The sequence below is a fragment of the Jatropha curcas genome, chromosome 10 (assembly GCF_041381405.1).
Source record: "Jatropha curcas cultivar XTBG-Jc1 chromosome 10, XTBG_Jcur_1.0, whole genome shotgun sequence".
Taxonomy (NCBI): Eukaryota; Viridiplantae; Streptophyta; class Magnoliopsida; order Malpighiales; family Euphorbiaceae; genus Jatropha; species Jatropha curcas.
In genome coordinates, this window is record NC_143160.1 from 12,941,105 (window position 1) to 12,992,678 (window position 51,574).

General features: G+C 32.2%; 1 protein-coding gene and 2 long non-coding RNA genes across 3 annotated transcripts; 1 reads left to right on the forward strand and 2 right to left on the reverse strand.

Annotated features, from left to right (window-relative positions):
- Positions 1 to 36,021: 36,021 nt before the first annotated feature.
- On the forward strand, positions 36,022 to 37,631 carry LOC149493117 (7-deoxyloganetin glucosyltransferase-like). Its single transcript, XM_089726580.1, has 2 exons — positions 36,022 to 36,557; positions 36,652 to 37,631. The coding sequence occupies exons 1-2, from the start codon at positions 36,029 to 36,031 to the stop codon at positions 37,581 to 37,583; spliced, it is 1,461 nt and encodes a 486-aa protein (XP_089582706.1). The 5' UTR covers positions 36,022 to 36,028; the 3' UTR covers positions 37,584 to 37,631.
- A 3,042-nt stretch (positions 37,632 to 40,673) lies between these two features.
- Positions 40,674 to 42,841, reverse strand: LOC149493118 (uncharacterized). The gene is made up of 3 exons (XR_016322836.1): positions 42,517 to 42,841; positions 41,651 to 41,735; positions 40,674 to 40,845 (listed from the first exon to the last, which is right to left on the reverse strand). It is a non-coding gene; the product is annotated as an uncharacterized LOC149493118 (long non-coding RNA).
- A 4,972-nt stretch (positions 42,842 to 47,813) lies between these two features.
- Positions 47,814 to 49,978, reverse strand: LOC149493119 (uncharacterized). Its single transcript, XR_016322824.1, has 3 exons — positions 49,657 to 49,978; positions 48,791 to 48,875; positions 47,814 to 47,985 (listed from the first exon to the last, which is right to left on the reverse strand). It is a non-coding gene; the product is annotated as an uncharacterized LOC149493119 (long non-coding RNA).
- Positions 49,979 to 51,574: the final 1,596 nt, after the last annotated feature.

A 51,574-nucleotide genomic window follows, 5' to 3' on the forward strand; every position in this document is an offset into this window, starting at 1 on the left:
TTCATTTTTTTAATAATTTATAAATTTTATTTTATTTACTTCTTTACCCAAGACTTTGAATCAAAATCTATTGAATATAATTGAAAAGTGTCAATTAATTAAGTATAATTAGTCTATAGATAATAAAAATATCAATTTATTATGTTAAATTCAACAATGCATATCTATAAAGGCTTGCTGTTTTATTTTTTAAATATTGCAATATTGATGAGAACATACGTGGTATATTTTAGCCTAATTACACTTAGTATTTTACTGTAATTACATACTTAATTTTGGATTATTAATATTTATTTATCAATTAGGTATAGTTCAAGTGATCTTTGTGAATAAATGCTTTATTCGAAAAATTTTCGGCATTTTTATAATTCTGACGTTTACCGTGTAATTTGGGATTTTCTGGGTTGTGAATTTCCAAATTTCGTGCTACATGAACCATTGGAAAGCTAACTCACAGGGCTGCAAATGACAAAAAGGGTCCAAATACCAGTTTAGCTCTTAAGGAATTGAAAAATAACTGTAAATCCAGAATAAAAGTTCAGGCATGGAGTTAAAAAATCAATTTGGTTTTTAATTCATTTATGGAGTACCAGGTGACAAAATAAGCACGATTAGACCCAGTAGAATCCTAAAACCCGTATCTACAACTCCCATGAGAGTTGCACATGAAACAACCAACGCTTTGTGAGTCAAAAGTAGTAATAAAGTCGAATTACAGAGTTAGAGCCGACTGGATTACAAGTCAGAACCAATTTTGGTTTTTAGCTCATATCTTGGACTGTAGAGCTCGGATTTAGACAAGGTCAGGCTCGTTGGTAATCTGCGAAGAAGAACCACATTTTTTTTTTTTAAATTTATAAAGAGGTTAAAGGCTCAATTAATAAAAAAAGACATTCAAAAATAGCCGTGAAAATGGAGTAAAGATTGACTAAAGATTGAAATTCAACTCAAGGAAGTCTAGTTAATATGCATAATTTTTGAGACCAAAAATTTTTAATCTTAATTTTATTTTTCTAATTGAGTATGTTATTGTTTCCCATATCCTTTGTATGCAATTGCTTGAGTAGTTGACTAAAAAGGCCTATTAATTAATTATTTGTGTGATTATATTTGTCAATCAATTATTTGCAATCCGTAATTGTTGTCGTAACTTGATGTTAATGGCAATTAGGTTTTGATTATTATTATTATTATTATTATCCTAGTATTCAAATGTAACCTAAGGAAACAATAATATGAATTAAATTTTTTATGCTTCATAAAATATTATTCGTCTTAAGCTCTATAAAATAATTTACAGGAAAATATTTTTCATAATTTTCCGTTGTTTGGGACGTTCAAGAAAATAAGTCATTGGAAAATATTTTCCTGGTCAAAGGAAAATTAAGTATTTTTTAAGAAAAATAACTTCTCATTTTCGAAATAGTAAAACAATTTTCGGACATCGAAAAACCTTATAGATCTATATTTTTTAATTTATTAATTATCGTAGTTACTATCACCAGTCATCATTTACCCCTGACCACCACCACTAGCTACCACAACTGGCCACCACCACCAGCCACCACCGGCCATCACCACCGGCCCCCCCTCGGCTTTCATAATATATATATATATATATATATATATATATATATATATATATATATATATATATATATACATTCTTGTATTTAACAATAAAATTTGTAAATTAATTCTTAACGAGTGGTATCAGAGCCTTGTGCATAATTGCTAAATTTTAGATTGATTTTCGTATGTTTTTTTTTTATTTTTTTTCCCTACTGTTTACGGATTGAGGGTTTTGTTTAATAAAATAAAAAAAAAAATTTTGTTCTCACTGGGGAATACGAAGAACAGGTAAGAGGTTTTGATATTTAGTGTTTTGTGTTTTCTTTTGATTCAATCATGTGTTGGACCCTGTTTTTCACGTCGGTGGTATTTTGTTTTTGCTGGCCGGATTTTGTTTAAATAAATAAAAAAAAAACTTACATGTAAGTTGCTGCCATTCACCGGTTTTGACTCCCTTGGCTGCCGTTCACCGTCCAATGGCGACCGGAGCTTGTCTTCGGTTGGAACTGGTGGTGTTGGCGGCGGAAAGGGGCTGGAACGGCAGGTGGAGAGAGTCGGTGGCCTAATTTTCTGATTTCTTTGGAGAGAGTCGGCGGACCTGTTATTTTCCATCTCTGATCGTTTTTGGTTTTAAGGTTAGGGATGGAAAATAACGGTTAGGTCCCTGGAAAACTTCAGATTGGGCCCCTAATTTTCTGTAACTTCAGATTAGGCCCCTAATTTTCTGTTTTTTTTTTCGTCTAGACCCGTGGACATATATTTAATTATATTAGAACCCCGAACTTTATTTATTCAAATTTATTTAGTCCAATTTTATAACTTAGTCTCTAATTTAGTGACTTAAAGACTAGATTATAATTTTTTTTTATTTTTTAGGGCTAAATAATTTTAGATTATTAAATATTTAGACAATCAATTCCTTTAATTGCAATTGTTTTGCTTTAATTACAATTAAATGAATTAATTTGTCGACTTGAGATTAAATTTTGGAGTGATTAAGTCCCTATTGTGTTTAATATTTGTTAAAATAAATTGATTTGATCAATAAGTCACCAAAGTGACCTCTATTGCTTGAATTGATTTATTTTAGAATATTAGACAGGTATATTAGAATTCGTTGCGGATAGTTAATCGGCCCAAAGGAAGGTTGCTATCTGGCTGAGTTTTGAATACATGTTTGGCAATAAATATGTGATAATTGTTTGATTATTTTCCATGACAATGATATATCGGCCCAAAGGAAGATTTATTATTTGTCAAGACTATGTTATCAATATTTGATTGCTGCGTTGAGATACTAATTACAAGTTAATGTTTTACATCCAAAGATGAGAATATTAATGTTGTATTTGTATCTTCTTTCCATTTTTGATCTCTACTTATGTGAATTGTTTCATTTGTGGATTGTGAGCTTATACTTATCTATTTGTTTATTTTCTCTGATGTCAGCTAACATGTCATTTAATCCTGATTGTGTCCCTAAACTTGAGGGATCAAATTTTGAGTCTTGGAAATCAGACATTATGATCTTTCTGGGCTGTATGGATTTGGATCTTGCATTCAGGATGGACGAACCTGCTCCTCGTACTGATACGAGCACTGATGTTCAAAGGGTTCAGTATGAGAAGTGGGAGTGTTCTAACCGCTTAGGTCTGATGATCATGCAGAAAGGAGTCCCAGAACATTTTCGAGACTCTGTCTCAGCTGAAAAGGACAATGCTCAAAACTATCTTGCCGAGCTGGAGAGGGCTTATGTCAAGAATGACAAAGCCGAAGTGGGAACACTTTTAGGAAAATTAACCTCCATGAAGTTTGCTGGCAATGGTGGTGTTCGAGAGCATATTCTTAGCATGTCTCAGATTGCAAAGAGACTGAAGGCGCTGGGTATGGCTTTACCAGATGACCTTTTAGTCCATTTGGTTATGAATTCTCTTCCTTCTCAGTATGGACAAATTAGGACTTCCTATGATTGTCAGCCGAATAAATGGACTCTTAACGAGCTCATTTCTCATTGTGTTGATGAGGAGGAAAAGATGAATTCTAATAAAAGAGAGAGTGCTCATTTTGTTTCTTCAGCTGGGAAGGGCAAGAACAAGAAAAGAAAGAGGCCTTCTGCAAAGACTGTTGAAAAGGCTATTGAGAAACCTGCTGCTGCTACTACTGTAGATCCAGTACAAAAGAAGCCTTATGTGCCAAAATGCTTCTTTTGTGGAAAGACGGATCACCTGAGAAAGGACTGTCCTAAATTTGCTATTTGGCTTGCAAAGAAGGGTAAGTACCTTGTTTTAGTCTGTTGTGAAGTTAATTTAACTTCAGCTCCTAAAAACACTTATTGGATGGATTCTGGTGCTACCGCTCATATAAGTGTTTCATTGCAGGGCTGCCTCAACTACAGAAAGCCAACTGACGGTGAAAGATACGTCTATGTGGGAAATGGCGATCCGGTTGAAGTAGAGGCAATTGGACATTTTAGATTATGTTTAAGTACTAGTTATTTTTTTGGATCTTATAGATACTTTTGTTATTCCCTCTTTTAGAAGGAATTTGATTTCTGTTTCCTTTTTGGACAAATCTGGTTTTCATTGTTCTTTTGGAGACAGTGTATTTACTTTATCTATGAATTCAAAAGTTTTGGGTACTGGTTGCTTGAATGAATGTGATAATCTATATATGTTAGACATTGATACTAGTTATCATGAATCCCTGCATGTTACTACAAGAGGTACCAAAAGAAAGTTGAATATTGATAACTCAGCTGTACTTTGGCATAGACATTTGGGTCATGTATCCAAATCAAGAATTGAGCGTCTTGTTTCTGATGGTATCTTAGATACACTTGATTACACAGGTTTGGATTCTTGTATTGAGTGTATTAAAGGAAAATAGACTAAACAAAAGAGACTAGGTGCCATTCGGTCATCCAATGTTTTAGAACTGATTCATACAGATATTTGCGGTCCATTCCATATTGCAGCTAGAAATGGCCAAAGATATTTTATATCATTCATTGATGACTATTCTCGTTATGGTTATTTATATCTCATTCATGAAAAATCTGAGTCTTTGGACGTGTTTAAATCTTATAAAGCCGAAGTTGAAAATCAACTAGGAAAGAAGATTAAATCTGTTCGATCTGACCGTGGTGGTGAATATTATGGTAAATATGACGGTTCAGGCGAACAACGTCCAGGACCTTTTGCGCTTTTCCTACAGGAATGTGGAATTGTCCCTCAATATACAATGCTTGGTACTCCCAGCATGAATGGTGTATTTGAGAGACGTAATAGGACTCTTATGGATATGGTAAGGAGTATGATTAGTCATTCTACTTTACCAGAGTCTCTGTGGGGTGAAGCGTTAAAGACAGCAGCTTATCTTCTCAATAGGATTCCATCTAAAGCAGTTGCTAAAACACCTTATGAACTTTGGACTGGACGTAAGCCCAGTCTAAAGCATCTTCATGTTTAGGGATGTCTAGCTGAAGCAAGGCCTTACAAGCCGAATGAAACAAAACTGGACTCCAAAACTATCAGCAGCTACTCTGTTGGATATTCTGAGCGGTCTAGGGGTTACAAGTTTTATAATCCTACTTCCAGAACTTTTTTTGAAACGAGAATTGCAACATTTTTTGAGGATGTTGATTTTGGAGGGAGAAATAAAGAAAGAAACATTGTCTTTGAAGAGGAACCAAGTAAGGATGATTCGGTTCTCATTCCTTTTGTTGTTTCTGATAGCGTACAGACTCCAGTTGCTCCTGTCGCTATTCAAGATCCAACTCAAGACAATGCTATTCTTCCTCAAGAACAAATTCAACAACCTCAAGAATTAGAGCCTGTTCTAATGCCTTTGAGGAGATCTACTAGGGAAAGAAGAAGTGCTATTCCAGATGATTATATAGTGTTTCTTCAGGAACATGAGGATACTGTAGACATGATAGATGATGATCCAGTTAGTTTCTATCATGTCATGCAGAGTTCTGACTCTCATAAGTGGATTAAGGCAATGAACGAAGAGTATAAGTCTATGCAAGACAATCAAGTTTGGGATCTTGTTCAATTACCTGAAGGAAAGAAACCCATTGGTTGCAAATGGATATTTAAAACCAAAAGGGATTCTCAAGGTAATGTGGAAAGATATAAAGCACGTCTTGTAGCAAAAGGCTTTACTCAAAAGGAAGGGATTGACTATAAAGAAACCTTCTCTCCAGTTTCTTCGAAGGATTCTTTTAGGACAATCATGGCCTTAGTTGCAAATCTTGATCTTGAGCTTCATCAAATGGATGTTAAGACTGCGTTTCTCAATGGCGACATTGATGAAACAATATATATGGTGCAACCAGAAAATTTTGTAATTGGAAATCCAAAACATCTGGTATGCAAATTAAAGAAATCCATTTATGGACTCAAGCAAGCTTCTCGTCAATGGTACTTTAAGTTCAACCAAGTAATTGTCTTGTTTGGTTTTGAGGCAAATGCTGTTGAAAATTGTGTGTACCATAAGTTCAGTGGGAGTAGGTTCATCTTTTTGGTCTTATATGTGGAAGACATACTTCTTGCTACTAATTGTAAAGTCTTGCTGCATGAAACCAAAGTTTTTCTTTCAAAGCATTTTGAGATGAAAGATTTAGGTGAAGCTTCTTTTGTTTTAGGCATTCAGATACATCGAGATCGTTCTCGAGGTATTCTTGGATTATCACAAAAGAGCTATATTGATAAAGTGCTCAAGAGATTTAGTATGCAAAATTCTAGACCATTGGATACCTCTATTGCAAAAGGTGATAAATTTAGTAATCAACAATGTCCAAAGAGTGAACTTGAAATTCAGGAAATGCAAAAGGTTCCTTATGCGTCAGCTGTAGGAAGTCTTATGTATGTTCAAGTTTGTACTCATCCAGACATTTCTTTTATAGTTGGCATGTTAGGCAGATATCTCAGCAATCCAGGAATGGATCATTGGAAAGCAGCCAAAAGAGTCATGAGATATCTTCAGAGGACTAAGGGACATATGCTCACATATAGGAGATCAGATCAGCTTCAGATCATTGGGTATACTGATTCTGATTTCGCTGGATGCCAAGACAGTAGAAAATCCACATCTGGCTACATTTTTCTATTGGCTGGCGGTGCTATTTCTTGGAAGAGTGTGAAACAAACTCTAGTGGCAACCTCCACTATGGAAGCTGAATTTGTAGCATCTTATGAGGCATCCAATCAAGCTATTTGGCTGAGAAACCTTGTCACTGGGCTGCGTGTAGTCGGTGGAATAGAAAGACCACTGAAGTTGTATTGTGACAGCAGGTCAGCCGTTTTATTCTCCAACAACAACAGGAGCTCTTCTCGATCAAAACACATTGAGATTAAGTTCTTGGCTGTGAAGGAGAGGGTACAGAGTGGACAGATATCCTTAGAGCATATTGGAACAAACTCTATGATTGCGGATCCGCTTACAAAGGCAGTGATACCGAAAGTTTTCCATGAGCACACCGCTCATATGGGTATCGTTTTGTTTGAGACTGTCTAGTTTTAGTGGGAGTTTGCTCTTTATCTATACATTATGTTTTTGAATGCTCTATTTTGTTTTGGATATGTTTTATTATGTTAATGAAATTTTGTTGAGTACTCATTGTGGTTGATGGTTACACTCTGTATTATTATTATTGTTTTGCTTGATCTCACTTTTGTTGGTGGCCAGTTGGAAACAGACATGATGATCACATTGCATGTAGTTTTCATGCTACACTTCTATAATGAATTTATGTCATTTAGGGGTATTGGTAATGTAGTTGATGATGAACTTAGTCATGAGATCTATGGCGAATGTTTCTTCAGTTCTTTATCAATATAACTAATGGACGAGATTGTTTTTGGATACCTTGTATGACTGCGTTTGTTGAGCTCATTTTGGTGTATGTATTTTATTTAACATATGTTCGCCCAAGTGGGAGATTGTTGGATTTAATTTTCTATTGTGGGCTTAATATGTAAAATAAATACTTACAGCAGTCTAATTGTAAAGTCAATTTCAAATGTGGTCTTGATTGTGAATAATTAACTATTGAGGTATCAACTAATTATAGATATTAAGTGTAGAGACCATTATATAATTTCTATTTTGTTAAAGGACCGAAATAGGAATTGTACTAACGCTACAGGTATATAAAGGTCGTGGTCCCCAGAGGAGTTGAATACGATTCAGTTTTACATTCCTTTCGTACTGCTTCCACTAAATCGATTTTTCAATTCTCTGGAAGGCTGCAAACCTAATTCTACACATCGAGATCGATGAACAACGATGTCAGGTACGCAACCTTTTCTTATTCAATCTATTTTGTGGAATCTAGTGGTTTGCACGATCTAGGTTATTGTGGAATTATTTGAGATTAATTCATAACTACTATCACCAGTCATCATTTACCACTGACCACCACCACTAGCTACCACAACTGGCCACCACCACCAGCCACCACCGGCCCCCGTTGGCTTTCATAATATATATATATATATATATATAAAGTCTTCATTTTATGATATATAATAAAAGGTTTTGGCTTTGCCTACTGAACCCACGCCTACTGAAGCCATGAGTAAGTCCCATGTGAGTGGCATCTAACGGGTATAACCAGGAAGGGTATAACCAGGAAGGGTATAACCAGGTAGTTAAAAACTTTTCTTTCCAAAAGCTTTGATTAGAGTCTTCCCTTAACATTAACCTAGTGAGAAAAGTAGTTTTATATTCTTGAAAATTACCTAAGTGTTTACATTTTAAATTACTAAGTAATTCTGCATTTTTATCTTTTAAGTGAGATGGATCCCCAATAAAATGAAGTGAAATAGTGAGAATTAAAGATGACACAGCATCCTGAATTACTTCACCATTTTCATCATATATAGGCTCAACTTCATCATTGACTTGAATTGAATTTAAGATTTCTAGTTGTTGTTGTTCAGTGAGATGATAGTCCCACCAACCTTTAAGTTGTCCAGTAAATCCAGCAATGAGGATTTCTGCAATAGCTTTATCAGAAATAATTGACTGCGTTTTATAAGCATTTGCAACCATGGTCATTTGTTGCAAAATACTTAATATATTATATTCACTTAAACCATCTATGTTCCATTCATAGATTGTTGAAGCATTATATTTAAATTAAGATATAGTGTTAGGTTTATCAATAATGCCTAAGTCTGGTGCTCTATTTATTATTTCTCGATGATGATTTATAGGATTTAACTCAAATTGTTTAGCATTTTCTGAGTCAGGTTCACTGTCATTAGAGTTGGTGTTTTCTTCTATAGTGTTTATATTTCTAGAGGCTTCAGTAGTGTCAGGAGCTACATGTTGATTAGTTGCTGAATGAACCTCAAGTTTACTCAATTGATCTTTTAATTTATTTACAAATTCTTGTTTACTTGATTGAGAAATTTGATAAGGTTTAAACATGTGAGTTTTTACAGTTTCTTTTCCTTTTATGGTTTCTGACACTAAAGGTTTATCTTCTAGCATATGTTCTATTCGTTTTAATTGTGAGTTTAAACAAATTAAACTTGCATTACTAAAGTTATTTTGTTCAATTACCTTTTTATTTACATCATTATCTTGAGCAATTTTATAAGGTGCACAAATAATTTCATTGTCTTGATATTTTAGTTTACTAATTGTTTTAGGAGGAAAATCACTTTTTAATGTTTGATCATTTACTATCCATTCTGGTCTTTTATCTCTTATAGTAATTGGATTTACACTTTTATCAGATTTATTTTCTTTAATTAATTTATACCATTCAAAGAATTTAAGTTCAGTTTGGTTACTTAATTTATAATCTAAATATTCATATTTTAATTCTTCAAAAGAGTAAGTTTTTAATATCTTTTTCATTTTAATTAAATTTTTGGTTTTAGATATTTCTTTGATTAAGCTTTTCTCAATATCATCTTTATTAAGAACATTTAATTCTCTGTTTATATCACGAACATTTTCAGTTATAGCTGAAGCTGTTGGGGATTCTGGAGAAGAATTTACTAAATTAAATTGTTGGTTTAAGTAATTATCTACAGGATTATATACTGCCTGTGGAATAGAATTACTATAATCAACACCTTTCATTTTTAAATTTGGAATATCAGAAGTAGAAAATCTCGGTTTTACTAATGTTTGAATTATTGGTTTAGTCTCAGTCTCTTTATATTTAGCATAAATAACAGAAGGTACAGATGTAGTAGGTTTATCATTTTCATCTGTAGTTATAGAGGAAGATGACCCTGTATACCTCATACTTTGACTTCTATTAAATTTTAATGTAACCTTACCGTCTTCAAATTGTTCTATTTTTTGTAAATTGATGTTTGGTTTTACTTTATCAATAACTGGAGGAGGTACAACCCCCTCTAAAATCCATTCATCTGGAAGTGTTATATCCTTTCATTGGATGGTTTTAGGAATTACTGTGTTTGTTTTAGTCAAATCTGTTTGAAGAAATCTTGTTTCACCAATTTTAGGTTGTAATTTATATTTAGTACCAAAAGCTGAATTCATTGCCTTATAATGAATTTTATAAATTAAAGCTATAGGAATTGATCCTTGCTTCATTTTATAATTATGAGTTTTAATTTCCAAAACTATAGTTTCTAAAATATTTAAATCATTTAATGAGACAGTCATATCTGGATAGACCTCAAAGGAGATCGGTCCTTCACTTAAGCTAGTTTCAACTGATCCTAATAAAGAATCTTGAAAATTTAAAAATCTAGCATCTCTTACTACTGCAAGTATACTAGTATTTAATCCTTCTCTGGTTAAAGGTTTTATTCCTACTTGAATTAATCCTATATGAATATATTTATATTTTTTACTTTTATGATGTTGCAAAGTTTTAGAAGATAAAAGAGTTATTCTTTCAAAGGGTTTACTTAATTGAAAATCTCTTTCTTCGGTTTTAATTACATAATCTGTTTTAAATAAATTAAATTTAGAAACTTTATAAATTTGTTCTTTATCAACTTTAGGAATTTCCCATTCATCAATTGCTTTACTAAAATCTTGCAAAATTAATTCATTTCTATTTATAACCATTTTAATTTCTGAGTTATCTGAGTCTTCAGATTTATTACTTCTAGCTGATCTACATAAGAAAGGATCCATTTTATAATATACGATAAAATTTTTTGACTACCTGGTTATACCCTTCCTGGTTATACCCGTTAGATGCCACTCACATGGGACTTACTCATGGGTTCAGTAGGCGTGGGTTCAGTAAGCAAAGCCAAAATCTTTTATTATATATCATAAAATGAAGACTTTTTATGTATCTCTACCACGTAGCACTAAATCCAATGGCTCTGATACCAACAAAAAGACTAAAGACTAAAGACTTAAGACTTACAAAAACAAAAGACTAAAAATAATAAAGACTTATGACTAAAGACTAATGACTTGCTTTTAAGACTAAAGACTTATACTTTTAAACTAAAGACTTATGCTTTTTAATTTTTTATCGTACCTTTGAAAACAAAACCAATAAAACTTTTGACAAAGACTAATGAATTACAAGTCATATATATGTAGAGAGCTAAAATTATTACTAGGATTTAAATAAATACAGATACAAATATTTAAAGATAAATTATAACTGTGAACTAAAATGCTATGATTAATTGGGTTTATATGAATACTTATATAATTCATTAAGTATAATTTTACTTCAGAATCAACATACAGTTTACACAAAATATATATATATACATTCTTGTATTTAACAATAAAATTTGTAAATTATAAAATTATTATTATTATTAACATTTTTTATAGTCTTATGAGATAAAAACTTTAATATTTTAAACTAATTCTCAATATTACAATCAAATAACGAAAAATATAACTTTTCATATAATTTACTCTTTGGATTTGCACCAAAAAAATAAAAAGATCATTTAAGAATTTAAATTTAAATCAATTAATAATTAAAAATAATGAAATATTTGATTTAGATCAAATACAGTTAAGAAACAATTTAAAAATGATAATAAATATTTTTAAAACCAAATATTCATGTAATCAAATATTTTCTAATTCTATAATTTTTTTTAATAAAATATTTTGCTTAATCATATTTTAAACCAAAGATAAGACACTATAATTTTTATATATATTATTGTTATGTATTCAAATAATTTTTTTACCTAATTTTAAAATTTTAAAATAATTTTTATAAGTTAAAAATATTTAAAAATTATTTTTTATTAAAAATGGGCTTTTTGTTCTTTTGGTGCAAGTTTAGAAAGTAAATTGTACAAAAAGTTGAATTTTGTGCAAACTAAATATTGCTCCAAGTTTAGGGGGCAAATTGAACTTTATTTCTAAATTATTTATCTAAACACAAAGAATGTAAAAAAATTATGACAAATAAATAATTAAGACCTCCATGATAAAAAATTTTTTTAAGTTGTTATCTTAAATATATATTTATAATTATAAATACTTGAAATACAAAATTAAAAAAAAAAAAAAAGAATGGAAGAAACTATCTTAGACGATTACAATTTGCAATTTATTACATATCTATTTTTGTCACTTTAATAACTAATTCACATATTAATTTGAAATCAGTAATTCACATGGACAATATTGTATGGAACAAACTGAAATAGAGTACATCGTAGAAGATTAATTTAATCTCTTTTAAAGATATTAAAATTTTTAAAATTTTCAATTTATCTCTAAATAAGCTAGAGATGCTATAATTTTCAATAATGATATTAATTTCGAAATTTAACTAAACCTGTGTCTTGAGTAATGTCATACTTCTTTAAAAATTATCTTGTGTCCCGTGTCTGTACTTATATAACCTAAAGTGTCCCAATTTAGAATTCCTAATTTTCATATAATTATAATTCTTAATTAAGATAACTTTTATAATTATTATATAGTTTATTTTGATACTTGTTAAACATTACCCATATTTCTAAATAATCACAGTTCCCAATTGATAACTTAAAGTGTTGTTAAACGGGATTACCAAATAAAACAAAGATTTTTCCTAGGTTCCTGTATAGCACAAGTTCCTAATTGACAACTTAAGGAGTTCTTCAACGTGATTTAATTGATTAGACAAACCAAATTAACTTAATTTTTTAAACAAATCCTTCCACGTGATTTGTTCTATATAATTTATTTGACTTTTAGTGCGTATTTTTTTTAAACCAAATAATTTTTTTTTATTTCAACATTTAACCATGTTAATTAATTTCCGTTTATATGAGTAAAATAATTTTCAGGAAAATATTTTCCATAATTTTTCGTTGTTTGGGTTGTTTAGGAAAATAAATCAACGAAAAATATTTTCTTGGTCAAAGGAAAATTAAGTCATTTTTTAAGGAAAACAACTTCTCATTTTCGAAAGAGTAAAACATTTTCCGGACATTAGCAAACCTTATAAATCCATATTATTTAATTTATTAATCATCATAGTCACTACTACCGGTCACCATTTACCACCAATCACGACCACCAGCTATCACCACCGACCACCACCACCGGTGAAACGACCCAAAAATTCAATTTCATAGAATTTTCATTTAAAAACTAAGTTTTTATTCTAACCAATTAAATTCAGAGGAAAATATTTATTTATTGCTTTAGTGGACCCGTAAACCAAGTGAAAAACCTATAAACGAAGCAAAATCGACCCAAATCACGGAATTGAACCAAACCGGTTTGAATCGAACCAGAATGGCCCAGAAAGCTCTAGAACCACTTTCTTTTCCTTTCTTTCTTCTTCTTCTTTCCTCTCCAGCGAGCGCAGGCGTGACCCCCTCCCTCCTTCCCGTTTTCGGCCACCGCTCGATGAGAGCAAGGTGGCGATCTACTCCCCTAGAGCTGCTGGTCCCTTTTTCGACTTCCTTCCACCCTAGCAGAGCTTCTAGTGGCGCAAATTGAGACTGTCTCGGTCGATAGATCTTGTTCTCCAATCTCCAACGATATCAGGCGACTCCGGTGACATGAAGCTTCAAAGGGAGTCTCGATCGACTCAGCTCCTCCACGCAATCATCTTTCCTCAAATGATTCCAGCGATGGGGTATGGAGGACGAAACCACAGGAGCGGTGGTGAGAAGGTGACTGTCGAGCCCGTTCCGGCTAGTTAGAGGATTAAGTTTGCGCAATTAATGCCAAAAATGGACTCCTTGGTGAATTTCGAGTAGGATGGTATGATCGTGGTTGAATTCTAGGCGATTTCGATTTTCCGGCCACCATAGACGGTGGTGACGGCTGTCCAGCGACCAGTTGGCAAGTTCCGGCAGGTCCCAAGAGGCAGAATCTTCTTCTTCTAACGTGGATTGTGGAATCGTTGTCCGAATTTCGATTGGTAAGCTCTAAGACCCAATTTTTAATTTTTGGTATAAATTCTAAGTTTAAAATTATTGGGTAATTTAGTTGATTTCAAATAGACAGTTAATTGCGGGACTTTGAAATATTAGGTTTGAAGTTGTGAATTAGTTGGAGATGTTAGAAGGATTTAAACATAGGTTTCATGTAACACCCCTTCCCGGTCCACCCGTTAACCCGAATAAATCGAGTCCAGATGCTACAAACTGGTTGACTGTATGGCCTGACATGCTGAAATCATAATGTATACTGAATATAATTTCATTCTGATGTTGTTTACAAAAATAATGTACTTAATGTTTACAAGACATGATACTAGTTTACAAAATGAAATGAGCCCAACTGTGTGCCCTGTACATGCCATAAAAAGGGTAGACAAAAGATACACATTAAGATGATTAGTTACCCTGAAGACTGAGTCTTCTACAGATGAACTGCAGCAGTTGTACGCGGACTCTCTACGGTCCAATCTCAAAACCTGCGAGTTAAACAGGTAACTCGCTGAGCAAATAAAGCTCAGTGGATATCTCAACAGATAAAGAAACAATTAAACACATACATGTATAGAAAGAACCATGTAAACACATATGGCACATATAAGCACACACATCATGATACTTTCATGATACCTTGATTATCTTGTGTACTGTTTATAATACTGTATAATTCATGAAATGTTATGTCAAGATATCTGTATGGCTCCATAAGGTTATAGTGAAACCGAAGTGATAAGAAAAACTGTATGAAACTAGATGAATACTGTATGCTTGGCTGCTATGGCCTGTATAATCATATCCACTCAACGGCCTGTAGCCGGAGTACCAAACTGTATGGGGCGCAGATCTGCTATCCTATGTCGCGACATAGTCTTATCTACATGGTTTCTACCTAACCTCAATGGAGCATAATGTTGGTATGTCAATAATATAACACAACATCATATTCATAGTTCATAACTTCATAATCCATAATGTTCATTTGATATCACATCATTTGTATGCTTGCATGTTGTTTTGATGCATGATTTAATGTTGTATTTTGGTGTTAAAATGATTGGAGGCATATAAGTGAAGCAAAGGAATACAATTGCATTGAAAAAGAAGTCCAAAGTGCATGAAAACACAAGTCGCGAGCACGTACTTTAAAGTCGCGAGCGCGAGATGTGTCAAATGAGAGACAGAGAGTTTCAGGTGGAAGTCGCGAGCGCGCATTTGAAAATCGCGAGCGCGAGGTGTGCAACGCGAACTCTTCATGCAATTCGCGCGCGCGCTTCCAGCCTGCACTGTCTGTACTCTTTTGGTCATATCTCTCAATATACAACTCCGATTTGAATGATTCAAAAACCCATGTAAAGCTAACACATAGAGGAACAAATAACTCTTCTATGACACTTCCTAATTCCATCATTAAATGGGGTCAAAATCAAGATGAAGTTACTAGTAAAATTTCCAGCAAAACCTGTTTCAACATAAACTCACTATTTACTTCATTTATTCACTTCCTCCCCTGTTTTCTCACCATTACCAGTCCTCCCACTCAACATGAAGCAATCTTGCCTCATTAGCAACACACCACACAAATTCTCATGCAAGAAAAAGATAAATAAAAAGAGATATCAAACCTTCAACCAAAAGAGCTTTAAACTTCTTCTTAGCTTCCTTGTTCTCCTACTTTGAGCTTCCCTCTCCTAAACATAATCACTCTGATAAATCATCTAAAAGATCACAAAAGTATGAACTTTAAGAAAAGCTACTTACTTGGATAGAGTTCTAGGTTGAAGTTAGTGTGTCAATTACATGAAAAGTGATGGAGAAAGGAAGGAGATGAAGAGAAAGATGAATGAGATGCAGAGGAAGATGAAGATGAAGAAGACGTTGACGATGAAGATGAAGAAAAGGAAGAAAGAAAATGGAAATGGAAGTCTCGTATACTTCCACTTCCCAACCATCTCTTTAAATGTATGGGACAACTACCAAATAAGACCTACAGTTTCTACATGTTACATTTTAATCCCTCAACTGTATTGTTTGAGTGCAAGTAAGTCCACTTATAATCCCATTCTACCCCAACCGGGTTTGGTTTGGTCCGACTTAACTCGACTCTATGAAAAGACTCGACTCAATAGGATGTCACAGTTCTCCCCTCCTAAAGAAAAACTTCATCCCGAAGTTTACCTGTTGTGAATAATTGCGGATACTGTTGTCGCATGATTTCTTCAGATTCCCACGTTGCTTCTTCTGTCTTATGATTCCTCCAAAGCACTTTTACCAATGCTATTTTCTTATTTCGCAATTCTTTAATTTCTCTGGCTAGGATCTGAACTGGTTCTTCTTCATAAGTGAGATCTGGCTGAAGTTCAATCTCTTCTGCTGCTAACACATGTGATGGGTTTGCTCTGTATCTCCTTAACATTGATACATGGAAGACATTATGAATGCGATCTAAGGTTGAAGGTAATGCTAAGCGATAGGCTAATGGCCCTACACGTTCAAGAATCTCGTATGGACCAATGAACCTAGGACTAAGCTTACCCTTTCTTCCAAACCTTAGGATCTTTTTCCATGGTGATACTTTTAGAAATACTTTATCACCGACCGAGTACTCAATATCCTTTCTCTTTAAATCAGCATAGGACTTCTGTCGATCACTTGCTTCCTTCAGCCGTTTTCTGATGATTTCCACTTTCTCTTCTGTTTCTCTAACTAAATCTGGACCCAAAATCTTCTTCTCACTAAGTTCTGTCCAACATACAGGTGTCCTGCATCGTCTACCATACAACGCTTCATATGGTGCCATCTGGATGCTCGATTGGTAGCTGTTATTGTAAGCAAACTCCATGAGAGGTACATATTTGTCCCAACTGCCTTCAAATTCTATAACACATGATCTCATCATGTCTTCTAGGATTTGAATGACTCTCTCTGATTGGCCATCTGTCTGAGGATGAAATGTAGTGCTGAAATGTAGTTTTGTCCCTAATGCTTCCTGCAGTTTACCCCAGAACTTCGATGTAAACCTTGGATCACGATCAGATATAATGGATGATGGAACTCCATGCAGTCGAACTATTTCTCTAACATAAATGTCTGCTAACTTGTCCAGAGAATAGTCCATCCTGACTGGTAGAAAGTGCGCAGACTTGGTTAATCTGTCAACAATTACCCATACTGCATCATGCTTCCACTGCGTCTGAGGTAATCCGGTAACAAAATCCATCGTGATCTGATCCCATTTCCATGTTGGCGCTGTTATAGGATGAAGCAACCCAGCTGGCAATTGATGTTCTGCTTTTACTTGTTGACATGTCAAACATCTTGTTACGAAGTTTCCAATGTCTTTCTTCATGCCTGGCCACTAATAGCCTTTCTTTAGATCTTGATACATCTTAGTACTGCCTGGATGCATTGTATATGGGCTGTTGTGAGCTTCATGCAGAATCTTCTGTCTGATTTCCCCTATCTGTGGTACAACAACTCTGTCCTCAAAGAACAATACTCCACTGTTATCCAATCTGAATTTCCCACCATGGTCTTCTTGTACTTGTTTCACCCATAGTGCTGTTTGTGCATCATTCTTCTGTGCTTCTGTAACTTCCTGAACCCAAGATGGCTGTACTTGCATCTGTGCTAGAATAGCTCCCTGCTGTTGCAACTCCATGCTGATTCTCATTAATCTCAACGCATACAATGATTTTCGACTAAGGGCATCAGCTCCCACATTAGCTTTCCCCGGATGGTAATTAATGACATAATCATAATTAGCCAAAATCTGCATCCACTTCCGCTGCCTGGAATTCAAGTCCTTCTGTGTCGGTAAATACTTTAAACTCTGATGGTCTGTGTAAATGTAACACTTTTCACCGTACAGATAATGCCTCCATACTTTGAACGCTAGAATAATGGCTGCCAGTTCTAAATCATGGGTTGGATAATTCAATTCATGTGGCTTCAATTGTCTGGAGACATAAGCTACCACTTTTCTGTCTTGCATGAGTACACATCCTAACCCAGTATGAGAGGCATCACTGTAAATCTCAAATTCTTTACCTGACACTGGCTGGGTCAACACTGGTGCTTCAGTCAACTTTTTTCTGCAAAGTTTCAAAACTTTGCTGACACTTATCATCCCATTGGAACACAACCTCTTTCTTCAATAATCTTGTTAAAGGTGCTGCAATGATGGAGAATCCCTTTACAAACTTTCTGTAATAGCCGGCTAAACCCAGAAAACTTCGAACTTCTGTGACATTCCTGGGTGGTCTCCATTCAACGATAGCTTCAATCTTCTTAGGGTCCACTCTGATACCCTCTGATGACACCACATGTCCTAAGAAAGAAACTTCTTCCAGCCAAAACTCACACTTACTGAGCTTGGCATACAGCTGTTTATCCCTCAGTGTCTGAAGTACAATCCGCAAATGTTTATCATGTTCAACCCTGTCTCTGGAATAGACCAAAATGTCATCTATAAACACCACCACGAACTGATCCAAATATGAATGAAACACACGGTTCATGAGATCCATGAAAACCGCCGGTGCATTTGTAAGGCCAAATGGCATTACCAAAAATTCATAATGACCATATCGGGTCCTGAATGCTGTCTTGGAGATATCTTCTTCCTTTATCCGCAACTGATGGTATCCTGACCTGAGATCGATCTTAGAAAACATACCTGCACCCTTTAGCTGATCAAACAAATCGTCAATTCGAGGCAATGGATACTTATTCTTGATTGTCAGCTTGTTCAGCTGTCTGTAATCAATACACAATCTGAGTGATCCATCTTTCTTCTTTACGAATAACACTGGTGCTCCCCAAGGTGATACACTGGGTCGAATAAAGCCTTTGTCTAATAACTCCTGTAGCTGAATCTTTAACTCTTTTAGCTCTACTGGTGCCATTCTGTAAGGTGCAATTGATACTGGTGCTGCTCCAGGATAGACATCTATGGTAAACTCCACTTCCCTCCTTGGTGGTAACCCTGGTAACTCTTCTGGAAATACGTCTGGATAATCACATACTGTTGGTATGTCTTGCACTTTTAACTTTTCTTTCTCTATTTGTAATGCACATACCAAGTATGCTTCACAACCCTTCTGAATTAATCTCTTTGCTGCCATAGCTGATATCACATTACCCAGAAAATCTCGTCGTTTCCCGACGACTGTAATCTCTTCCCCTGCTGCTGTATATAATGTCACCCTTTTCTTTGCACAATCAACTATAGCCTGATGTCTGGATAGCCAATCCATACCCAGAATAACATCAAATTCTCTGAATGGTAACTCCATAAGATCTCCTGGAAACTCCTTTCCATGAATAACAATTGGACATTCTTTGACTAATGTATGGGTTTTTACTGCATCTCCTAATGGATTAGTAACCAAAATACCCTGACTCACATGTGCAACTGCTAACCCTTTAACCCAATGTTTAGGTATGCTAATGTATGAATGTGATGATCCAGGATCAATTAAAGCATAAACTGTATGGTCAAATAAAGAAAACGCACCAACTATGACATCTGGAGCTTCCTCATCTTCCTTGGCTCGCATAGCATAGACCCTGGCTGGAACTCTGGTATCAGGTCTGTCCACAGTCTCTGACTGCTGTCTCTGCCCTCCGGAGCTCTCACCTCTCCCTCTGCCTGCTATGAACTGTATAGGAACTTTTGCCCTTTTAGGACAGTCTTTCTTCTGATGGTCTGATGCTCCGCATATCCAACATTTACCAGTCACCAACCAACAATCTCCACCATGTCGTCTGCCACAATGCTCACAAGGTGGAACAGTATACCCGACTGACTCTGCACCTCTACCAGTGCCTCTACCCATGCCTCTGCCTGAACCTCGACTACCACCGGCAGAACTAGCCACAACTGATGCCACTGGGGCATAAGCACCCCTAGCTGCGCCTTGGCTAAAGGAAGGTCTAGAACTAGCTGAACTACTAGCACCTCTGAATCTCTTGCTTTCTAACTGATATGTACTGGGTGCACTCTGAGTCTGATCTCTCCTCTGCTGAGACCGCTGGCGTCTAGTACGCTGACTGGCCTGTATTCGCTCTATCTCCTGAGCTGCCTCTACCAAAGCTGAAAACTCTTTGAATCTGGAAGCTACCACTCCCATCTGAATCTCATCGTTCAAGCCTTCCTGAAACTTTTTGCACCTCTCGGCTTCTGTAGCCACTATCCCCTTACCATATCTGCTGAGCCTGGTGAATTCCCTTTCATATTCGGCAACTGACATTCTATTCTGTCGCAGGTATAAGAATTCTTTCCTTCTCGCATCTAGATAAGCCTCTGTGATGAACTTTTTCTTGAATTCATCCAAGAAGAATTGCCATGTACGTTGCTCTGCTGATACTCGCTGTTGAACAGTAGTCCACCATGTATATGCCTCATCTATGAGCAATGATGTGGCACAAACCAACTTGTCCTCTGGTGTACATTGTAATTGTTCCAGAACTCTCGATGTCCCATCTAACCAATACTCAGCTCTTTCTGGACTATCATCCTTGTTAGCACTAAATTCTTTCGCCCCATATTTCCGAAGCTTCTCTAGTGGGGGCTTTCTTTCTCTTTCTACTACTATTGGTGCTTGAGGCATCACCCCTGCAATCTATCTAAAAGTATCTGCAAGTTGCTTTAACAACACCTCTTGACCTGGTGCTCTTGGAGCCTCACCCTCCACTGCTCTGGAGGCGTGTGACTCGCTCTCACCTTCTTGTGACATCCTCCTAAAAGAACAACAACTGCTTAGTTCATCAGGGTAGTCATGGCATGTACACTATACTGACTTATGCATGCAAGCCCGGGGAAACTAAACCTAGGGCTCTGATACCAAAATTTGTAACACCCCTTCCCGGTCCACCCGTTAACCCGAATAAACCGAGTCGAGATGCTACAAACTGGTTGACTGTATGGCCTGACATGCTGAAATCATAATGTATACTGAATATAATCTCATTCTGATGTTGTTTACAAAAATAATGTACTTAATGTTTACAAGACATGATACTAGTTTACAAAATGAAATGGGCCCAACTGTGTGCCCTGTACATGCCATAAAAAGGGTAGACAAAAGATACACATTAAGATGATTAGCTACCCTGAAGACTGAGTCTTCTACAGATGAACTGCAGCAGTTGTACGCGGACTCTCTACGGTCCAATCTCAAAACCTGCGAGTTAAACAGGTAACTCGCTGAGCAAATAAAGCTCAGTGGATATCTCAACAGATAAAGAAACAATTAAACACATACATGTATAGAAAGAACCATGTAAACACATATGGCACATATAAGCACACACATCATGATACTTTCATGATACCTTGATTATCTTGTGTACTGTTTATAATACTGTATAATTCATGAAATGTTATGTCAAGATATCTGTATGGCTCCATAAGGTTATAGTGAAACCGAAGTGATAAGAAAAACTGTATGAAACTAGATGAATACTGTATGCTTGGCTGCTATGGCCTGTATAATCATATCCACTCAACGGCCTGTAGCCGGAGTACCAAACTGTATGGGGCGCAGATCTGCTATCCTATGTCGCGACATAGTCTTATCTACATGGTTTCTACCTAACCTCAATGGAGCATAATGTTGGTATGTCAATAATATAACACAACATCATATTCATAGTTCATAACTTCATAATCCATAATGTTCATTTGATATCACATCATTTGTATGCTTGCATGTTGTTTTGATGCATGATTTAATGTTGTATTTTGGTGTTAAAATGATTGGAGGCATATAAGTGAAGCAAAGGAATACAATTGCATTGAAAAAGAAGTCCAAAGTGCATGAAAACACAAGTCGCGAGCGCGTACTTTAAAGTCGCGAGCGCGAGATGTGTCAAATGAGAGACAGAGAGTTTCAGGTGGAAGTCGCGAGCGCGCATTTGAAAATCGCGAGCGCGAGGTGTGCAACGCGAACTCTTCATGCAATTCGCGCGCGCGCTTCCAGCCTGCACTATCTGTACTCTTTTGGTCATATCTCTCAATATACAACTCCGATTTGGATGATTCAAAAACCCATGTAAAGCTAATACATAGAGGAACAAATAACTCTTCTATGACACTTTCTAATTCCATCATTAAATGGGTCAAAATCAAGATGAAGTTACTAGTAAAATTTCCAGCAAAACCTGTTTCAACATAAACTCACTATTTACTTCATTTATTCACTTCCTCCCCTGTTTTCTCACCATTACCAGTCCTCCCACTCAACATGAAGCAATCTTGCCTCATTAGCAACACACCACACAAATTCTCATGCAAGAAAAAGATAAATAAAAAGAGATATCAAACCTTCAACCAAAAGAGCTTTAAACTTCTTCTTAGCTTCCTTGTTCTCCTACTTTGAGCTTCCCTCTCCTAAACATAATCACTCTGATAAATCATCTAAAAGATCACAAAAGTATGAACTTTAAGAAAAGATACTTACTTGGATAGAGTTCTAGGTTGAAGTTAGTGTGTCAATTACATGAAAAGTGATGGAGAAAGGAAGGAGATGAAGAGAAAGATGAAAGAGATGCAGAGGAAGATGAAGATGAAGAAGACGTTGACGATGAAGATGAAGAAAAGGAAGAAAGAAAATGGAAATGGAAGTCTCGTATACTTCCACTTCCCAACCATCTCTTTAAATGTATGGGACAACTACCAAATAAGACCTACAGTTTCTACATGTTACATTTTAATCCCTCAACTGTATTATTTGAGTGCAAGTAAGTCCACTTATAATCCCATTCTACCCCAACCGGGTTTGGTTTGGTCCGACTCAACTCGACTCTATGAAAAGACTCGACTCAATAGGATGTCACATTTCAGTGGTTAGAATTTGGAACTTTATTAGATGCATTTAAGTGTATATTTGGATCTAGATAGCATTATAAAATAATTAGGATTATTACTAGTATGATTTAAAATTAATAGAAGTTTTGGTTTTGCACATATATATAAAACCTTGAATTAGTTATTTTATAACCTGAAATATGAACCTAGTAGCAAGTAGTTGGCTATCTATTAACTAAATTGCAAATTAGTTGTTATTTGGAAATATATGGATACTTTAAACTAGTAGGATGTGGAGGTTAGGTAAATGTTTATATTCATTCATATGTTACTTTATGAATTGGCTTAGCCTTAGACAGCAGGGTTAAGGAAATTTTGTATAAAGTAGTAAATGACCAATGATGATGCTTAAGCTTGGATTGTTAATAACTAAAGTTTTGTATTTTGATTAGATATTTATACTATTACTTGATATGGAGGAAGGGAAATTAGTTTGTTTGATTGCCCGACGGATGGGCTGTGTGAATTGAGTGAGTGTTTAGATTAATAACTAATGGTTACGGCGGACGGGATTAGTGGTTGTGAATTGCCCGATGGATGGGCTTTAAGAATTTATTATTGAATTGTGGTGTTTAATCAAATTTTTTAGGGTAGGTTCTGTCGAAATTTCAACAGAAACTAGATCAGAGTTACTTGAAAATAGGTTATAGGATTTATTTAGTAATTTATACATATTTATTTTTTTATTTATTTCTTTTACGTACCACCTGCTATATTAAATTATTACTTAGTACTCTTATATTTGTTTGAATTATTACGTGAATGCCCATTTGTACTCTTGTATGAAAATGTTTAATTGATTAATGTGCTTGCATTTAAAGGCGATATTTGATTATTTGTGTTGTGACATTGCTATGCCTTGTTTGTGTGGAGTTGAGATGAAATGGGTTACCATGGGTTTGTGAGGGCGGTCTGCGATACCGTCGGCCAGGTATGGAGAGATCGGCTCCTCCGTGTGCACCTGATGATATGATATAGATAATATGGAAAACCACAGGGTGACCTCCTATTGGTAAAAAGAAAAGAGAGAATGAAAAACAATGAGAGGGCCGGTCAAGTGAAGATTAGACCGGTCGGCCATGTATAGGGGATCGACTCCTTGGTGCACACGTCATAAGAGGATGGGCCATGTGGGAGAATCACTCATCAAGGGTTTCAATGACGTCACAGACCAATTTCCACGTGATGTAATTATGTGAAGGTGTTAATAATTGTGATTGCTGCTGTTGTGCAATTTGCGCGATCGCCTGCATGATCATATATCTAGTCAGATGACTAGATTGATATATTTACGTATTCGTGTGAATACATGTGTTGTGCAATAATTATTGTTCATTAATAAACTCACATCTCTCTTGTTTAAACTTTCAGGAAGTAGATTCTTCTATATCCTGGTTAAAGGTCTGTTCCCTTCACCATAGAGTTAGGAGAGAATTTTCTAATTTCAGAAATTAATTCATTAATTAATTGTATGTACGAGGATTTATTTGTATTTATCTGTTAGTATACTCCGCAGTTATAGGAATTATGTATCTCCAGTCGTGTATTAAAATAGGTTAGATAATTTATGAGTCCATAGATGTTTTAATTAATTTTGTCTAAGCGTATGTACTATCAATAAACCATATTATGAACGAGACGTATTATCGCTAGGCCCGAAGTATGTTTTATTCGAGACATCTGAGATTGGGTCAGTATTGTGCACTTATTAGATGTATATACATATATTCTAATTTATCTGAGCATACTGTTCCTAAGATTTATGTGTGGCGAGTATGGAGTTTATGAGTTAGGCTTACTACGACCCCGGAAGCCTTAAGCTTACCTGGGCTCTAGTACCGGTCCGGCTATGGAAACGAGTCGTGACAACCGGCCACCATCACAGCCACTAGCAACTTTCATAATTTATATATTTTTTTTTTTGCATTCGTTTCATATTTAACAATAAAATTTTTAAATTATAAAATTTCTATTATTATTAACATTTTTTATGATCTTATAAGATAAAGACTTTAATATTTTTAACTAATTTTCAATATTACAACCAAACAACAGAAAATAAGTCATTTAAAAAATATATTTCGAGGAAAATATTTTCCATTAAAATATTTTTCAACAAGTTATTTTACGGAAACAAACGGAGCCTAACCAATATGTTTTCGATTTTCGAATTGTCTTCATCTTCAATTTTTTCACCAATTAGGTGAATCCAGGGAGAATTATCCCCTGTTGTGTAGCATGTAATATGATTTTGGCCCATTAGGCCTCTTAGTGAATAAAAAACATTATTACACATTTTAAAAGAAAATAAAGTATAAGAAAAGTTTTTTTATTTTATGAACTAGAGCAAAATCACTAAACTAATAAAATACTGATTGAGTTTGTACCAAAAAAAAAAAAAAATACTGATTGAGTATTCAATTCATACAGTAGGAAATGATATATATTTTAGTAACCCTCTCCCCTTAAAGCAGAAGGATTAAATGCGTGACACATTTATTTTGCTTTAATAGATGAGAGCTACAAATACTAAGACAGAAAAAGAGTAGTTATGGGTAATTTCTTTGACATATTCATTCCTTAGAGAGAGAAAACACCTCAAAATTTTGAAATATTGTAGGTACAAACAATGAGAAATTGAACTTGTCTTATGTTCTTAAACAATTTTTCCATTTTTTGAAAAAACTGGTCACGAGAACCAAAAGTGCAATTCAATCTAACTACCAATTGTTACCTAATCTATACTGATTTGGGGACAACCTCAATTTCCACACACATGCATAATTTTCCAATTATATGTATGTGGGGATAAAATGTCCCCAAAATGGTTGAGAAGCAAAACCTAATAGACTTTGTCTCATGCTTTGTCTCAATATCAATGCCAATAAATTGGAAAGCTTTTCTCAAATAAATTAGGTTTCGCTAAATATATAATTTGACCCCGAAATTTAACGAAAAAAAAATCTTATGACAATCTCAACTTTAAAATTGACTTTGTGCCACTCCGAATTTTTCTTTTTGCAATAATATCACACAGTGTTACGTTAGAAACAATAAATTTTTAAAGTTTTTGACTTTTATATTTATAATTATTAATTAAATATGTGGTTAGTATAATTTTTGGAACAATAATTTTTCATCTTTTAATGATCTAATAAGTGTTTAATCAATCTAATTTTATAAATTAAGGCGTTCAATAGGTCAATTAAAGTGTTCAATAAGTGCAATTTTATAAGTTCAAATGTTCAATAGGTCAAAGTGGCCACAAGATTTTTCATGAAAAGTACATGTGTCAATTTATATATCGAGTCAATTAGGTTTTGATGTATTCTATTTCCCTGTTTTAGTTAAAGTACAGAAAATCCACGTACAACAGACTTTGTAAATAAGAAAAAACAATCAATTATTGGCAAAATTAGAAATTAGAAATTAGAAATTAGAAATTAGAAATCCATGACCATACATAGATTTCGTGTTATGCAAGAAAGTTAACTCGATTTTTTACAAACCCTAATTTTATTGAGTTAATAATTACAAATAGTTTAAACTAGATAATTTAGAAAGGCCAACTCACATTAGGTTATATGCTTTTCATATATACAAAATTGATGTCTTCATGTCTTGTATGCTGTGACTGAGCTGTTAATAGTGAGTCTTGGTTCTATTGAAAGTGAAGGGCTTAGTGGGTTTCCTAAAAGAGGAATATTTGGTGCCCAACAGGTGGACCTTGGTGCTGCTGTGCTGTTTATTTTTGTCTCCAATATATATATTGAGTATTAGAGAAGGAAAATGAACCTTTCAACATCACGAGGAGAATTCGAACTTGAAACTATTGTCACGTCGTACGTATATTTACTCACTAGATTATGTCTAGACCATGTCTTGATGTGCTATTTTTATCTAATATTATCATAATACATATTATGCAAAGATTATTGACTCAATCAAAACTTTAATCCCTATATGTACTAATTGGAGTATGTATATATCATTATAGTTTATTATATAATAATAAAAAATAATTAGTTGATGTCATCAAAGTTTTTAGTTCAGTTTCGATTTGAAATCTTCCACAATTTCAGTGAGCGGTCTTTGGATCGATTATTTCAAAATATTTATTTTCTGAATAAAATCAAATGAACCGACCAATTTGATTCGATTTTTAAATTTATTTCGGCATGGTTTGATTTCAAAGAAAATCTATTTTCTATTTTTGGTTTTTTCAGTTCGGTTCGGAAATGAACTGCAGGTCTACGCAACCATCAGGATAGTTGTTATTGGAACTCAAAGATACTAGGTTTATGAGTGTTGAAACTATTTGCTTAAAACTAATTTATTTTTGCTAGAATAAAATTTTATTAATTATAATATTATTATTTAATTTAACAAGATTTATTTTACATTAGATTTCTCAAAATTATTTATTTTTTGTTTCAGAAGAAATTCCTATTTTGTGGGCCCAATTTACATATATTAACTTTAAAATAAAGGAAAATTATGGTTATAAAAATATTAATGAAAAAAAGTTTAATGTCTTTTATCACTTTCACGTAGGTCATAACATGCTATAACATGCCATCACATGTATAATTAGGGATTTAATCAATAATAAAATAAGAATTAACAGTTTAATTTACTCAAATTAAGAGGATTCAAGTGCCAAAATTCGAAGGACAAATTGGAATTTCCCTTCTATTTTATTATTATAATATAGTTTTATTTAAAAAAAATTCTCAATAATATAGGAACTCTGGATGATATCGACATGTCACATTGCATGTTGAAGTGGGTTAGACCCAATATAGAAAGCGAGCTGTTGGCTATTTCTGTATTCTTGGGGACCTTAATCATATGATCCATCATTTTCAAGATCTTGGAAGGCAATTAAGTTCTAAATCAATTAGAGTAATTTGGCATTAAAGATTCAAATTTCCTCTGAACTGTGTTTACATAAAAGAAAAGAGAGAGAAAAAAAAAAGGTTTAAAATGAAAACCATGCATCCATTCTGCTTTAAAAATGCAAGAAGGGAAAGTAAAAAGTTAAAAGAAAAGAGGTTAAGTCACAATGGAATGTTTATAAATTGGTCAAATAAAAAAATGGGGGAATGCATAATTTAACCTCTAAAATTTAATAAAAATAATCTTGAGTTACTTTGAACTTTAAAATCTACATTGTGACATTTTCTACTTCTATTTTTAAAATAATCTCACACCTCGTCACGTTAGAAATAATAAATTTGTAAGATTTTTGGCTTTTATATGCAAAACTGTTGATTTGATATGTGGTTAATATAACTTTTAAAACAATAATTTTCATAATTTTCAACTATTTAATAAATTTTTAATCGATCTAATTTTATAAATTGAAATATTTAATATATCAATTAAAATGTTTAATAGATATAATTTTATAAATTAAAATATTTAAAAGGTCAAACTGAAAGTTGATTATACGACAAGATTTTTTGTAAATAGTACTGTGATAAATTTATGTATGTAGCCACAAGAAAATTGATCGTCACATCCATCTTTTGTTAATCCTTTAAACATGTTCTTGACAATTTGTTCATTTCTATACTTTTGGGAAGAAAGAAATTAATTAACTTGATATTATATCAATTCCATGATTAACACACATCCATCATTTTCCATATATCATCATCATTAATGTTACATACATATATATATATATATATATATATATATATATATATATATATATATATATATATATACCCACCATATAAGTACACCATTAAATATGTCCTGACTCATTGTTATCAATCATGTCCAAATATTAGAGACCCACCATCACATGATCATTACTGCTTAAGCATTTTCTTTTTGAGTTCATGGCTTAAAAAGAAATTATTTAATATCTACACTTTGATTATTATCATATTAGAACTAATTAGTTAATTCCTAAACTAATAATTTTAATCAAATTTAACTATTATAACGAGTCACAGTGATTTTTGCAAGTATACGAAATCACAGTAAGTGATAATTAATGAGTTGAATATCGTTCCCTCGAGAATTGTATACCAAGTACCAAAATTTTATTAACCTATTATTATTTGAACGACAATTTAGAGAAATTATTTTAAGAAATTAAATTCAACAAATAAAAGATAATAAAAAGAAATAAAGCAAGACAATTTGATGAAAATAAATCAATGATTAAAAACTACTAAGGATTTTGACTTCACTAAATTCTATCCAATTTATTCTATTAGTTTGATAATCAATTTTAATTGTTCAAGTAGGGGAAATAACCCTAAAATCACTAACAAGCTCTCCCAATGTATTGTTAGCTATTTTAACCCAATTTAATTACTTATCTTCCAATAGTGCAATCAAACATGAATTAAATCATTAAGTTTTATGGTTTGTTTATGAATTCATAACCTAAGTCGTTAACTTATGAAAACCCCCATGAGTCAAACCATATAGCTTTCGCATCAAGTTATTATTCTCATATAATTTATTACTTTCTTCATATCAAAAACCTTTTTCCCGATAGTGATTAATGAAATAAATCAATCGAGGAGAGAAACTTTATCTGAAAGCGTTAAGTTCAATAATAAATTATACTTTGAACAAAGAAAAGCAAATCTAATATTATAAATTGGAAAAGAAATTAAGTTACATCAAATCCCTAGTATGAGAGTTTAGTTCGACATAGTAATTAAATAGAATTCAATTAAACTTGATAATAATTCCATAATCAATGTGAATAATGAAAAGTAAAAACCAGATTAAGAGTTTAGAGATAAAAACTAGTCAAATAACCTAGAAGACTTCCTTGAATCTAAACACAATTCTTGATCACTTGAAGTCTTAAAGAGAGAAAAATAATAGGACAACAGATTATAGAACCAGAGATGAAATATACAATGAACGGATTCGACCCTTGATCATGGCTAGTCTCTCTCTTTATATAGACTTTCTGGAATATCTTCGTGTTCGTTTAAGAAAGTGAATTTCTATTGAGTAAGAAATCTTTTGGACATAGGAAACTATTTAGTCGTTGTATTTTTTCCCAATTAGAACTCTTCCAGTATCTAAATATGATTTAACTTGATTGACACATTAGAAAAGCATCTCATGCGGGTCCATGTAAGCAGCATGAGCTAGAGTTGTCGTTTTTGGCCCAATATGAAGTCAGGCATTCAGCACGGGCGTGCTGTCTGGCACGGCTTGGGCATGCTAGCCTCTGTTTAGGCGTTCTTTTCTGTATTTTGGCTGATTTTCTATAAAAATGTAATAAAATTCTCCAAGATCAAGTGAAATGTGATTCAAGGAAGTTTTAAACAAAAACATAAATAAAACTAAATAAAAACTAATTAAAGTAATTAAAAATACTAAAAATCCAATAAAAACTATATTAAAAATACTATAAAAATAACATATACCAACAAGTTTTGTTATTTTGGGGTAAAAAATAACTTTCTCAAATTGCTTATTTAGAATAGAAGTATTTATATACAACTAAATACAAATATAAATCTCCCGCTATCTAATAATTTTTAACACCCCTCATCAAGTTGAGCATGCCAATGGTCGAGTTGCGCATAGATAATAGTCCAACATATGAGTAATCCTTTTTCTTCGGGTTTTCAATGTTCTTTCTCTATATACTAGAAAAAAAAAAAAAAAAAAAGAAGCAATATTTGAGGAAACATAAACCCTCCTGCCACTAAGCATCTTTGATACAAGCAGGTTCCTACCCCTATTGCTTGGTGAATTAAGGTTGAAAGAGCAAACACCATTAGCAAAACACAAACGTTGTATTCTTCAATTAATATATTAAACTCCATTCCAAAATTGATCTAAATCGTCAAAATTAAATCCACAAAACCAACATTTCATAGTCTTATTTTGTTTTTGCAATATCCAGACTCAACAACGCTAAACACCATGACACTAAATCCTAAAAAACTTAAGGTTATTATTTTGTTCAGATTTTAGTATGATATTTTTAGGTTGCCAAAAAGAAAATAAACAACGGAAGATGACTGACATGAGATGATTTTGAGTTTGAGTATGAAATGATTTTGAGTTTGAGTATGAAAGAGAACAGAGAATGAATACTGCAAAAATAACATTTACGGATATCAAAAAAATGAACAAGAGATTGAAAACAATGAACAATAATCAAAGGTAAATAAATCCAAAAGTTCAATCCAAACATCAGGTAATCAAAGTGGAAATACTCCTGCATATTAAGTAACAATCATCGGCTAAATGGAAATATTACACAAATCAAGGTAATGTTTCATTCTATTGAATCTATGCGATCAAATATAAGAGGGATAAAACCTTAGAATAATTTGTAATAGAGATTAAAAATCCTAAAATTGAAATTAATCGACAAATAAATCTCAAAACAGAGACAAATATCAAAGACTAGGTATGGCCATTTCATGTTCATAAAACTGGCGGTTCAAAATTTATTGAACTTGAACCTGATCGAACCATTGGTTTTAGTCCGATTTTGGTTTCCGGCTGTTTAAGAGCAATTTCGATGAACCGTCTCTTCCAATAATGATTTCTGGTGATATCTGTATTATTTTTTTCAAGAAAGTTAAAACTTTGGTTCTAAGATTACATCTTTCTTTCGATAAAATTAATATGAATTTTAAAAAAATATTTGAAACTTCAGTTTTAAATAACTTATTAGAATGTTCATAACTCATATAAGAAGTAAAATTAATTAACTTTACAAATAAATACAATATAATTAAAATTTCATTTTATTTTATATATAAATGTTAATTAAATAATGTGTTAGAAAATTTTGAAAAATGCTTCAAATAATGTAATTGTGAAATAAGAAAAAAAAATTAAAAGGAAATAACATTAAGCTCCCATTTCTATCAAACAATAAGTAAACAATATTTTTGTTTCTATCAAAAGAAACAAAAATAATTAAAGCCAATATTTGAAAATAATTATTTAGGGTGCTTAACACTTTTCGTAAATAAATTTTGACTCATGAATCAAAATATAATTTTATGATTATTAGTTAGTAGCCCCAATTGTAGAAAGTCAACAAATAAATATAATATTGGTAAGGAATAATATTTTATTTTATTTTATCTTGTTTGCAATTTCATTTTACAAATTCAACCCATTAGCCCATATATTAACAAACTAATAAACCTCTTTTTTTCTAAACCCAGCCCATCAACAATTTACTTTACGGAACTCCAGCCCATTAACCATCCCAATACACTTCTTTATAACTCGGCCCATTAACCATTATTAACAACCCATCAACTGCTTCTAGTTATATTGGTAAATAGTCGTGTATCCGTGCATTACTTGGGCTAAATCATTAAAAAAATGTCCCAAATTTTGCGTTACTTTTAATAGTATTCTAAATCTATTTTTTTTTCTCTTAATATTCTGAACTTCAATTTTAATTATAATAGCACTTTGATTTTAAATTGTATTCAATTTAATGAATAAAATATTATTTTTATTGGATCTATACTCTCTCTCTCTCTTGGTCAGATTAACTAAAAATTGATTATTTAACATCTTAACTAATATTAGTTAGGAATTTAAATTCATAAAAAGCCAAGTAAAATAATAAATTTTAGTTAGTTATAAGCATAAAATATTAGTTTAAGTTTTTATTTTGCCATTTCTGAGCATGGAATTTTGTATATACTCAGGTTATAAAAATACGTTTTATTCATTTATGGTATCATTTTATTTTTAGGGAATCATTACTGTTAATATTATATAAATAAATAAATAAATAAAAGTATTGTATTTTTAAGATGAATAGATTATTTTTTATTTTAATATTTATATAAATAAATATAAATATTTATTTATTTATAAGTAGTGGTGATGGAGAATGAGTCTAAATTGAGTCTTTAAACAAAAATAATATTTATTCATTAGATTGGGTACCATTTGAAATTAGGATGCTATTGTAACTAAAAATTAAAGTTTAGGATACTAAGAGAAAAAAATTAGATTTATAATACAATTAAAACAAACTACAAAATTTGGAGTATTTTTAATGTTTTAGCCCATTGCATGTAATATAAAATACTTCTCTATTCTATCAATAAGATGTTGGCTTTAAGGTGTTAACGGAAGCGCACAAGTCCGATTTTATGATTTCACACTGATAGTTGGTTGATGATAGGAAATAATGCTAGTTTCTTCTTTAAAGCTAAAAAGAGGTGAATAGTGTTAGACAACTTGATTGCCTATACATGTGCATTTATCCATACAAGAATATCATGATTTCCATGCATATATGCTTTATAATGTATATGCTATATATGAATTAAATAGAATTAAGGATGATGCGTGCATGATGTTGTGATATTAGGTGAACTGTATACTTTCTGATGTTGGGGCTGGCTAATGCCTTGTGAGCATCCAGTATCACTCATTGATGGGATTTGCAAGTGATGGGTGTTTAGACTCCAATGGGATGCTGGTTTTCATTTGTATAGTTTTAGATGTAGATTGCAAGTTTTGGGAGTTTAAGACTCTGTCAGTTCATTTGGCACATCGAGTGATGATGATGTGGGTTATGTTGACTAAGTCATATGACGGTGTGATTGGATTCTAAAGTTTAATTATTTGTGATGCTTTATGTGCCATTTGTGATTGAGCATGTGACCATAATAGGTTTATGGGTATTATATAGATATCTTCATTTTGTATGACTATCTGGAGCGAGAGAGTCATCTAGCTCTACTCATTGAGTTGAGGCGCTTACCCTCTGTCTCAATTGAGATGATGTGATGGTGATCATATTGAAAATGGCCCCTGACGTTTTCGAAGAGTTTCTAAGTGTTTCTGTGTAGGAAATATTTTCGAAATGCGCTATAGGTGCCAAAAAATTGGTGTATAATGAGAATTTCATATTTTCATTAATGCAAAAATATGTTTTCATTGAACTTTTGTAAATATGTACATTTTCCGTAAAATATAGATAATTTGTGATAACCCTTTTATAAAAAACTCTTTTATAGAAAATTCTGAAAGTATTATAAAGTATACGGAACTATCATTTTATAATTCGATAACCTTCATAATAAATTATCATATCTTATAAAATATATAAAAATATTGCAAAATATTAAGAAATATAAACCATCAAATTTTATTTTAAAAAAAAAAAAACAGCTACCTTTACAAGATGATAAAATTATAATAAAGTATTGACAATCAACCATATTAGTTTGTAACCAATAATTTTTTATAAAATATTTAAAAATATTACAAAATATTGGCAACTAAATATGTTACTTTGTAACCATTAATTTTCTTTTTATAAAATATCCTAACCAGAGCTATTATTTTATAAATCATCAATTTTTTTTTTAAAGAAAAGGCTTTTACAAAATATTAGAAAGCTTTACATTATATTAGCACTATTATTTTATAACCCAAAAATTTACAGAAAGTAACAACTCTTTACAAATTGCAGGAATAATTATTAAATATAGTTAATTGGGGCTATTATTTATTGATGAGGTAATTTCACAAGAAACAACCATTGTTATAAAATTATTAATAAGTATTACAAGATATTGAACATCTACTAACTTTTAAATTATTTTCTATTATATAAATAAAAAAATTAAATAAATTACAATAATAATTTATATAAAAATTTAATACTTATTATTTTTGAAGTTCAATAGAGTCTAAATGTGATATAAAAATGAATCAATGAAGGATTGATAAAAATGTTTTAAAAAACGAATCAACATCTTGTTGTCTCTTGTATCATTTGCTGATTAAAATGCTAGGTAGAAGCCTCTAGTTTTACTATTAGGTTAAATCAATTATTAACTTTATAAATCAGTTGAACCAAATGTTGCAAATTGATGCTCTCAATTCCGTCAAGTCTTCATTTATTTAATATATTAATATTTTTTTGAGAGAAATTTAATATTTTCATATTTTCTTTATATTGTTAGATAGGGATGAACATCAAACGGTTTAAATCGCAAAACCAAACCAAAACGCACCAAACTATCAATTTTAAATTATTGGTTTATCATTTTAAATGGTTTGATTTAGTTTATAATTTAATAAATTGCCTTGAAAACAATTCGGTTTGGTTTTTATTTAATTAAACCATTTAAAATTGAATTAAACTGCATTAATAACATATTCCAAACCTGCAGTTTATTTTACCTAACAAAATAAATTCACCTTGGAAATACACCTTGTGAACATGACTAACTTCTTTTTTGTGTCATTTCTTATGTTCTTAATATTATAGTATTGAAAGAAATTTATTTATTTATTTTATGAATAAATTATTACTACTAGGTTATACTTTGGTGGATCATAAATATTACTTACATATAATCTTATTGTTTTTATAAATTCAATCGTAAAAATTGGTATTTTATATGTTATCAAATAACTGAACACTTTTTCTAGTTATAAAATTTTTCTTATGTTATATATTATATATAAATTCGTTATGTTATTTAAGAATAATTAAAATAATTATTAAATTATTTTAATGTATCAAACCGCAAATCGGACTGCACTAAATCACTTTTTGCGGTTTGATTTAATTTAATTTCATCGACTAAATTATTTAGTTTGAATTCCAAAATAGATAAACCGTACGTAATTTATGGCTTGGTTCGAAAAATTTTTCAAACTGCACCAAATCAAACTGTGCTCACCCCTTAAATATAAGATCTTCTATTTCTTGTAATAATAAATAAATAAATTCAAGATATAGATGTGCTATCTTCTCTCAAAACTTTAATATAAATTAAATTTCTCTTAAACACATTGCCTCAGCTTTGGTTCAAGAAATGATTAATATGAAAAATATGAGCACGTATAACATAATCACAATGTAACAACTATATATTATAGTCTTGCTCTAATAATTAAAATATTGCACTAATTTCGTCCCTCCAGTTCCGTCAGGGCACAAAATATTAAATGGTACTTTTAGCTAGTTTTGGTGTACCATACAAAATATTAATATTTTTAATATTGCTTATTCATTTTTATTAATAATAATGATTTCAATATTTTTAATAATTAGATACGATATTCTAAAAAGAAAGGCTCATGATCTTTTAAAAGCAATTTAATAATCTCTGGCCACCACTTTTGTTCATCAAATGATTAAATATTTATTTGCTTCCTCTACAAATACATGACACCACAAGAAAGACTCCAGAAGAAAATTATGGGTTCCAATTCCATGGCAGCAGCTAACCAGCCCCATGCCATTTTCGTTCCTGTCCCAGTTCAAAGCCACATAAAAACAATGCTTAAACTAGCAAAACTCCTTTACTTCAGAGGCTTTCACATCACTTTTATCAATACTGAATTTAATCACAATCGTTTCATCAAAACTAGAGGTGCTAATTCCATGGAAGGCTTACCTGGTTTCCATTTTTATACAATTCCTGATGGTCTTCCTCCGTCAGATCCTGATGCCTCTCAAGACGTTCCTGCTCTTTTCGACTCTATCAGAAAAAATTTCTTAGCTCCATTTCTTGAAATTATTGCTAAATTGAATGATCTTGCCTTATCCAGTGAAGTTCCCCCTGTAACTTGCATTGTTTCTGATGGTTTCATGTCAACTTTCACCGTTTCTGCTGCTCAGGAAATTGCAGTCCCTATTGTCTTGTTTTTCACCATCTCAGCTTGTTCTTTGATGGGGTTTAAACAATTTTCTGCTCTCAAGGACAAGGGTCTCATACCACTTAAAGGTAACCAAGTGTTTTAAGTAGCTTGAATTCTATAATGTATATATATTATCCTAAACTCCAGATTGCTTGACTAAGCTACTTTCTTTGCTTGAAGATGCGAGCGACTTGACAAATGGTTATTTGGAGAAGACTGTAGACTGGATTCCAGGCATGAAAGATGTTCGATTGAGGGATCTTCCCGGTTTCCTTCGAACTACTGATCCTAATGACATTGCCTTCAACTTCACCATGGAAAGTGTAGAGATAGCTATTAAAGCATCTGCAATTGTTACTCATACATTTGATGCATTAGAAAGAGATGTTCTGAATGGCCTTTCGTCTATCTATTCTCAAGTTTACGCAATTGGCCCGCTTGAGTTACATCTGAATCATATTCAAGATGAATCATTGAAGTCTATTGGGTACAATTTATGGAAAGAAGAATCTGAGTGTCTTCAATGGCTAGATTCTATGAAACCCAGGTCAGTTCTCTACGTTAGTTTTGGCAGCATTACTGTTATGACAAGAGAACAACTTATAGAATTTGGAATGGGATTAACCAATAGCAAACATCCATTTTTATGGATTATTAGGCCTGATTTGGTCATTGGTGACTCGGGCATCTTGCCACCTGAGTTTGTTGAATATACTAAAGAAAGAGGTCTAATTGCTAGTTGGTGTCCACAAGAAGAAGTACTTAACCACTCCTCCATTGGAGGGTTTCTAACACATTGTGGTTGGGGTTCGACGATTGAAAGTTTGTCAGCAGGAGTTCCAATGCTTTGTTGGCCTTTCTTCGCAGATCAACCAACAAATTGTCGGTACACTTGCTGCGAATGGGGAGTTGGAATGGAGATTGATAGTAATGTAAAGAGAGATGAAATTGAAAAGCTTGTTAGGGAGCTTATGGAAGGAGAAAAATGTAAAAAATTGAGGAACAGGGCCATGGAATGGAGAAAATTAGCAATAGAAGCAACTAGTCCAACTGGTTCATCATCCTTGAATTTGGATAAATTGGTGAGTCATGTACTTTTATCAAAAGTTTGATTGTCTGTTGAGAACTGCTATTGAATCTGAAAATTTTTATGTTGGATATGTTTGATACGTTCATGTTATAAATGTAAAGGAACGGAGTATGTTGAATAAATAATATAGTAATAAAATTCTCAAGGACATATACAATATTACATTTCAAATGTGAATAAATTCATAATAAATTAATGAAACTAGTTTTGTTTGTTTCGAATCATAAATAATTGTTCCGAGGATGGTGATTCTAGTCATTGGACTGTTGAAAGGCAGAAATTACTGCAATGGAAGAGTAGAGATAACAGAGAAGAAAAAGAAAAGATGATGAAGCTTTCTCTGCATTCATATTTCATAGTTACAAAATAAAGCTTTATAACGAAGCTTTTCAAAGAGTCAATACCTAACTTTATTAACTCCAGCTTTTATAAAACATAGTTCCATACAACCTGGAACACCACAAACTGGATATTAAATCAGCTAGATTTTAGGCTAGAATTAATACAAAATATCTTTAACCAGTTTCCAATGACAATCTCAATCATCTCAATACTACTTCATGAGATTGTTCTTGGAAACACCAAGTAAAGATCTCATAACTTTAAATTTAATTAGCTTCGGGTAAAGCTTTTGTGAGAATATCAGCTGCTTGTTTTTCAGAAGCACAATGAACAAGTTTACTTCACCATTTTCTTTGCATCGCTCAAGGGCCAAGGCATGAAACTTCACATGGATGTGCTTTGTCTTGCCATGCTGAATAGGATTCTTAGCCATGGATATGACTGATTTGTTATCAACATAAACCACAGTTGTTTAATCATATTGCTGCTGTAATCACAAAGAATTTTTCTTAACCAAATGGCTTGGTGTGCTGCTGAAACTGCTGCTACATATTCAGCCTCTACAGTGGACTAAGCAACAATGTCCTACTTCATTGAAGTCCAAGAGAAGACTCGCAAGCCAAAGGAAAAAGCATAGCCTAAGGTGCTTTTGTAATCATCCAAACACCCAGCCCAGTCACTGAATGAATAGCCAACAAGAATAATAGTCTCCACATAGGAACAAATAAATATCATGATCTGTTATCCCTTTTATGTACCTAAGAACCCTCTATTGAATCAAGGTAATGTTTCATTCTATTGAATCTAAGCAATCAAATATAAGAGGGATAAAACCTTAGAACAATTTGTAATAGAGATTAAAAATCCTAAAATTGAAATTAATCGACAAATAAATCTCAAAACAGAGGTAAATATCAAAGACTAGGTATGGTCGCTTCATATTCACGGAACTGGCGGTTCAAAATTTATTGAACTTGAACCAGATCGAACCGTTGGTTTCAGTCCCATTTTGGTTTCCGGCTGTTTCGGAGAAATTTCGATGAACTGTCTCTTTCGATAATGGTTTCTGGTGATATCTGTATTATTTTTTTCAAGAAAGTTAAAAATTTGTTTTTAAGATTACATCTTTCTTTCGATAAAATTAATATGAATTTAAAAAAAGATATTTGTAACTTCAGTTTTAAATAACTTATTAGAATGTTCATGACTCATATAAGAAATAAAATTAATTAACTTTACAAACAAATACAATATAATTAAATTTTCATTTTATTTTATATATAAATGTTAATTAAATAAATTGTTAGAAAATTTTGAAAAATGCTTCAAATAATGTAATTGTGAAATAAGTAAAAAAAAAAAAAAAAAGGAAATAACATTAAGCTCCCATTGCTATCAAACAATATTTTAAACTTTAACTTTTTTTTTGGGATTAAACATCTTGGTTATAAAAAAATAAAAAAATATTTCATTTTTTTACCATTTTACTTTTTTAGATTTTTAACTTTTTAAGTAAATTGTATCTTGCAGTAAAAGATTTATTTAGACTTTTAGAGATGCATAAAATAAGCTAAGTGATTATAAATTTTATGTTCGAACCAGAGCGGAACCGTCAGTTCTAAACTGATTCAGTTCATATTTTAATATTTACATGAACTTTAACTAAGTCTGTGATCCGTCGTTTTTAGTTCAAAACTTTGAACCGACTAAATCTAGTTTCCAGTTCATCTACAATAGGTTTGGTCATGATTCGGTTCTAACTATCAAAACCTAAGAGAATAATTTGAAAGACAAATCAATCAAAATAAATTTAAGAAACATCTACAATCAGTAGATGGCAAAGTCAACCAGAAACCAATGAATCATTCAATGGAATTGAAAAGAACGAAATAGATAGATAAGCGAAAGTAAACAGAATAAAGAAACTAAGAAACAAACTTGAACAAATCTGAAAACATTGATGAAGAATCCATGAAAGATTAATTCAATGGAGAAAGAAAATGATGGAAAAGGAAGGAAAACAGAGGAAAATATGAAACAAATTGAGTAACTTCTTTTTTTTTTTTTTTTTTTTTACTTTGGAGGAGAGAGAAACCAGACTTTGATATTATGATAAATTTTGGTATTTTGGGGGTAAAAAATAACTCTCTCAAATTTATTGAGAATAAAAATATTTATATACAACTAATTACAAGTATAAATCTCTTAGTATCTAATAATCCTAACACATTATTATTTCGCTTTTTTAGCTCCATTTTAAACTATTATATGAATATACTCTCGTTATTTAGTTCATTAAACACCGATCATATTAATATTTAGTGCTCTAGGTAGAATAAGTTTTTTTTTTTTTTTTTAATTATTGGAGAAGGATAATTCAGATCTAAATCTATAATCAAATCATATATGCACTTATTATTAGGTTATGTCTTACTCTAAATAAAGAAGAAGTCATTAGATGATCCAAATCATGGAATGAGATATTGAAATAACAAAATGAATAAAAGTAATAAAAACAATTAAAGCCAATATTTGAAAATAATTATTTAGGGTGCTTAACACTTTTCGTAAATAAATTTTGACTCATGAATCAAAATATAATTTTATGATTATTAGTTAGTAGCCCCAATTGTAGAAAGTTAATGTCACGACCCATTTCCATGGACCGGACCGGCCCTAGGACCTGGGTGGGCTTAAGGCCCCCGAAGCCCGTAGTAAGCCTAACTTATTTAAATCTCACCTTCTATTCATAATTATAGATTCAGGCCCATTAACTCAAAATGCAGTTCATATATTTAATATGGACTTTTACTATTTATTTACAACCCAACTGGAATACAATTGCGGAACTCTACCTTTATATTTACATCGTTATTTCTATCATTAAAAGTCTTCTACAATAAGTGTCTCAACTCCACAAGGCTTTTATTTCTTTCTATTACCTGAAAAAAAAAATAGTAGGCAGGGGTGAGCGCCAAACTCAATGAGTAGGGTTAGATAACCCTCTCACCCCACACAATCACACAGAAGCTAAATATTTTTATCTAGTTACCGTTTAATTATATGATTATGCAGTTTGTCACACAAATGGCAATACAGCAGCAATCACAAGTATCATCACCTTCATATAATCACATCACGTGGAAATTAGTCAGTGGCACCACCTGAAACCCCAACGAGCCGTCCTCACACATGGCTCGCCCTCTCATACATGTGCACCGGGGAGCCGATCCCCCATACGGCCAACTGGTCTAATCCTCACTGACCAGTCCTCTCATTGTTTTTCTATTCTCTCTTTTCTTTTCCATACCCACAGGAGGCAACCCGGTGGTCTCCATCCAATCTAGATCATCAAGTGCTCACAACAGGAGGCCACCCTGCGGGCTACAATCAAATCTAGATTATCAGGTGCGCAACAACAAGAAGCCATCCTGTGGTTTTCCATACAATCCATATCATCAGGTGCACACGGGGGCGCCGATCTCCCATTTTCCCGGCCGACGGTCAATATCATATCATATTCAGGATCCATATCACAGACCGTCCTCACAAACCCATGGTGGTCCACTTCATCCCAATTCCACACAAACAAGGCACAGTATATTCATAGCACAAGTAATCAAACAATTTTTACTATCAACAAATAGTGCATCATAATATGGCACTTCAATAGAATAATGCATGATAACATTTAGCCGTGAATGCATGCATGCAGGCGGATGAAGCGAATTATCTAACACTACTCACATTTCTTTATTGTCCTTTAAAAGGACTGTCTTTATCACTCCATGCTTCCAGCTTTCGTCCTCGCATTTCGAAATTTTATAAACCTCTATAATAAACAATAGAATTCTAAGTAAGAATTTTAAATTTGAAGATTCTATTTTATATTCGTTTACTAGTTTTGGCAGTCATTTAATTCATTTATTAATTTAAACTATATATATATATTTATAGATACAGATATTGGGTTTCCTTATTTATTTATCACTCTAATAATCTTATTCTATATTTTTAATTTCTATAAATAATTTAATCTCTATTAAGTAATTTAATTTCTATAATTAATTTATTTTCTACCGAAATTTCGGCAGCATCTCCCCTAAAATTTAGACTATCTACCTGCTAAAATATCAACAATTTCACAATTATTCAATCCATACGGCCCATCCATCGGGCAATTAATCAAACAACATTTTCCCATCCTCCTTTAATCTCAACATCACCACACAATCCAAATTATACATTACAATAACATTATATTTAAACTACCTTAATTAAATCAACACTAAAATTATAACACTGTTAACTACTCACAATTATCAAATTAAATTAACCAAATTAATTAACTACAAATAATAAAATTAATTTAATTAACTAGCGTTACTAACATGAACTTAACTAAACTAATTGACTACAAGTAATAAAATTAATTTCATTAACTAATATTACTAAATTAATTAACTTCAAATAATAAAATTAATTTAATTAACTAATTTTACTAACATTAACTAAGTCAACTAAAATTATTAAAAGTAAACTAACTAAATTTAAGTAACTATCATTAATAAAATTAAATTCATTAACTAAAATATATTTAAATTAATTTATACCCCAATATAATTTTTTTTGTTGAATTTCTGCTAGATCGGAAATTGCCACGTGTGCCGGATCGGAGAGCAGTGGCTGTCGGTGGTCGGAGGCACGCTGGAGCGGCGGCAGAGGCGCAATCCGGTGGTCAGAGGCTTGCTGGAGCTGCTGCAGTCGCTGGCAGTGACGCAGACCCAGTTGCAGGGAAGAAGAAAAGGGAAAGAAAGAAAGAAAAAGGAAAGAAAGAAAGAAGAAGAAAAAAGAAGAAGAAAAAGAAGAAGAGAGGGAGGTGTGGTGGTGCGGTGGTGGGCTGGAGGTGGCATAGAAATGGTGAGAGTGAAGGAGATAGGCGTTGAAGATAAAGGGAAAAGGATGTTTCTAGATGGTTTGGGTCGAACCGGTTCGATTCGGTTCGATTCGGCCCAAATCTTCGATTTTCAACCGGTTTCGGCTTTTTCAATCGGTTTTCGATTCGATTTCTCATAGTATTCGCACTAAAATATTAATAGCAATTTCCAGGCTGTCGGTTCGTTAAATTAAATTGGAAAATGTTTTGAAAATAAAAATTCGGGGTATTTCAATCTCCCCCCCTTAAGACAATTCGTCCTCGAATTGAATCTAGTGGGAAAGAATATGAAAGGACGCACGGGAAAGTTTAAAGTTACAAGAAATGGCTTCCAATACCAAGGAGACAGCTCAAAAGCGAAAATACAGATCGAAGAAAGGCAGCGAGTGGGGTATTCTGATTGTACTTCTACCGCCAATTATTATATTTAGAATAAAATTTCATTCAATTTATATAGTACCACCTAGTTGAAGCTTATAAGAAACTTTATTTCCGAAATCTCCAATACTATCATCGAACAGTTACTGAAATCTTTAGAAAATCGGTCTTTAATTCAATATCTTTTAATTAACTGAGTTGTGCAATAAATGCGTAATAGTAATAATATTTACAAAAGCAAAACAATGTAAAATTCAATTTATGTATAATAAGAATTGATTCATTTAATTTATATATGTTACGACTAAATCGTTTACTAATCAAGGTTGCAAAACTGTTATTTTAATCCAAAATTTTCAAAAAAATTCTCTTGTAATTTTCGTTGTCTATAATATCGCAGGGTTATTCGAACTCACTCTATCGGTTCTTTTTATACAAGTTGTATTCTTATAATATTTTTATGGTACACTAGCGCAATTATTTAAATAGCTCATTTACTAAGGACATCCCTGCACTATTAGTTTTCTTACTCTATATGGATTCCCACATTTTCTATTTAATCGCCTTACTTACATCTACCACTTATTCCTTAAATTATCTTAACATGTATCATTAAAAGTTGCCTTCTATACTACATCTTTTGCTTTTCAATCCTCTATTTCACGTATGTTGCTTACTAATTCTTCCCAAGAATATTGAAGCATACTTTTTAATTATTCCATCTACTATTAATCATTAATAGTAATTTATCTCATTAACAATATTTCATCCTAACATTTATTACTTACCCCAACTATTTACATTTTACCTAATACCTATCAATATATAAAAGTCTTAAATGAAATTTCTTATGTTCCAACTTTATGTTACCTTACCATCCAAATGGTACATCAAATAAATAGGCGTCAAATTCTATGTCAACTAAATAATTTATTCATTTCTATATGAGACTTCAGTTCATGCCTTAATTATGAATTAATAACAAATCTCTAATTAGTATCTATAATACATAAACAAATTATTTCGCTTTTCATCAAAGTTTTAAAATATAATATCAACTTATCTATCTCACCTGTCTTTAGTTCGTTAATCTCTCTTATTTAAGTCTAGCAAGGTATCTATAACTTCCTTTAATTTATTCCTTTAACCTTATCAACTCTAGTTTCTCAGGTTAGCACAAGGCCACATGATGTGATTGTCTAGATTTGACTTAGTTCAGGTCTTTCCTCCTTCCGCTGACATGTCAAAATTCTTATCAATCACCTCACGGTTCATTTCACTAGTTTCTTTTCATTAGATTTATTCTTCTCTTTATCAAATTCATGCGATTACACATTATGACATCATTAAAACCAATTCCAACCAAAGATCATATCTTAATCCAGTAGCCCCCTCAAATCACAATTATATTCCAATCCCACAATCGAATCTAATTATATTTATATTATTCAATGCAAAACAATCATCACCATAGCCACATAGGTTCAGTTTTCCTTGGAAATTTCTTCATGAAATTTTCCTTTCATCAGTTATACATAATCACAATACCAATTAGTCATACCAGATACAAGGAATTCATTAGTTCCAATTTTTTCAATTCAAGTCACAAGTTAAGTCTTACCTTATTATTAACTCCAAAGGATTTCTTAAAATTTAAATAATTCTCTTTTGATCAAGTAAACTATCCGAAGGTTCAGATTTAAATAGTAATTTTCCTCTAGTTCTGATTTGTCACAATTCCTTGTAGTCTAAAAGGCATAGTATTAAAATTTCAATTCTTAATATACCTCTTTCAAAGTTTCACTAATTTGTATCTCTTATACCAAGTTAATTTCTACCTTAATAAATTCATTTCTTTTATTGATGTCATATCTCTTTTTCTTAAGAAAGAATTTATTTCAGTGGGTTCATTTATAATAATGGTCTACAACACTAGTTATCTCATATCAAACCTTTCATCAAATGTGTCTACTAAGGATTTTTGAGCAATTTAAGTCTTTATTTACTAATATTCACTGATATAAATTGGTAGATTAATCGTTTATTCAAAAATTCGACGAATGAGTTAACAACTACAGCCTAGGTGGACCATCCTATGGGTAACTGACTATTTAAAAACTTTTAAAATAATTTTCCTTTTCCACTTTTAAAAACATCGGCATGTCACTCACACAAAACCTTGAAATTCTTTTAATAGAAATTTGCATTTACTTTTATTTTAAACCAATCTCAATCGTGGTATAAAAATATTTTCATGAAGTTTGAAAATCAATACTCATTGTATTTTCTACAACCTTTTGGTATTTAACAAAAATGAATTGTCTATCTCCACGAGGACAATCCTGAAATCATCTAGTTCCAGTCTAATGTTACATATTTCATCCCTAAATGATCCTTTTAAACCAAGAATATTCTAATCTCCATCATTACTATTCCTTTCACTATTACTAGCCTCTCAAGTAGATTGGTCCACACCTTAAATTTTCCCAAAAGTTATTTTCAGTAGTGATTTATATTTATATTATTATTTTATCTTTATTTATTTAGTTATTTATTTTATCATCATCATTATATTTTTTTTTATTTTTTTTTTTATATGTGTATTTCTTACATCTGAATTTTTCTTCTTTCCCAATTTGTTTCTAATTATTTATTCTAGTATTCCACAGTAGATAAATTAATTGACCATATTATCATCATCGGCTTTTCTACGATTTAACATCCCCTAGTCTTATCCAAATTCTTTAGCCTTTTGATTCATTTTAATCTTTCTTTTATCCTTCATATCTCCTTAGTGTACCCAACCTCATTTAAGTCTTATCCGTAAAAGAGTTTTAAGGATGGGTACATGAATCTAAGGCGTAAAACCATTATTTTACACAAAATTTAATTCCATCCTAAGGTCATTGCTTCTCAGATTTCTTTATTCTAATTTTTCAATCTCTATTTCATTATTATGAGTTATCTTTGACCTTTATTCTCTTCCAAATTTATTAACTTTTATTTTATTTTATTTAGCACCTCGATCTAATTTCCTTAATTTATTAAGCTTTCCTACAGCATCCACGTTCCTTTCCCCATTCATTCCCCATTTGTGATTTAAAGTTATTCACCATCTTCTACATTCATTTTATTATAATAGATTTATGAACTTAGTCTAGCCCTTTAAGTATCCTACATGTGCTAGGATCTTAATTATATAATGTCTAATAAATTTATTACAAACTAAACTTTCACCTTACTAATTTTTTTAGATTATACCAACTATCCCTTAGTTACACATTAGTTCCATAAGTCTATTATCGATTCAATCTAATTGCTCATTTTATTATAATAGATTCATAATTATTTCATGGCTTGTAATTATTTCTATTAACTATTAGTCAATCTTTTCCATATTAATCAAATTTTAACTTCACAACTTTTGCCCAATTATTCACTAACGACTTTAATTCTATATTAAAACACCCAAAATTTTACCCTTCATACTAATTGTTCAGAGGAAGTTTTACCTGCTTCTTTATCATGTTTACATTATTTTATATTGCTATAATTAATTTAACCTATTCAGTTAACATTATGTTCTTCACATTCAAGCACATAATTCATTTAACATTTTCTTTTATATTCTTAAGTTTCACCTTGAATAATTGAGGATTTCTTGTCTATTATGATTATTTGTCTTAGATCCTCCTTTTCTAACCCTTGATTTAATTTAAATTACCATTTTCACTTTTTAATCCCTAACAGTAACATTTCTAGAATTTAATCTATATCTTAATTGACATTTTCAGTCAGATTCATATTCTATACTATTTATTATTAACTTATCAGTATTAATTTCTATAGGCCTAATTTAGTCCTCGGGATAGACAATATGATAAAAATTTAATCAAACATGCAATCATTGTAAATAATTAAAATTCTAAAATCAGATAAATTTTTGACATGCCGACAAAATAAGAAAACCAAACAATTAATTGCAACTTCAAAACATTTCCAGTAAGCAAATAATAAAACATGTTTCTCAAATCGTAGTTCAAATAAATTTACTTTCTTATTATCTTTAAAACTCCGACTTCTTTTCTAAATAATTTCAAATAATTTTCGAAGCAGTGTCTCCTGTCGAATCATGGTGTACTGGGTGATCAGACCATTACACCAATTTCCAACTGATCCTTTGCTTCAAAATAGATGGAGGGGATTTAGCAAAACTCGAAGTATTTATTTTAGAAACGTCAGTTACCCGGACTCTTTTTATAATTCCCTATTATTTCTGTACTTTTAATTCTCGTCCTAAGTTTCATACAGATTTCCTTCCATCCTCGTGCACGATGCGTCCACCGGCACTAAAATGGAATTCAATCCCGACTACAGCTCCTTTGTTGGTTACGGCCGATCCCAACATAGGAGTTCTCTATTTAATTTCCTATGTTCCGCAATTCAATCCCGGGCTCTGATACCACCTTTGTCACGACCCATTTCCATGGACCGGACCGGCCCTAGGACCTGGGTGGGCTTAAGGCCCCCGAAGCCCGTAGTAAGCCTAACTTATTTAAATCTCACCTTCTATTCATAATTATAGATTCAGGCCCATTAACTCAAAATGCAGTTCATATATTTAATATGGACTTTTACTATTTATTTACAACCCAACTGGAATACAATTGCGGAACTCTACCTTTATATTTACATCGTTATTTCTATCATTAAAAGTCTTCTACAATAAGTGTCTCAACTCCACAAGGCTTTTATTTCTTTCTATTACCTGAAAAAAAAAATAGTAGGCAGGGGTGAGCGCCAAACTCAATGAGTAGGGTTAGATAACCCTCTCACCCCACACAATCACACAGAAGCTAAATATTTTTATCTAGTTACCGTTTAATTATATGATTATGCAGTTTGTCACACAAATGGCAATACAGCAGCAATCACAAGTATCATCACCTTCATATAATCACATCACGTGGAAATTAGTCAGTGGCACCACCTGAAACCCCAACGAGCCGTCCTCACACATGGCTCGCCCTCTCATACATGTGCACCGGGGAGCCGATCCCCCATACGGCCAACTGGTCTAATCCTCACTGACCAGTCCTCTCATTGTTTTTCTATTCTCTCTTTTCTTTTCCATACCCACAGGAGGCAACCCGGTGGTCTCCATCCAATCTAGATCATCAAGTGCTCACAACAGGAGGCCACCCTGCGGGCTACAATCAAATCTAGATTATCAGGTGCGCAACAACAAGAAGCCATCCTGTGGTTTTCCATACAATCCATATCATCAGGTGCACACGGGGGCGCCGATCTCCCATTTTCCCGGCCGACGGTCAATATCATATCATATTCAGGATCCATATCACAGACCGTCCTCACAAACCCATGGTGGTCCACTTCATCCCAATTCCACACAAACAAGGCACAGTATATTCATAGCACAAGTAATCAAACAATTTTTACTATCAACAAATAGTGCATCATAATATGGCACTTCAATAGAATAATGCATGATAACATTTAGCCGTGAATGCATGCATGCAGGCGGATGAAGCGAATTATCTAACACTACTCACATTTCTTTATTGTCCTTTAAAAGGACTGTCTTTATCACTCCATGCTTCCAGCTTTCGTCCTCGCATTTCGAAATTTTATAAACCTCTATAATAAACAATAGAATTCTAAGTAAGAATTTTAAATTTGAAGATTCTATTTTATATTCGTTTACTAGTTTTGGCAGTCATTTAATTCATTTATTAATTTAAACTATATATATATATTTATAGATACAGATATTGGGTTTCCTTATTTATTTATCACTCTAATAATCTTATTCTATATTTTTAATTTCTATAAATAATTTAATCTCTATTAAGTAATTTAATTTCTATAATTAATTTATTTTCTACCGAAATTTCGGCAGCATCTCCCCTAAAATTTAGACTATCTACCTGCTAAAATATCAACAATTTCACAATTATTCAATCCATACGGCCCATCCATCGGGCAATTAATCAAACAACATTTTCCCATCCTCCTTTAATCTCAACATCACCACACAATCCAAATTATACATTACAATAACATTATATTTAAACTACCTTAATTAAATCAACACTAAAATTATAACACTGTTAACTACTCACAATTATCAAATTAAATTAACCAAATTAATTAACTACAAGTAATAAAATTAATTTAATTAACTAGCGTTACTAACATGAACTTAACTAAACTAATTGACTACAAGTAATAAAATTAATTTCATTAACTAATATTACTAAATTAATTAACTTCAAATAATAAAATTAATTTAATTAACTAATTTTACTAACATTAACTAAGTCAACTAAAATTATTAAAAGTAAACTAACTAAATTTAAGTAACTATCATTAATAAAATTAAATTCATTAACTAAAATATATTTAAATTAATTTATACCCCAATATAATTTTTTTTGTTGAATTTCTGCTAGATCGGAAATTGCCACGTGTGCCGGATCGGAGAGCAGTGGCTGTCGGTGGTCGGAGGCACGCTGGAGCGGCGGCAGAGGCGCAATCCGGTGGTCAGAGGCTTGCTGGAGCTGCTGCAGTCGCTGGCAGTGACGCAGACCCAGTTGCAGGGAAGAAGAAAAGGGAAAGAAAGAAAGAAAAAGGAAAGAAAGAAAGAAGAAGAAAAAAGAAGAAGAAAAAGAAGAAGAGAGGGAGGTGTGGTGGTGCGGTGGTGGGCTGGAGGTGGCATAGAAATGGTGAGAGTGAAGGAGATAGGCGTTGAAGATAAAGGGAAAAGGATGTTTCTAGATGGTTTGGGTCGAACCGGTTCGATTCGGTTCGATTCGGCCCAAATCTTCGATTTTCAACCGGTTTCGGCTTTTTCAATCGGTTTTCGATTCGATTTCTCATAGTATTCGCACTAAAATATTAATAGCAATTTCCAGGCTGTCGGTTCGTTAAATTAAATTGGAAAATGTTTTGAAAATAAAAATTCGGGGTATTTCAGTTAACAAATAAATATAATATTGGTAAGGAATAATATTTTATTTTATTTTATTTTGTTTGCAATTTCATTTTACAAATTCAACCCATTAGCCCATATATTAATAAACTAATAAACTTTTCTTTTTTTCTAACGGCCCATCAACTGCTTCTAGTTACATTGGTAAATACTCGTGTATCCGTGCATTACTTGGGCTAAATCATTAAAAAAATGTCACAAATTTTGCGATACTTTTAATAGTATTCTAAATCCATTTTTTTTTCTCTTAATATTCTGAACTTCAATTTTAATTATAGAAACACCTTAATTTCAAATTATATTTAATTTAACGAATAAAATATTATTTTTATTGGATCTATACTCTCTCTTTTTTGGTCAGATTAACTAAAAATTCATTATTTAACATCTTAACTAATATTAGTGAGGAATTTAAATTCATAAAAAACCAAATAAAATAATAAATTTTAGTTAGTTATAAGCATAAAATATTAGTTTAGGTTTTTATTTTGCCAATTTTTTGAGCATGGAATTTTATTTATACTCAGGTTAAATCTTTTATAAAAATAGGTTTTATTCATTTATGGTATCATTTTATTTTTAGGGAATCATTACTGTTAATATTATATAAATAAAGAAAAGTATTGTATTTTTAAGATGATTAGATTATTTTTTATTTTAATATTTATATAAATAAATATAAATATTTATTTATTTATAAGCAGTGGTGGTGGGGAATGAGTCTAAATTGAGTCTCACAAAAATAAAATTTTATTCATTAAATTGGGTACTATTTGAAATTAGGATGCTATCGTAACTAAAATTAAAATTCAGGGTACTAGGAAAAAAAAGTTAGATTTATAAAACAATTAAAACTACCTACAGAGTTTGGAGTATTTTTAATGTTTTAGTCCATTACATGTAATATAAAATACAGCTCTATTCTATCAATAAGATGTTGGTTTAAGGTGATTAGCGGAAGCGCACAAGTCCGATTTTGGATGATTTCACACTGGTAGTTGGTTGATGATAGGAAATAATGCTAGTTTCTTCTTTAAAGCTAAAGAGCGATGACTAGTGTTAGACAACTTGATTGCCTATACATGTGCATTTATGCATACAATAATATCATGATTTCCTTGCATCTATGCTTTATAATGTATATGCTATATATGAATTAAATACAGTGAAGGATGATGCGTGCATGATGTCATGATATTACGTGAACTGGATACTTTCTGATGTTGGGGCTGGCTAATGCCTTGTGAGCATCCAGTATCACTCATTGATGAGATTTGCAAGTGATGGGAGTTTAGACTCCGATGGGATGCTGGTTTTCATTTGTATAGTTTTCGATGTAGATTGC

What these genes read in the sequence shown, in the direction of transcription:
- LOC149493117 (XM_089726580.1), top strand. Translation starts at nt 36,029, where the DNA reads ATGGGTTCCAATTCCATGGCAGCAGCTAACCAGCCCCATGCCATTTTC. An exon ending in GGGTCTCATACCACTTAAAG is followed by an intron (nt 36,558 to 36,651) that starts GTAACCAAGTGT and finishes CTTTGCTTGAAG; the next exon opens with ATGCGAGCGACTTGACAAAT.